This window comes from Tiliqua scincoides, chromosome 3 (genome assembly GCF_035046505.1).
Source record: "Tiliqua scincoides isolate rTilSci1 chromosome 3, rTilSci1.hap2, whole genome shotgun sequence".
Classification (NCBI taxonomy): Eukaryota; Metazoa; Chordata; class Lepidosauria; order Squamata; family Scincidae; genus Tiliqua; species Tiliqua scincoides.
The window spans coordinates 151105293-151177381 of record NC_089823.1 but is presented as its reverse complement, the minus strand read 5'-3'; the positions used below and the strand labels follow the sequence as shown (position 1 = coordinate 151177381).

Sequence of the window (72089 nt, the reverse complement as noted above, 5' to 3'; positions counted from 1 at the left end):
ACTTTTTACAAAATTTGGAGCTTTACCCTCGTCTTTCTCTGACGCTCCTCTATTGCGCAAACGGGTTTCTAACGATTGTAGGTGTAATCGTCAGGGCTTATTTTTGGCCCAATGCTGCATAAAGCAAGATCTAATAATCCTTAACGGCTCATGGCCGGAGGATCACCCGGCAGTGTGTTCCTTTTGGAAGGGGACTAAACCCTCACTTCTAGACTATGTGGCTATTTCTAGGTCATTGCTACCGGATTTGTTGGATTTTAGGGTACTCAGTAGATCAGAGAGCGACCATCTCCCTTTATCGCTCAAATTGTCAACAGTTGAGCAATTTAAGTCAAGAGAGATCCATCACCCTACTGACCATTTAGGTCCTGTGACAAGTTGTGTGAAATGGACCAGTCAGGTTAGTGCTAAAATTCAAGGGCTTTTGAGTTGTGAGCGGATAATTGGCTTTAGGGATGCAATGATAGCTAAGGAAGGTGATCCTTTGTCACATTATAATAATGTTGTTGCTGCCTTAAAACCTTTTTTAAGTAATTATACGCGCAACAATATTAGTCTGAGAAGTAGATCTTATGACTGGTATGATTCTGAATGTAGGATCCTGAAGAAGCAGGTTACTGCTGCTTTGATTATGGCGAGAGAATCTCAATTGGAGGTTCATTATGTGCATTTAAAAAATTTAAAATAACAATTTAAGGAAACTATTAAATTTAAGAAGGAAATCTTTATAAAGAAAAATTGGGAAGATTTAATTAGTGCAGCTAATCAGAAAAATACATCTCTCTTCTGGCACATAATTAATCCACTACTGAAGGTGTTTCCCTCGGGAGCCTCAAATTATATTACAGCATCAGAATGGGTGGAACATTTTCAGGGGATCTATGCATCGGAGGAACCCCCTTGTCCAGATTTAAGATCTAAATTATTAGCAGAAGATCTCCCATCTTGGGAACCTGTAACCAGTGAGGAGGTTGTCTCTCTTATTAGGAGAGTTAAAAGTGGAAAAGCTCCAGGGGAAGATTTTATTAGAAGTGATTTGCTTAAAGAACATCAGGATTGGTGGGCTCCAACTTTGGCTGCCCCATTTTCGTATATTGATGAAACAGCTAATATGCCTTCTGATTGGGGTTGGGCGATTATAGTTCCCATTTATAAAAAAGGAGGTCATGAAATTCCCTCAAATTACAGGCCTATTAGCTTGCTGAATGTCATCAGTAAACTTTATGCCTTGCATCTGAGAGAGAAGCTATTGGCCTGGATGGAATCTCAGGACATTATAGCCGATATTCAGGCAGCCTTTTGCCCTGGAAGATCACACCTTGATCAGACTTTAGTGCTGCAATTTCTTGTCGAAAAACATCTGGCCACTAGGGGTTCTAGACTTTTTGCAGCCTTTATTGATTTCAAGGCTGCTTTTGACCTAATCCCTAGATCAAGGCTATGGGATAAGTTTGCAGCTTCGTCCATTGACCGTCGATTATTGCTGCTTATGGTTAGCTTGTACAGCAATTCTGGCATAAGGATTAGGTGTTCATCTAATGGTCATCTAACGAATCCAATTTTGGTTAATAAAGGGGTTAGACAGGGTTGTGTTCTTGCCCCCCCTTATTTAACTTTTATATAAATTCATTGATCACTTCTTTTGATGATCTGGCCTTACATCCTCCAAAGCTTGCTGATCGTCATGTTCCTGTTCTGGCATATGCCGACGATGTGCTTATATTATCAAGAGCACAGGTCGGCATGTGGAGGGCTCTTCGCCATCTAGCCCTGGTCAGTTCACAGGAGGAATTAATTATAAATTCTGAAAAAACAAAGGTGCTGGTTTTTGCTAGACGTTATAAGGCCTTTCGATGGCTCCTAAATGGGAAACCCATTGAGCAGGTTAAAATAATAAAATACCTGGGGGTGATTTTTCATTATCAAGGAGGCCGTTTGGCCCACAAAAACTATGTCAGTCAATCAGCACAGAAAACATCTGGTGCCATTTATCGTTTTTATTCATCTAAAGGCGCCAAATTTCTCCCTGCGGCTTTAAGGCTGCACACTGCTAAAACTAGGGTTCAATTGCTCTATGGCTCTGAGATCGCCCCATATTTAAATACCAGGTCTTTGGAGGTGATCCAGACCAAATTTTTGCGCCAATTGATGTATGTTCCCCGATGTGTGCCGAACACTGTGGTCAGGTTGGAATCCGGTACCCCAAGTATAGAGATGTCGATGTGGTTAAATGCCTTACATTATTTTTTGAAGATTCTCTCGCGACAGGATAACTTTACTTATTTGATCTTTTCGGATCCTTTTGTAGGCACCTGGGAAAAAAGGTGCTTGGATCATTTTAAACTCTGCAATCTCTCCCCAGAGTCTTTAATGATGATGAGCCCGGGAGACGCAAAAGAAATTTTGCGTCAGAGGTTGGCAGACCTTGAATTGAGATCTGCGAGAGCCAGACTTTCTGTGTATGTTTTTCTTGGGGATCAAGCTCTTGCATTTTCTCCTGCTAGATATTTTTATAATATTGTTATTCCTAAATTTAGGATTGCTTTTACTAAAGCTAGGTGTAATGCACTTTTATCAGCAGTTCTTTTGGGGCATTACGCAAGGCGTCCCTATTCAGAGAGACTGTGCCCCTGCCCTCAAAATGTGGTGGAGACAACTGCCCACATTGTTTTGTCATGTCCATACTATGACGATTTGAGATCTAAATTTATCTCCCCGATCTTCGGTATTGAAACGGGGATGCAGGCGGAGGAGCAGCTTGCTTTTCTGCTTTCTGATGTATACTCGGATATATCACTCAGGGTTGCCCGCTTCTGTTATGCTGCACAGTTGGTAAGGAAGAAAATTGAGAGTGTAAATCTCTGATTTTATGATTTTACATATGTGTAACGGGGTGTTGGTTTTAATTCTGTGTATTTTGTTTTGTTGTTTGTGACTAGCTGGTTGGATGACCGTAAATAAAGTATCTTATCTTATCTCAAATAAATCTGGACCTCAAAAACCATAAATGATGAAGATTCCTAGACCCAGAGGACAGGGAGAAATTAAAATTTCCCACTGTTTAAAGGTTTCTTCAATCCCCCAACCCACCCCCTGCCATTATTTGCATCTACTATTTGTATCCTGCATCTAGTATGCACAATTATCTTTATTCAGCTCAGTGTTATGATGTGGTGTTTTAAAATTCTAACTGATAAAATATGTGTTTATATCTATCATTTCAGTGTGCATCTTATCAACTTGGACAGGTGCTAGGGTGAAAATGTTGATAGTCGTATGTTTAGCTGAGTCAAGCTGAGTTAGTTGAGTCAAATCCTTGTATAACAAATCTGTGTATAAATAGTCTGGACCTGTAATTGTTTAGGTACACTCTATTTTTAGTATGCTAGTTGTGATAATTTTATGCCAAGTCAAATTGTCCATAGTCATATTTTATGTTCCTAAAATAACAGAATGACTTTCAATCTGGAAAAGAAAAAAAAAGTGCTAATGTAGCATTTTTTCAATTTTTCCGAAAATTTGTTTTTTCCCGGAAAAAAGTCGGGTTTTTTCCAAGCTTCAAAATTTCCAGAAATTTTACATCTCTAACCTTGAATTGAGTTAAGAAACAATTGGGTCCCAAGCAGATTTAATGGAATTTAATCTATCATGTAATTCTTAAAGAGAGCTGTTTTCTGAAGTAAACTTAACTTTTGTTAATATTGTTACTGTATTTTTTGATAGGCCAAGAGATAGTAATGAAGCCTCCTACAGTGTCAAAGTTACAGAAATCCTTGATGTTGAAGAGAATATTTGGTGTCCTAGGTTTGGCTTGAAGGGCAAGATTGATGTTACAGCTGATGTAACGATTCACCACAGATCTGGAACCCAATCCAAGATCATGCCACTGGAACTCAAGAGTGGCAAGGAGTCTAACTCCATAGAGCACAGAAGTCAGGTACAAATGGGAATGTTTATGGAATTGCTGATGTCTAGTTTTTAAAGGACATCTAAAATGTCAGTAAGTAGATACAGTATATGTACAAGAGTAGGAGTGCAATCCTCTTTTCCCGCCCCCCACTGGTGCAGCCATGCCCAAAACAGGTGCCTTGGACCTCCTGCATACAAAGCATGTGTTGTACAACTGAGTCATAACCCCTCTTCTAAAGTGATGCTGAGGAACAATTGTTTGTAGAAATTCCTCCTTGAGAATTGTTCTATAGGGCTTCTCAATGTTCTGTTTTTGTTTTTCGTACTTGTTGTCTACAAGGAACTTCTGGGTGAGACTTGTAGGGTGTGGTGTTATCAGTTTGCTGATGACAACAAGCATCATTTTTCTTAATCATATCCAGTTGTGACAGTTCCTTCTCTCAATGAGATTTGTGGATGGGATTGGGATAAATATAGGACGTAAGTGATATAGGGGACTCCCCTTTATAAATTGGGGTTAGGAACAGGAAAGCTTGGACTTATAGCAAAGTAACTTATAAATGGGAGTTCTTGTTGATAAGTAACAAAGGAATAAGATGGGAATAGGGACTGTAGAGAGCAACATGCGGATCTGAACACCAGTACATGCTCCCCTGCACCAAGGCAGCCCATCTGTGATGCAAGTTGATAATTTCGTATTAGGCAGTAAGGTTGATGGGGGTACCCTGCACTCATCTGCTCTTCCCTAACCTGCCACCTCCATGGAGTCTGGACCAGCTCCATTCTCTTCTTGTGCTGTAGAGTGACAGAGGGAGCTGGGGAGGGCTTACTTCTCTCACTTGACATTCAGTGCCGCTGGTGCCACTGCATCTAATGGTTTGCAGAAATGGCTGTGTAGCCATTTCAGAAATTGGTGGCAACGGCAACATAGGATGCCAATGGAGAGGGGTAAGTGAAGTGGGTAGGGTGTTGTGCTCCTTGTTAACATTCATTGGAATAACAACAATGCCAAAATTGTTATTACTGTAATAAATAATGATGTCATTTTAAGAGCTTGGAAGTTGTGGGGAGGGGGAAGAAGAGCACACAGGCCCAGCAATGGCAAAATCAAAATATCAAGGGTGTCCTTCAAGAGCTTGTAGGAGAAAGAAGATATGTAAGCTGGGTTAGAACAGGAAAGTCCATAAGTGCAAGCTACTTTTATGTCTAGCTCCTAAAAAAGTTAAGGGCTTAAATACCCTTAAATGTATATCGGAAACCCTCTGAAAGTAAAGGAACTCAGTGAATTACCTGCTTCTGAAGTACGTATGTGAGATGGATTACACTTATAAGAACAAATTTTATAAGTTGGGGGCATTCCTAGATTAGCTGTGTTCATGAATTCCCAGCAGCTATGTCCTGGGGTACCATTATCCCAGTTTTTTTTGTTTTATTAGCCGAGTTTGTTGCTGAAAGATAGACCCTGGCTGCTGTCATTCAGGCCTTGGTAAGTGCCAGATTGAATGCACTTTATGTGGGACTCTCCTTGAAGATGGTTCAGAAACTTTGACAGGTGTAGGCTACTTGTTTGTTGATGGATGCAAGTTGATGGGGACATATTATACTTATTTAAAATATCTGCACGGGTTACCAGTTTGATTCTTGGAGAGGGTCCAGGTGGTGCTTTTTACTTTCACAAGCTTGAGGAGTTTGTGATCTGATGATCTCCAGGAGTATCTTCTTCCATTTTATCCCTCCTGAGTCTTAAGATCAACCCGTCAGCCCTGTTACAGTTTCTGACCTTTTTGGGTACTAGGTTATCAACTACTGTGAAAGAGTTTTTTTTCTGCTTTGTCCAAAGGGTGTCTCTTGAATAACAAGAGGCTTTTCAATTGTCAGCAAAGTCTAATGAATGATCTAGTGCAAGGGTTCCCAAAGTGTGTCTGGGCATTGTGAGCCTGGTAGGTTTGTGAACCACTGATCTAGTGGTCAGTTCTCTTCATGTTGTGCTACACTGTATGATATGGGTGATTTTTGCTGAATGTTGTGTTTCCACACATTGCACAATCCCCATAGCAGAAAAGCTGTTACATGTTGCAGGGTGCCATGAGTGATCCCAAAGAGTGTGTCTGCATTGTTTTTCCAGTATTGGTAGTAGCGCATCCATATTGGGGGTCTTGATAAGCCTTTTGTATCCTCATTGCTTGTAATATATTTATATGCTCCCCTGTGGATGACTTAGGGCCCAATCCCATCCAATTTTCTAACGCAGATGCAGCCCTGAGGTTATCTTGAGCAGACCACCATGACTGCTTCCCAACTGCAAGATGCAGTGCATGCCCTGTTGCCACGGCTGCATCAATGCTGGAAAGTTGGTTAAGATTAATCCCTTAGTGAGGTGACCTAAAGTTTTTTCAAGCCTTTCTTACCAGAGTAAAACACTTTCTTCAATTTATTGCTATTCTAAAACTTTAATAGTTTTCAATACATTTTCAGGTAATCTTGTACACCCTGTTGTGCCGGGGAAGGCGAGTAGATCCTGAGAGTGGATTCCTCCTTTATCTTAAAACTGGTAATATGTTTCTTGTGCCTGGGAATCGTATGGATAGGAGAGGTAATTTTTGTACTTGAAAAACAATTTGAATAAATACATAAGAAGTCTTTCAACAGTACATTCTTGAAGATGGCTAACATTAGATTTTAAAATTTCTATTCCTTAAAAAACAATGTTTTGTCTGCCATGAAAGCAACTCAAAATTAAACACGAGGTGAGGTTAGCAGGAAAAACCATTCCAGACTACTTTTCACTATAAGCTTATGGATCAAACAAAGAAACAGATATAACTTTGCACTGAAAAGAATAGGTCCCAAATGAATGTCTGTGGAGGAAAAAATTTCCACAGCCTGGGCACCACCATAAAAAAAATTCAGTCTCTGATACCCTCCCTAATCTTTGCAGTTAGGGGCACGTGGTACCAGGTTTTCCATTAAGCTATGTGACTGAAGTTTGAAATCCTGTGAAGCCGAGCTCTGTGTTCCTAGAAGTCTGGTGATGACATTTGATGTGCTTTGCAGTACTGGGGGTTATGATGGCATGAACAGTTTGCAGGGTCATCTTTTTTTAGGAGGGGGCACAACTGGTACACTGACTGAAGTTGGTTTAGGTTCTTTCTATCTATGGGCATGCTTGACCATTTGTACACAAGACTGGGTCTTGGCGCAGGCTTGTTTTGATTAAGATATAAGCAGGAAGAAACTCACCCATCACTACAGTGTATTGAATCACTTACTGTTAATAGCTTTGTCTTGGTTTGATTGAGTTTCAGTTTATTAGATTCTATCCAGCCCACTATTGACTCCAGGCACATGTCCAGGATGTTTACTGATGCACCTGAATTGGATGAAAGGAGAAATAGAATTGGGTGTTGTCAGCATACTTATGGCAGCCTGCCACAAATCCCTGGACAACGTCACTTAGTGGCTTTGTGGAGATAGAATAAAGTCTTGCAGCACCCATAGCCTAAATGTCATGAGTCAGCTCAAAAGTCTCCTGGTGGCTTGTTCTAGAATCTTCCTGCCAGGTAGGAGTGATGCATGGTGTCACATGTTCTGGGCAATCTACAAGGATATTATGTTCTAACATAAGAACAGCCCCACTGGATCAGGCCATAGGCCCATCTAGTCCAGCTTCCTGTATCTCACAGTGGCCTGCCAAATGCTCCAGGGAGCACACATGACAATAAGAGACCTGGTGCATTCCCTTGCATCTAGCATTCTAACATAGCCCATTTCTAAAATCAAGAAGTTGCACATACGCATAATGGCTTGTAACCCATGATTTCCTCCAGAAATTTGTCCAATCCCGTTTTAAAGACATCTAGGCAAGATGCCATCAGCACATCCTGTGGCAAGGAATTCCACAGACCAACCACACGCTGAGTAAATAAATATTTTCTTTTGTCCTAACTCTCCCAATGTTCAATTTTAGTGGATGTCCCCTGGTTCTAGTGTTGTGTGAGAGGGAAAAGTCCATCTCTCTATCCACTCTATTCTTCCAGTGCGTAACTTTGTTTGTCTTAGTCATGTTTCCCCCAGGCGCCTCTTTTCTAGGCTGAAGAGGCCCAAAGGCTGTAGCTTTTCCTCATAAGGAAAGTGCCCCAGCCCAGTAATCATTTTAGTCGCTGTCTTTTGCACCTTTTCCATTTTCACTATGTCCTTTGAGATGTGGCGACCAGATCTGGACATAATACTGCAGGTGTGGCCTTACTTTTGATTTGTACAATGGCATTATATTAGCCGTTTTGTTCTCAATACCTTGTGATTCGTACCTTGTGACTCATGATCCCCCAGGGCAAGCATTCCCAGCCTTTGTTTGGAATGCTACCCCCTTAAAGAGGGTAGTGATCCAACCAGGGACCCATATGTGCTGTTAGTATGGCGCTTCTGGGTTTCACTACCACCAGTAAAATCTACCGTTTAACTTGCATGCGTTTGGCCGTAGCAAAATCCGGAAGTGCCATATTAACAGCGTGTACGTGTCCCCAGTCGGGTCATTACTACTTAGAGGGTAGCATCCCAAACAAAGGTTGGGAATGCTTGCCCTGGGGGGTCATGACCCCCAGGTTGGGAAACACTGTTCTAGCCCATACAATTTCATTAGGGTCTCCGTTTCCCTATCAGTACTCCAGCATGAGTCACCAGTGTGTCCAAAGCAGTTTCTATCCCAAAACCCAGGTGGAAACCTGTTTGGAATGTGTGTGGGTGCCATTCAGGAGTGTCTTGAGTTCTACTGCCACCACCCATTCAATACTAGCATTTGTAAAATATTTTAGTATTGATTTATGACTACCTTCACTCCTTCAGTAAACTACTAAAGCAAGACTTTCTAATAAAGACACATAGTTTGTTTTAATAGGGAGACTCAAGGTAGCAATGTAGCTTCAACCAAGGGGCGGACTTGGGGGCACAATCCTAACCCCTTATGTCAGTGTTTTCCAGCACTGGCATAGCAGTGCCACAGGAACGTGTGCTGCATCCTGCAGTTGGATGTCGCTCACGGAGGCTACCTCAAAGTAACGGAATGTTTGTTCGCTTATCTCAGAGCTGCATTGCCCTTGTGTCAGTGCTGGAAAGCACTGACTTAAGGGGTTAGGATTGTGCCCTTAGTGTGTTGCTAATTCACCAGATAATTGTATTTTGTCATGTATAATTGATTTACAAGCAGCAAATGGGGCGTAAATTCTCTGTGACTTGTTCATGTACTAGAAAGAACTAAATAATTGTGTTTTATTGTGCCTTTTACTTTTTTAATTTTTAATTTTATTAAAAGCAAATTAAAAAATTAAAAAGTAAAGATATTGCAAGTTGGCAAGTGCAGAGATCTCGAACTACATTTCTTTGTTCTACAAAATCATACGAAATATTAGCTATAATCGTAAACTGTCTATTAATCATTAAAAAGTACGTTTTCAACACAAAAAGAAAAATGAGAAAAACATAAAAATGAAATCCCCTAGCTACTCATCAAAATCATACGTTATTTGACCCATTTTCCCCTCGGTGCACAGGAAGTCCATGAATGGTTTCCAATTGTCCATAAAAGTTTTTACTGACTTACCTTTAAGAAGAATTGTAAGTATCCATTTCTGCCAAATCCAACACCTTTAGCCACCATTCTTCTAGTGCAGGTATCTCTGGAACTCTCAAGTATTTGGCATACAAGATTGTTATATATAAAAACATAATTTCATTGTCTTTGTGAATCAGATCATCCAATATTCCTTTTTCTTTAGCTTGAAAGAATCTGAACTTGTTTGTTTCCCCTTTGCAGAACTAATCAAACTAAGAAATCAGTTGGCCTTCTATTTGCTTCACAGCACATATAAATCTGACATAACAGAGCATACGCAGCTTGCATCTTTACCTCCTTTGATAAGTGACAGTCAGGCTTGCAGCTATTGTTCTCAAAAGCGGAACTGTGCACTTTATAGCAGGTAAAATTTTTCCATTTTAAAGCTGAGAAGTTATAAATTGTTCTGTGCAAATTAATTCAATAGTTGATATCACAGATTAAGGTCCAATGTTATCAAGTTTTCATATGGATAAAATAGATTAGTCTATGAAGTGATTCATTCTTCTTCGTTGTCTCTGAGCATGTGCAGAAGCTGTGAAACTTCCAGAATGCTTTGAGTGTTCTGCTACTTTGCTTGAATGTGTGTTGGGGCGGGAAGGACACCTCGTGCTTGATTGCTTGTTTCAGACATGGATGATTCTATTAGCAACAGATTCTCAACAGATTCTCTCATATAAGAATGAAAGGAAGGAACTGAGTTGTAGAATCATATTTTTCGGGGGTGGAAAGATAATGCATTTGTTTGAGTTTTCTTAAAAGTTGTATAAAGTTAACATGGAGTTCAAATGATGATAACTTGAAGTTTCTTAATGACTGTAGCAGAAAAAAAAACCCTTTTCCATAGACAGTTTGCCACAGCAGTTATAATCACAAGTGGTTTTTCAGGATAACTCATATTGGTTTGTGTTTTAGGGCTGTAGAGCAGCAGAAAAATAGCTTAATTCCTCTGGATCTAGTTGCTGCTATTGAAAAAGAGACCCAACATTTGACACCCTTGCACTTGGAGTATTTCCACCTCTGGTTTCTGATGCTGACTTTGGAGTCACAAACCAAAGATGGGAAGAAGACATGTAAAAACATTTGGATGATTCCTGCCGCAGAAAGGTAAATCAGAGTGGCATTGACCATTATTTTGTAGGGCAACTTACAAACTATCTATTAGAATTGCTTCATGTTTTCCACTTTGCTACATCCACTTAGTAGCAAGGGACTAGAAAAATGTATGTGAATCACCTTGCAGTTTCACTAATGGTTAAAGCATAAAAGAGTTAGCAGCTATTACTACATGTTGTTCAAGGTTACATTTGTGTTTAATGTTGAGAAGTGGGTATATAAATAGTCTTAATGTTTGTAGGGAGAAACATGGTGACTGCATTGGAAATATGAGCAGGACAGAATGTGTGCAGGAGGTCTCTGATGGACAATATCTACACTGGTTCCAACGTAAGAATGGTTCTGTACCTATAACTGCCCTGATGATAGCAGACAGAGTTGTTGTGAGTGGTGAAGACAACACTTTACTTGGCTTGTCTTCTGGCTATGTTCAAGATGTCAATGGAACCAAAATATCCTGCTTACTGGACAGGTAATTTAATGCAAACATTAAAAATGAGCCATGCCTTACTGTCACTAATTATTTACTTGGCAGAATAACTATTCCTTTTCTGCTTGAAGAAAGTCTTTCGTTCATATGTGATTGAGATTCTAAGTTTTCTTTCTGCCACCAGTCTCTTCCACTTGTGTATATAACACTTTACATAGTAGCATAAGCAGAAAAGGGGTTCTGACCCCCAAAGAACTTTGGGCCTAAATTTAGAAATTTGGGGAAGGGGAAGAGGAGGTACCATAGGTGGAAGACAGGCAGGTAATAAAACAGAGAGAGAAGCAAGGGTTGCAAAGAGCAAATACTGTTTTTATTGCAAATAAATATTCTAGCTTTTGATGCAATGCATTAATGCAGCGGTTCCCAAATGCCTTACCTTGGTGACCCATCTCGTCAGCCATTGTTGCTTGCAGCTGCCAGTGCATGACCCATGATTCTCAACTTGTGATTCTTAAACTTGTGTGTTGTGACCCACCAGTGGGTCATGACCCAATTTTTGGACTGGGAAACTGCAAGGTGGTCTGGCAGGACTCAGTGCAGCATGGCCAATGATGTGGCCACACACTGGCACAACCCAGAAGCAACTTCCAGGTTGTGCATCAAATTACTCAGTCGCTTTGTGGTAGTGGCACACCCACAACCCACCAGAAATCAGGTCTCAGCCTACTGTTGGGTCGTGACCCATGTTTTGGGAAATATTGCATTAATACATGGGATGCACATGCTCTTTTGCATACTCATTATCACTTGCTCCTTTGCATGTGATGACATTGGCAGATTTCATTGCTTTTTTTGCTCTTGCCTACCCTATTGAAGATTGAATTTGAAATGGTGGTGTGTGGTTTTTAAATAACTCAACTGTTCTTCATAGTCTTTCATTGTGATGGAGAAGGGCTCTTGCACACCTGTTCAGCTTTTATACAAATACTTTTTTCTGTGTGTATAAAATATATTGATGCATATGTCAAGCATGTATGTACATGCTTGTGCCACTCCCTGCTGCAAGTGTATGTAAGTGAGAAACGCACATTGCTGTTACATGATAGATAAAGCAACCACTGAGCTTTGTAGACTTCAGTTTATGTTTTCTATGTGAGCACTGGGGTCTTGGAGCTGTTTAGGACTGTGGAATCTTATTAACTTGTCTCTATATAATGTATTCCAGGAACTTGTCACATCTTTCCAAGGACACTGTATTTAGGTTAGATCATGATGAAGGCGCTTTCAGTTTAGATGCCCCCTTAGGAAACCTTTCTAAATTGATGGAAAATTCCCCTGCCAGGTTTGTTATGTTAATTTCATTTTCATGCTTAGTATTATAACTAGGGGTGTGTTCTCCATTTTGACTTTATTCTTTTTTCTACTCTTTCTCCTTTAGTGAAAAACTTCGTAATTTAATAATAGAATTTCGCAAACCACAGTTCGTCCAACATTTGAGCTCTGTTCTTCCCCCAGAAGCAAAGGATATTGTTGCAAACATTCTAAAAGGTACTGTAGATATATGATTAAAAAAAAATTCTGGTGTACTTTTAAGTAGAAGTCTGATCCTATTTAGAAAATTGTATTTCACTTTTTAAAGCAGCTCACATCAATAAATGTGTTCTTGATTAAAGATTCAGTTGCAAAATCTTGTGACTGAGCCTTCCACTCACCCACACACTTGCCTGTGCACATGCAGAATCAGATTCCATACATTTTACAATAGAAGACCCACTGAAAAAGAAAATCTTTTTGCCTTAGTTTTTCTCAAACTGAATTTTCTGGAGTCCAATTTTCTGGACACACATACTAGCATATTCCATAGGATCAGGAATTGTAAGATCATAATGCCTAATTCTCACAACAACCTTGTGAAGCATATTATAGTAGGATTTGTGTTTTACACATGGATTGCTGAGGGTGACATTCAAACCATACTTGAAGTCAGATCTGAGCATTCCTCTTGGTTTACACAGGTGTTTCAGCTTTTCAGAAGAATTAGTAGGTGCTCATTCTCTTGATTGGGAAACTCTGAGCACTCACAACCAGGAATATTAAAGTGATGCCTTACCTTGTTGCATTTTCCTAGTGTCTTCTTCAGGCTGCAGTCCTTTGCATGCTTGCTTGAGACTTACTGAGTAAACATGCGTATACTAGCTGCATAACAGAGCCAAATCTAATTGAAAATTTATTTTTAAAATGTTTTGATATGGTGAAATAGACAGTTTTTCCTAATGTTTAAGATAAAGAACTTACAATTTCAGTTGCATGCAGGGTTAATGGAAATTCTTTACTTTTTGAATCACAGGCCTGAATAAACCTCAAAAACAAGCGATGAAACAAGTTCTGCTTTCAAAGGATTACACTCTCATTGTTGGGATGCCTGGAACAGGAAAGACCACTACAGTATGTGCTTTGGTAAGGTCATATATAATGGTTGGAGCTGTTCATTAATGTTTTTATTTCCTCTTAAGGAGGAAAGTGCAGAACGCGGTGTTATGTGTTTTTATTCCAAGGGCAGATTTTTATAAATTACAATTGCTTTAAAAGTGTACTAAGTGTTATAGGTGGTGTAGTATCACCAGATGCAGCCAAAGAATGTACCACCCCCTGTGCCACCTTTCAGGCAAACTTGCCTAAGCCTGTCAAAGGCAAGTTACTTGAAGGCTTTACTAGTATTGTCATTGAAAATATGATGGATAAAATGACTTTCCTGTGGAGGTCTTACAGGGTCCCCCTCTCCCTGCTTTCAGAAAAGTTTTAAAAATTGTCTTCTTGACAGTGGTCCCTGTGCAGGGATTGGTGTCTGTATAAAGCAGGGGTGTCCAAACATTTTAGCAGGAGGGCCACATCATCTCTCTGACACTGTGTCAGGGGCCGGGGAAAAAAGAGTTAATTTACATTTCAGATTTGAATAAATTTACATAAATGAATACATTAGAGATGGAATTTATATGAATGAATGATGGTCTTGCAATAGCTCATGGCCTGTAAAAGGCCTTTCGCAAAGCAAGGCCAGCCTTTCCTTTGCTGCCACTGCTGCATCACAGACGTGAAACAGAAAGCAGTGGAGGGAGCCCTTGTCCCACAGCTCACACGAGAGGTTGAACTGTTGGCTGTCATGCTAAGAGCAGTTGTGTTGGGCCACCGTGGGCTCCAGCAAGTCTCCGGAGGGCCATAGCTCATTGGGGACTGGGGACTCTTAGTGGGCCACATTGAGAGTCCTCGAGGGCCGCAAGTGGCCCCAGGGCCGGGGTTTGGGCACCCCTGGTATAAAGATTCAAAACCAGCGGTATCCATACCCTTGAGGGTATAGGAAGCAAATGATGGGATTATGGGACTCAGTCTCTGAACAATTAAAATAATTATTGTAAAATCGCATTAACTATCACCTTTGTCAGTACAGATTAAGGTATTCTGTTCCTAGCTGTCCATGTGTAAAGTAAAACCAAGCTATTGACAGCTTTTGAAATCATACTGGTACTTAATAGGACTGTGGTGGTGATGATTTTGACAGTCTGGCAAAGGTGGTATGGGGACATATTGGGCAATCCATTGGGGATCTGTAATCATAAAAAAGCTAAGAATCCTTGGTATATGGAGCATAATTTGTAACTTTCTAGAGTTTTAACCTCAGGGCTTAAGGTGCACATCTCCAGAACCTAACATGCTTGAGGAAGCATGGACTGCACTCAGCTGGAAGTGGCATGAACCTCCCTCTGTAGTTGTTCTTTGACTGCTACATCAGTATTATTTATTTTGACTGTCTCCTGCTTTAAGTACATACAATGTTAAAAAGCAAGGTACATGAAAATGAAATAATTTAAGATCACTGTTTGGATTTAATATGGACATTTATGGCAAGTCTCTCTGGAATATGTTTCTTGAAGATAATTTGAAAACCACAGATCTACACTCAGGATTTCCACCAGTGTGTATATACTGATAGCTAAATGCCATTATGTATGTATGCATGCATCCACTATCTACTTCTGGGAATTTTCTCCTACTTGATTTGACAATTTGGTTTCTGGAAAAAGTGTCATGTTAAGAAAAAGGCTAATAATTTTCCTTTCCCTTTCTTGTCATCCTCTGTGTCCATTTTAGGTCCGTATTCTTTATGCTTGTGGCTTCAGTGTTCTCTTAACCAGCTTCACTCACACTGCAGTTGACAACATTCTTCTGAAGCTTGCAAAATTCAAAGTAGGTTTTTTGCGACTAGGTAGAGCTCAGAAGGTTCATCCAGATATACAGAAGTTTACAGAAGAAGAAATATGCAGATCCAAAAGTATTAAAACTGTCGCTCAGTTGGAGGAGCTGTATAATAGTCAAGTAAGGAAAATGGCTTTTAAAGTGCTGCAAAACGAGTTTCAGAAAGGTCTGCCTGGAGAACAGTCGCTAGCAAAACACTAGTTTTATGCGAAAGGAAAATTTTAAAAAAGTATTCAACTTATTAAAAAGTGCAGCTGCTTTGGATTTGGTATATATTTTCAATATATGTAGTTGTAGATGATGCTATACTAGAGTTCATGAACTGGGAAACCATTATCTCTGGATGGTGCCAGCTTCATTTTAGAGTTTGGTTGCTTTTGATGGAATCAGTTTGTGAGGCAAAATGTACTTCTGGCAAACAGCTCATGGTCAGAAACTGGAGTGGCTCCTAAGATAACAGAAGTTAACCATCCCTGAGATAGACCTGTAATGTGAGGGGGGGGGGGGGATTAGATAACAGCTTTCACCACAAATATGTTAAAGATACAAGGTCCTCTCATTTACAGCCTCCCTAGTCCTAAGTGTTAGGTGCTACTAATAAAGGAAGAATGAATGCATGGGCACTGAGCAAGGTCTTACCATTCAGAACTCCCATTGACTTTTGTAAAGGCCTTCTCCACTCCAAATTGTCAGAGTAGGTAGCCATAATATTGAGAACTAAGTTTAATAGTAGTTACATGATCGACACACTTGCATTATTTTGATTTATAGTGCCAAACTGAAAATGTTGTATGCTGTGATACTGAAGTAAATTACAAAATAATATATTGAAATCCTGGTTTCTTTTTTCAGCCAGTTGTTGCAACAACGTGTATGGGAATAAATCATCCAATTTTTACTCATAAAAAGTTTGATTTCTGCATAGTGGATGAAGCTTCTCAAATTAGCCAGCCCATCTGCCTGGGCCCACTCTTCTATTCACTTCGGTTTGTATTGGTAGGAGACCATCAGCAACTACCTCCACTTGTCCAAAATACTGAAGCAAGGTAAGAAGGCATGTTGCAGATGGAGATTAATGTATCCTACTTATTAACAATGTGTTTTCAAACCTTTGATTTCTTTTGTAACAGAGATCTTGGCATGAGTGAAAGCCTATTCAAAAGGCTGGAAAAAAACAAGGATGCTGTTGTGCAGCTCACTGTACAGTACCGAATGAACAGGTATCTAAAACTATCACTTTGTTTCATCAGTACATATTATAAGTGCTTGAAACTGACCCTAGTTTGCTTTTTAAAACCATTTAGCAAAATTATGTCACTAAGTAACAAGCTGGTGTATGATGGCAAACTGGAATGTGGCTCCGAGAGAGTGTCCAGCGCTGTTGTTAATTTGCCAAATTTAGAAGAATTGAAATTGAAGCATGAATATCCTTTGGAAGCATGGCTAAAGGAAACACTTGATCCAAACAACGCTGTTTGTTTTCTTAACACAGAAAAGGTAGGTGTCACTTCTTCAGTTTCAGTACCTTTATTGGCATAGCGTTACAATACATACACACTTACATATACAAGAAAAAAAACAAACAAACAAAACTTGAAAGAGCTGACTAGAGAACCATAGCATACCAAACTAAAATTGACAATTATAAAACACGGACTTCAGGGAGTAGGGACACGCTTCAAGTTGGACGCCACTATTTGTGAAATAAATGTAGCTATCTGGAAAATGGTGTTAGGGTCAGTGGAGGCTAATAAAGATTGCAATATAACAGAGACCTCAAAAGAGGAGTTAAGATAGGATTGGAGAACTAAGCATTTTCCCCTAGCCACACTATGGAGCGGGCAATGAAAAAGGAGGTGATCTAACGTTTCTGCAACTCGCAGGGGGCAAGGACAGATTCTTTTCTGAAGAGGAATACCTTGAAATCTACCCCAAAGAACAGCGGATGGAATAGAGTTGCAACGGGCCATAGAAAAAGCCCTTCTAATTTTTGGGCATTCCAAAATGTAAAAATAATTGGGAATTTCCCCCACTTTGACCGGTAGGTGATAATGTGCTGGTGAACAGGTTTTATTAACAGCAAGTAGGATATTAGAAGTATAGGTATCCAAAAGTCTCCCTTTGATGAGCCTAAATGCCTCATCTTGGGACAAATGGCCAAGGAGGTCAGGCTGAACTCCCAGTTGCTTTATTTTTGTGCTCCAAGGTTTATCTGAGAAATATGGGTCATCAAGGAGGTGATATAGGAGAGTGTTAGGATCAGTATTATAGAGAATTTTTAGCCAAAATTTGGTTGTTCTAATCCATGCCAGTGTTTCGAGATGAATTTGGCCTGATTCAATACAGAGCACCTCATAGGACACACACCGGGGCAGGCCTAGTATACTTCTTAAAAAGGCTGATTGAATCTGCTCCAGTGAGTTATTAAATGCCTTAATCCAAATCAGCACCCCGTATAAAACTTGGGCAGAGCACTTCGCATTAAAAGCCTTTAGCGCCGCCGGAATGTACAAACCTCCTTTACTATGAAAGAAACTAATGATGGCTTGCGAAGAGGCTTTAGCAATAGAACGAGCCATATAGCAATGGCGCGTCCATGCTAAATTATGCGAGAATAAAATGCCCAAATATTTAAATGTTTTAACCTGTTCTATAATTTGACCATTGAATCTCCACTCACTTGGTCTCCAGGAGGTAGGTGTCACTTGCTTTGCTTCTCTCTTGAAAGCAGTTCAAAATAAACACAGAAATAAAGGTTACAGTACAGTTCTGTATTCATTAGGAAATTAATGCCTGAAATGCTTTGGAACTATCATTCCAACATGGTTACTTTTTGTTATCAGAATAGTTTTTGCCTGCTGTGGTATAAGCACAATATTTACATGCAGTTGTTGATTAGTCATATATTTTTCTTGAAAGATTTATATCCTGCCTTTTTCTCAGACATGGCTAGCATATTTGAAAAATGCAATAAAGCAGTGCAACTGGAACAGCAGCAACATCCCACAGGTATATGGGGGTAACATGCCCCCATTAAATGTAACTTCACTTTGTACTAGCTGTACAGTATATCTTTTTTCTAAACTGGCAAACAGAATGTGCATTGGTGTATATTTAAAAGTATGATATTTGTCTTTGGTTATAGGTTCCAGCACCAGAACATACAGAGAAAGGTGGTGTAAGTAACATGACAGAAGCCAGACTAGTACTCTTCCTGACATCCATGTTTCTCAAGGTATCTGTCTTATATCTATTGTCTGAAGTTGAACAAAAATGCCTTGAGTACTGAGATCCCTTACCATTTAACATCGACTATGTATTTACTCTTCAAACACTTGTCAGGTGCTTTTCTGAGCTAATTGCCCAGGATAGGGCATTCCAAAAATTAAAATGATTCTTCTCTTTTTTTATCTCTTCATTCCCATGTCCACCCCCCAAATGGGAACATTTTAAGCAGAAACTTGAAAATAAAATTATGGGCACCATTACAGCTCAAAATTCTGTTTACAAAAGTACTATCTCTTCCATGCTGTTAGCATCTCCCTCCATGAGGGGTGCAACATTGTTGAAAATGGGATACCTTTGTCTTAATATCATTACTGTACAGCACCTAGCTGTTGAAATGATCTATAAATACAGGCGTGCCCCTGTATCTAGGGAAACTATTCCACAGACCCCGCCAGTGGAAACGATGGATATGGGGATTGCATGTTTAAGTGGTGTCCCCCATGCTCCCCCCATACATTAACAACATTTAAAAGCTTACCAGGAAGACATGTATCTTGCTTAAACAGGTCACTGTAAGCGATTAAGCTTAGTGTGATGTGAACAGGCAGCCAACAGCCTGTATACTTAAACTACCTCTAGTGCTAAACAGGAAGCGGTAAGCTTTCACTTCCTGTTTAGTGTTAGAGCTAGTTTAATCAAGCATTCAGGTCTGCTGGTGACCTGATCACATCGCGCTGTAAGCTTAAACACTTAAAGTGGTCTGTTAAAACAAGATGTACATGTTGCCCTGGTTAACCTTTAAACAATGTTAATACATGTGGGGGGGGGGGCTCCGCATCCATGGATAATTGAAACCGCAGGTACAGAATCTGTAGATATGAGGGCCCACCTGTAAGCAACATTATCATCTCTTGTCTTTATGTGCACCTCACACTCTAGGGGTCTGTTTTACTAACTGCAAGTTCATCTTTGTACATTTATTAGTTTTGACTTATTGTTTATACTTAAATATATTGTGTTTATGGCACACCATTTTTCTAGACAGAGTACATCTTAAAATGACTTGTTTGCTGGATTACATAAGTTATTATCTTGTGATCTGTTTTTTAGGCTGGTTGTAAGTCATCTGATATTGGCATCATATCACCATACAGACGTCAATTGAAGATAATTAATGACTTGATGGCAAGTTCATACTTCCATAAAGTAGAAGTAAATACTGTGGACAAATATCAAGGAAGAGATAAAAGTATCATCATAGTATCTTTTGTAAGAAATAATAATGAAGGAAATGTGAGTAGACCTTATTTTGGAATCTTTGAGCAATTCATAGTCTTTAAATTTCAGTTTATTGCTCATCTGAAAACATATGTCTAAGGGCCCAATCCTATCCAATTTTCCAGTGCCGGTGCTGCTGTGTCAATGGGGCATGCACTGCATCTAGTGGTGGGGCAGAAGTCACAGAGGCCTCCTGAAGATATGGGAACTTCTGTTCCCTTACATCAGTGATTTTCAGTTTTTTGACAATTGACAAGGCACATTGTGCTGTCAATGGGGGCTCACATCCCCCAATGGTCCTATTGATAAATGACCCTCTCCCAAATTCCCATGGCACACCTGGGGACCATTTGCGGCACACCAGTGTGCCACGGCACAGTGGTTGAAAATGGCTGCCTTACATTGTGACTGTATTGCGGCTGCACCGGTGCTGGAAAATTGGATAGGATTGGGCCCTAAGACATGCTACTTATTAAGCAAGTAATAATTGTACAATTGTTATAATTGTACAGAATAAACTTATGTTAAAATAAAGAGAAGGGTAAAAAAATTCAATTTTTAAAAAACATTAATCAGTTGATAAATCATTCAAATTTACATTTGGATAATAACAATATAGGCAAGAACATATTCTTGCTTCAGAAAATGTACACATGTTGTTGCAGCAACATCTAAGTCCCTCCAGTGTGGGAGGAGGGATAATACCTTTTATGATAGTATGTGCCACCTGCAGATTTTGTAAATACAGTCAGTTCTTGTTATCTGCTAGGGTTATGTTCCTGGAAAACCTAGTAGATACTGAATTAGCAGATACTGAATAATTGAGACTATGGGGAAAAATGGGATTAGGATCCAGGGGATCCTCTTCAAAATACACTCTATGAAGCTGAATTTTAACTTGTAGACCAGCCATTTTCAACCACTGTGCCGTGGCACACTGGTGTGTCACAAGTGGTCCACAGGTGTGCCACAGGAATTTGGGGGAAGGTCGTTTATTAATAGGGCCAATGGGGATGTGAAGCCCCCACTGGCAGCATGGTATGCCTTGGCAATTATCAAAAACCTGATGGTGTGCCTTGACAATTTTAGTGCCTTGTCAGTGTGCCATGAGATGAAAAAGGTTGCAAATTGCTCTTGTAGACTATGGAACTGGGTGATGGCGAGGGCTTATCAACATCTCCTGCTTCCTCCTCCCTGCTGGATATCCCTCGATGCATTGAAGGTTGCTGGCCTCATGAAGAAGGCCTCAGAGTTCAGCAGTGGGGAAGGATTTGCTGTAACTGTCTCTTGACACTTGCCTTGGGCTTGCCCCAGCTCCAGAGCAGCACTCAGGCAGCCTTCCAGAGACCTTGCCTTGTCGGGCTCTAATCATCACCAGGGTTGTGAAAGTTCATCTGGAATTCCTGAGATGTTGCCCAAGTTGGTGGGGCAAGTCTGGAAGCTGACACTGTGTCCTATTTTCCCTGGTCCAATACCCCCCTCTCCCATTATCCATATACTGTATAGGTGTCTCTTCCTCTTCCCTGCATGGTGCCAGCACTACTTTCTGCTTGTGAGGAGGCCGCTGTCACTTCTCGTCCTTCCGCTTCCTTTCTTGCCCCTGCCTGCTTGTAGCTGTGCCAAGCCCCCCCCCCCCGTGAGTGCACTGCCACAGTATTAGTGGATAACAGATAACAGAGTCACAGATAACAAGAGTAGATGACAATTCAACCCCTTGCAGATAAGTGAATTTGCAGATAGCAAATTTGCATATAAAGAGAACTGACTGTACTTTAAAAAAAATCAGGTACCTCATCAGGCAGTTATTTTTTGAAAAAAATGAATCTAACCAAGTGACCATATAAATTTAAATTGTACCCCTAGTAAATGCATAATTCCATTACTATCCACCTTTGCATTGGTGGTATGAACAGCAAATAGCTGCACAATTGGTTTCATTAACCCAGTTTGGATTTTTATTCTTTGGACAAGGTATCCAGTGTTGGGTGGCAAACTGCTTTTGAAATGGAGTGTAGTTTTATTTTTTTCAAAGGAAATCTAGTCCAGATCCCAGTGAGAACACACACAACCTCTGAGAGTACCTAGAGTAGCTCTTTAGATCCTAGCTTTTCTTGTTTTCTTATGCTTTTACAGATAACAGAAGGTCAGAAATACATTACTATTCCTTTTGTTGATGGATTATGATATGAAAAGACACTGCTTCTTTCTCTTGAAGGTATATAGCAGGGATGGTCAAATTTGCTTAATGTAAGAGCCACATACATTAAACTTCAGATGTTTGAGAGCGGCAGTATTTAAGAAGCATTTAAATTCTTAAATAGATTTACTCACCATGAACATTAAACTTGCATTTTAATCCAGTAGACTCTCAGGTTATACCTGATAAATAATTATAAAGCTTGATTTTTTTTTATTTGGCCATTGTTTGGCTGTCCCTGGTCTATAGTATCTGACTATATTTACTAAAATATAAGACCCGACAACCTGAAGATCAGATCACATCTTTGTTCTTCCTTCTGACAGCTTGGAGAACTTTTGAAGGATTGGAGACGTCTTAATGTTGCCATTACAAGAGCTAAACACAAATTAATCATGCTGGGTTGTGTGCCATCTCTATGTCATTATCCTCCTTTAAAGAAGTTACTTGACCATTTGAAGACTGAAGCAATGATATCCTTTTGTGTACATCTTTTACTTGTATGCAATTTCTATGGATAAACATGTTATATTTGAGTATTAAGAGTATTCTACAATAAAGATAAAAAATAAATGGAAAGTGTAAGTGTACTGCTAAAATTATCCAGGCTTATTCAAATAGGGACAGACTTGGAGCACAATCAACAGATGCCTAAAAAGTATAAACCTGGTTTAAATGTAACAAAACGGGGGGAAAATTAGCATACAAGGGAAGCCAAACCAGACTCAGCACTTCACCCCTCTCACTGCACATCTGTAACAGCCCTGTATAATATTTTAACCATGTAGTTCTTAATTCCCTCCCATCTATATGTATCACTGGTAGAAACTGCATAATGAATGTAGCCATTTTTTTTGTTGCAGCCATGCACTAACTTAGCAGTATGTGGGTAAATTATGGGGGGGGGGGAAATCCCCTAAGATGCTTGTTTTCTCAGAGTAAATACTTCTAATTATTTGCACCCTTGATAGTTTTGTTCTGTTTGGATCACTTACTATGATGACATATCGTAGGGTTGTATTCTAATAACTACTTGCTGAAGAAACTGCAAACAGAAATGCTCAGCCCAGTTTGGGGGAATTCTTCTGTGCTCCATTCCACCTCATTTCCCATGTTTCCCTGCCTCTCAAGAGTAGCTTTCAGGGGCCTGGTATGGAAAGCGGGGTAGGGAAGTTCACTTGTGCAAACTTCTTTGAAAATATGGTGGTTAGGATAGAACTGATTATATTGGTTTTCAAAATGATGGATATTTAAGTAAAGACAGTCTGGAGGACTATATTTGATTATGGGCACTTGAGTTGGTTGCTTACATTCAGGAGGATAATTAATGTGCAGAACAACAGGAGCATAATTCTGGCATTGTCTTCCTTGCATTTTCCCCCCTTAGGATAGTAAGAATTAGTGCTGAACTTTGCAGGGGTATTGGATTGAGATTTAATACCAAACTACATCTAGAGAACTCTTATGTACTGATACATGCACTGTGAATGTAGATTATAGCAGTAAACCAGTAGCATTTTGATAGTGTGAATTTGTTCTAAAATTTCATTTATACACAATCCTAGGCTATTTGGAAATAATCCCCATTAGGTTCACTGGGATTTACTCCAAGTAAGTGTGTGCAGAGGATTGCAGCCTTAGTGTGCCACGTGAGGTAGAGAACAACTTGCATCCCAATGCCAACTAAATCCCACCTACCACAGATGCAGCCAGGCCCCTGAAGTGTGTGCTGCATCCTGCAGGGGAGGGAGGCTGTCCCAAAGGTCTCCCTTTGGAATATTTGTTCCCTTGAATTTTGCTGGTGTAAATCCAAATGGACCCAGAAAGGTAAATCAAGGCTGGGAAGGAGAATAGGATATTGGTACTATCACTACTGCCAGCCTTGATCCATTCCCAGACTCTTCCAGCCTTTGTCTCCTCCCAGTCTGTGCCCCACCCTGTTCCACCCACCCACCCCCATGCTGACTTACCAGTGCTTGGGTTCCTTGGCGGGAGGCTGGTGCATGGCCAGTTGCCCCTTGTGGTGGTGGCTCAATTGTTCCAAATAGCATGTGGCTTTTTGCAACAGCCATAAAGCACACTATGCTACCAGGACATGAGTTCTGGTGGTGTAACGGCCCAATAGGTTTGAGTCCTTAAAGTAGCAACTCTTAAAACATTGGAAACTTAAAAACCAGGGTGTGAGAAGAGATTGTCGCCTATCCCCACTAAGCTGTAGTGATCCCTGTACTTTGAGTTGTACTTTGAGCTGTAGTGATCATGGGGGTGGGTGGGTAGAATATGAATATGTTGTGGGATACCAGACTTGATATCCAAGCCCAACAGTAAGATCTTTATGAATTATTATAAAGTGTATTTTCCTAAATGTCCCTTACATTTTCAATATTCCAGTAGGGGCCTATGAAAGTGTATTTCAGTGTAACCTCCTATGACAAGGACATCAAGGGTGAAATCTTCATTCCTGTGCTGCTGAAACTCGAATAACATTGGAAGGAAACTATTATCTAATGGATTTAATTTTCAATCTACAGACAATTTCAGACCATCTTTGGTTGACTTCAGTGGCTCTGCATACCTCTTACAAAGGTGGACAGCTTAAAATCAGGATTTTGATAACTGCCATTTTGGCATCAAAAGTCTATAAAGTTTTAAAGAGCTGCTCTTGTTTCTTTCTGGTAAATCAGTATTTGTAGACAATTAGCTAAAGTTATACCCCTTTAAGTTCTAATTGCTATCAGTGGGGGGACTTCAGCATGTGTTTAATTCTCTCATTGATATTAGTGAGGCTTTAAGGTGTTTCACTTTAGGCTGGATCATGCCCTCTTTTATATAAAATTTTCTTGGGAAGGGGATTACAATTTGAGGTTTCTACTGACTGTCTTTTATATGTCCTTATTGAGTTGTATCCTAAATTTAGTTAGTCATGATTTGGTCCTACTGAAATCAGTAGGTCTGAGTCATGACTGACAAAACATAGAATACAACCCAACAAATTCAGGACATGGTGCTGTTGTCATTTTGCTTAAACATGATATATAAATATTAGAAATGTGTTTTTTTGTGTACCATTTGGGTAAGAAAACATTCCTGAAGTTTTTCCTCAAAGCCTGTTCCTTTTGTTAACCACTTTAAAAGACACCTCTTAGAATTGTCATGACAACCTGTTCACTTTTCTCTTACATGTTTGTCTACCTCATGTTTGATACTTACACAGTTTGAAATTAGTTGTACATATTGTATCGGTACTGTTCACTACTTTTGTTTATAGTTCTGTTCAAATGAAACTTTTAATGTCTACATGTTTCTACCTCTACATATTGACTTTTAAAATACTTTTTATAGTTATGTAATAAAGTTGATCTGTATTTGCATTACTATTATGAATGTTTTAATTAAATGTTACATTTTCATCCAAGGTTAAACTAGGACTGACAACCTATCCAACTTTCCAGAGCTGATGTAGCTGTTGCCAATGGTGCATGTGCTACAACCTGCAGTGGGAGTGTGTCATGAATATGTACAGTTTAGGCCTAGGTTAGCATGTGAAGCCTGAACCAAACTTAAGTCAGTAACGGAGAAGTGGCCAGCAGTTCTTAGCTGCAAGAATGTGATCAAACAAACAAAAAGATTGTTGTCTCTCCTTTGCTGGCCAGAAAGGACAGACAACAAGAATTACAACCCAAGACCTCAGTAGACTGAGGGGCCCCTGATCAAGTGGAATGGAACGCAACTATGGATCTCCAGTTGGGAGGGGTAAGAACTAGGAGGGCTAGCAACCAGACCCACTCTGAGAAGGTTTCTGTCCTCAAAAGTTTCTGATTGGACAGTCTTAAATATGAAGTCACCTCAGTACTATTAGCATAAGAAGTATAATAATGAGTGCCCCAAGGGGTGTGTCCAATTCTTCCTGGGCAGAGTTTTTGGGTGCAACATCCTGCACGCTGTGAGCTCCATTGTCCACCATGGGCATCTGGCCTCACAGGTAGCCTGGAGCTAAGAGATCTACAAGAGTAACTGACCCAGGTGAGAGATAGGTATTAATAGAGATAGCCAGCTAGCTTTATTATTTTATTGCTGATATGTTTCCTAGATGTTTATGCCTCTAGCATTTGCTGCCTTATGCACTTAAACTAAAATCTTTTACCAAGTTGTTTCATTGTCTGTTGGGGACAAAGGTTCAGAATCTTGCCTAGCTGTTCAGCAAGCTACCAAGTGCTCATTGAGGTCTAGTAACTTAAGGACTGAATCTTTAATTGGAGAAAGAGCTCAGTGCCTGCAAAGGATAGAGTTAAGCCTAGAGGGTCTCAGTGTTCGTGGACTGAGGCACTGGCGCATACAGGGTGGTAGTAGTACTACTAAGCAGAGGGGGCCTTGAGGGCTTTAGGGTTCAAGAACCAAGAACTCTGAGCACCCCAAACCCCCCCCCCTAAGTTTGCGATGGGGGCAGTCATGAAGGCCTCCTCAAGGTAAGGCAACTTCTGCTCCCTTACCTGGGGGCTGCATTGTGGCTGCATCAGTACTGGAATGTTACGCGTAGATAGGATTGAGCCCTTAAACCACATTTCTAAGTTGCCACTAGCCTGGTTACCAGTAGGGAGTAAAAATTTCCTCCTGGAAACCTCTGAGGACATAAGATATAACAACCCTACAGCAGTTAAGCAGGCTGGTGAGCTCTACTCTTATTTGCAAGTCTGCTTTTAAATCAGTTATACAGTAGGCTACTAATATACCAACTATTAATTGTAATCCTAAACAGGCTTCCTTGGAAAACTATTATCCACACTGAGATTATCTATTGTACAGTTAGTTTGCAGTGATGATGCAATTGCTTTATGTAACTTGTTTGTTTGTTACTTTTATTAAGCATATTTATATACCTTTCCATAAAAAGTTCACAAAGTAGTTTCTATATAGATAAATGGGTCTGTGTCCCATTGATATCTTGCCTTTCTTCCATTATGGTACTCAATGTGACATATGTATGTACCTGGAGTTCCAAGTGGTTACTGCTCAAGGCAAAAACCAAACAGAGACCTGCTTAGCTTCAGCAAGGTAGCTGGATCTTACTGCCCCGTTACCAATGTTGATTTTTGTTGACTGTTTTGAACCACAAATAGTAGGCAATGTTTCCTATAATTTTTACAGGGAGTGCACAGAGTGGTATGGTGGCTGTGTGGGGTAGGTGATGACATCATTGCCTAGCTCCACAATGCTCCAAAGGAAGTTGTGCTGGGCTCAGATTTCAGCTGTGTGGCCATGCAGCTTAGGTATATAGGCCACTCTTTTAAATGTGAGGTTTGACAGGTGGGATAATTCTCTGAAACAAGTAAGAAATCAGATTTCCACTTCTGCACAAGACAACTGTGTTAATACTACACTGATGGGTGGGGTTGGTTACAATTTTAAGGATAAGAAGAAAGTTGTTCCTGGAGCACAACTAGTATGAGGACAGAGCTGTCCCTAGAAGGATGTGGGCCCAGGGTGACTCAACCAGTGTGGGGGGACAATTATGGCTGTATATTGGTCCTGAAAGTGTGGGGCTTAAAGTGGCCGCCCTAGCTGCTCTACAGCAGTGACAGCTCTGTATGAGAAGACCTTTGCAGTCTCAGACAATTAATGCAATTAGGTTATTTAGTCTGTAACTGGAAACAGTGAAAGGGTTTTTAAAAAATTCGGGTAGCCACATTTCCTGAATAAATCCAGAAGCACTATTAGTCCACTACCTTTTTATTATTACAGTCAACTCAACAGTCAAAAAGTAGTGAGCAAGCTTTTACAGTATGTCTGTACTTCCCAGTGTGCCATTTTTAAGATTTGCAGACAAGTCCTTGTTGCTTTTTGAATCATAGTTTGAAATATATTTTCCTCTTGTTTTTGAACAGGGCTGCCACACTCAATGGCTTGCTCACTATTGTGTTATTTTGAGTTAGTTGCAATAAAACCTATTGCTTTTCAATGAAATAGGAATTCTACCCTTTTACAAAAGAATGTGTTCAAAAGGTAAAGTTAGACCACTGGAGGAAGGAGAGTAAGGGGCAATTCCTGGGTAATGGAGAAAAGAGGCAAAAAAATACTTCAGTAATGGGGGTGGGGTGGCAGGTGAGGCAGAGCCTCCCCACTGGAGTCCTTCGAAAAGCACCGCTGCCATGTGAGGTGCCCATGACCCAGGCGCAGAGCGTGTGGGCTATGGGTGCCTGGGCACCTCACACAGCAGTGGTGCTTTTCGAAGGACTCCAGTGGGGAGGCTCTGCCTCACCTGCCTCCCCACCCACCACACGTCCCTGTTCAGTACTCAACAGACCGAAGCAAGCAAGCCTTGGAGGAGGGCAGGACAGAGCCAGCCTCTGTTTCAGTCCTGCAGCGCCCTGGAAAGCACAGCCGCCCGGGCCCTGCCCGGGGTCCTCCTGCCGCCAGGGGCGCCGCGAACCAGGCGGTGCTGGGAGGAGGCGGAGATGGAGGACGAGGGGGGCTGGAGAAGGGCCGCGAGAGGAGCCAGGACTGGATCGGCGCTGAGCTGCTCGGGCAGCTGCTGCTCCTCGCCGGCCATGGGTAAGGAAGGAGGGCTGAGGGAGCGGCGGGCGTTCCTGAGGCGTTGGGGCTGCGACCGCAGGGAAGGCGTCCCTTGCTTTCCCTTGGCGGCTGAGAGCTCGAGCCTATGCCTATGTCTACTCAGGAGCAAGTCCCATTCTAGTCAGTGGGGCTTACTCCCAGGGAAGTGTGGATAGGGTGGGCTTGTGAGGCTGCAGTTCTCTCCACACTCTCCATTGACTAGAGTGGGGCTTACTCCTGAGCAGACACACATAGGGTTGGGCTCTGAGGCCACCCCTTGGGCGGCTGCAGCTAGATGCAAACAGGTCTGCATGCTTGGCTGCCCCCCAAGTGTGGGCTTCATTGTGGGCGACTGGCCTGTTTGTGTGTGTGTGGGGGGGGGTCCTTAGTCACTGAGGCAGCTGCCAGGAAGCAAGCCCCTCACCCTCTGTAGGACTCCAGTGGATGCAGCATGCAATGAAGTGTGGGGCTGGCTGGCAGGCAGGCAGGAAAATGGCTTCGAGGTGGCTGTGCCTCCTTGGCAGCTGCTGACCTCTTCTCCTGCATGGCTTTTAAGGACCTGGATTTGTCACTGAGAGCAAGAGCCCCTTGACATGAAAACCTGTGAGGCGGACCATGAAACCTCCTGGTGAGGAGCAATTAGCAAAATTTCTATTGGGTTGAGATTTATTGACCACCAGGCTGGATTCTGTCAGGAGCTGGTGGTATGCATGATACTAATTCCTGACACTAAGCAGCACATGGCCCCTAGTAATAAAAGAAATGCTGCTTCATGCCTCCATGTTTATGTGTGGAGTGCAATAATTATCTTTGGTATGTCTAAGTTTGTGTCTAGAGCAGCTGCCCCAGTGTCTGATGTGTAGCCCACTCCTATGAATGTACACCCCAAAGGCTCCTGTGAAGTGGGGAGTAAGGTCCACTGAAATGTGTATTTTTGGGGCCTTAAGGCCCAATCTTATGTATGTCTACTCAGAAATATCCCATCATAGTCAGTGGGACTTACTGCCACGTAAGTGTGAACAGGATTGTAGCCTTAACTCATTTCTGCCCAGGTGTACACATTTGATCTCTCTTGTGTATATGCAACATTGGGCAGAAATGGCTTAATAAGGTACAGTACTTCAAGATCTGAGGGCAGTGGGAAGATTCTTAGAAAGCAACGCTAGCATCATGATAATTTTCTGCTAGAGTTATTCTTTTTGTACTGTGCAAAATTGATTTTGCTAGTTCTGAGTCTGTTAATTGGGCTCACTCACCAGTGGATATGCTGAATCAGCATGTTTTGATTCTCAGACAAACATCACTCTATAAATGTGCTTACTTCTCTTGTGGAATTTGCTTACGTCATCTCCACTGCTTAATTCTCTACCAGCCTTGATGGAAAGATGATAGCTTTTGTGAAGCCCAAACTGCACATAACTTGTTTAGAGCAGGAATAAACATTGCTGGTAAGAGTGATCAAAAGCACAGAGGAGGGTTCAAAACCCTTTCCCTGCCTACTGTTTTCCCCCATGTCTCTTTAGATCAGGAAAATCTGCTCTTGGTGGACTGAAAGTGAATCATCATCCTTCTTACTGTTTTTAATATTGATTGGTATAGGAAATTTGAGTTGAGAAAGGGTTAAGTGCTTTTCACATCATCACTGCTTTCTACCCCATTGGAAGCAACTTTTCTGATCTTAAAGTGCTGTCAAGTTATTGTTTAGTGTAGTTTATAGCTTGGGTTTAAAGCTATCCAATGAATTCCTGAGGCAACATTTGATCTAGGGCAGCGATTATTAATCTTTTTCATCTCATGGCACACTGACAAGGCACAAAAATTGTCACGGCACACCATCAGGTTTTTGGCAATTGACAAGGCACACCATGCTGCCAAGTGGGGGGCTCACATCCTGCATTGGCCCTACTAATAAATGATCTTCTCCCAAATTCTTGTGGCACACCTGTGGACCACTTGTGGCACACCTGTGTGCCATGGCACAGTGGTTGAAAATGGCTGATCTATGGGCTTCCTCACTTTCACTCTTAGTTGCAATACTTCAACCACTCTGGCTTGTATTGAAAATCATATTAAGAGACACTGTTCATCTTAAGAGGTTTTGTATGCTTATCTGTACGCTGCTTAGAAATCCCTTGACACTAAGAGCCCAATCCTAAACAGTGTGTGCCGGCTTACTGTCAGTGTGCAGTGTCACAAATGTGCTGTAAAACACATTTATGAACTCTTAGTGCTGGCTGAGTGCCAGAGCTAGCCCGGTACTAGCCAGCACTGGGATAGCGCCAGTGGAACACCAGTGCTCTGCCACTCTGCGGTCACCTGAACTGCCAGGCGGCGGAGAGGTAGATGGGGGAGGCCAGAGGAGGTGGCAGGAGGGTGGGGAGAGGGAGCAGGGTGGAAGGGTGGGGAGAAGAAACTGGGTAGGAGGGAGGTGGGACCAGTGGAGCTCTGCTCCACTGAATCCTGAGCTCCATGTTGGGCTACGCAGCCCAACACAGAGGCTCTTGATTCTACAGCAGCCCAAGGGCTGTCACAGAATTAAGTACCCCCATTAAAGGGCTACTTCCCTTATCTGGGGGAAGGGGACAAAAGTCCCCTTCCTCTGAGGAGCTGCTGACAGCTGCACTGTTGCGCACAGGATGCCAAGGCAGCCATTTCAGCACCGCAGCATTCTTGACGCAACAGGCAGTTTAGGATTAGGTTACAAGTTGCTAGATTTCAGAAATAGTAATCAGGCTTGGGGGAGAGATATTAGAATCCCATGATATAACCTTCAGTTCTTATGAAATTAGAAAATAGGTAATTCATACGGAAAACAAATACTAAAGCAGGTTTGTTGATTGAAGGAGATGCTGTTTATTTTAGCTATATAGAATATGGATTATATTTTTTTAAATTGTACACAAAAGTGGTATAAAATAAGCATTTATAAAATCTGGTTTTACTGGGCCTGATGCTTTTGGTGTAAATAGACTTGAGGGCACAATCCTAACCAGGTCTACTCAGAAGTAAGTGCTATTTTGTTCAGTGGGGCTTACTCTCAGGAAAGTGTGGTTAGGATTGCAGCCTGAGGCTATGCCTATAGTAGTAAATGTAAATTTACTATTTTAATTTACAGGTGATGAAAATTCTTAGCTCCAAGAGCTTCTTTACAGCATATACTTAATAAGATATCAGAAGGTTTCCTGAGGGCTCTGGGGGATTTTCCCACTGCCGAGACTGGCACCTCATCTGAGGCCCTGGTTGACCTCTGGAACAGGGAAATGTCCAGGGCAGTGGATGAGATTGCTCCGGAGCGACCTCTGCCACGTCGCAGACTCGGAGTGGCTCCTTGGTTCACTGAGGAGCTGCGAATGATGAAGCGGCAGGGCAGGCGTCTAGAGCGACGGTGGCAGAAAACTCGTGATGAATCCGATCAGACACGGAGTAGAGCTCATTACAGAGCCTACTCCGTGGCGGTGGTAGCAGCGAAGAAATCATTCTTCTCTGCTACCATTGCGTCTGCTGATAGCCGTCCGGCAGAGCTGTTCCGTGTGGTGCGGGGCTTCCTCCATCAGGCCCCGCCAGTGGACCAGGAGGAATACACGGTCAGCCGCTGTGACGTGTTTGCGCAACATTTTGCAGATAAAATCGATCGCAGTCGTTACAACTTGGATGCCACATTGACAATGTCTGATGATGTCCCCCTGGCAACTGCTTGTCCAGTGTTGTGGGATTCTTTTCAGCTTGTGCAGCCTGAGGATGTGGACAGACTCCTTTGGAGTGTGAGGCCGTCTGCCTGCCTGTTTGACCCTTGCCCAGCTTGGCTGATAAGAGCTGCCCGGGGGGAACTGGCTGAGTGGACGGGGAGGGTGGTCAACTCTTCTTTGGGGGAGGGGACACTGCCGCTTGCTTTGAAGCAGGCGGTGGTTCGCCCCCTCCTGAAGAAGCCCTCCCTGGATTCCAATGTGTTGAACAACTATCGGCCAGTCTCCAACATCCTGTTTCTGGGCAAGGTAATTGAGCGGGTGGTGGCGGCCCAACTCCAGAGGGTCTTGGATGAAGCGGATTATCTGGATCCTTTTCAATCTGGTTTCAGGCCGGGCTTTGGGACGGAAACTGCCTTGGTCGCCTTGGTGGATGACCTACGCCGGGGACTGGACAGGGGGAGTGCGTCCCTGTTGGTCCTGCTGGACCTCTCAGCGGCTTTCGATAGCATCGACCATGGTATCCTTCTGGGCCGATTGGCCGAGTTGGGAGTTGGAGGCACTGTTTTGCGGTGGTTCCGCTCCTACTTGGAAGGTCGGTCCCAGATGGTGGTGCTGGGGGATGCCTGTTCGACACCCTGGCCATTGAGGTGCGGGGTGCCGCAGGGCTCAATTCTGTCCCCCATGCTATTTAATATCTACATGAAACCGCTGGGAGAGGTCATCTGGGGGTTTGGAGTGGGGTGTCATCAATATGCTGATGACACCCAGCTTTATCTCTCCTTTCCTCCAGACTCCAGGGTGGCAGTTGAGGGCCTGGAGCGCTGTCTGGAAGCAGTGAGGATCTGGATGGGGGCTAACAAGCTGAAATTAAATCCGGATAAGACAGAGGCTCTCCTGGTTCGGAAATCCTCGATGCAGGTGCTGGATTATCAGCTTGCTCTGAATGGGGTTGCACTCCCTCTGAAGGAGCAGGTCCGCAGCTTGGGGGTCCACCTGGACTCGCAGCTGCTCCTGGATTCCCAGGTGGCGGCTGTGGCTAGGGGTGCCTTTGCTCAGCTTCGGCTGGTGCGCCAGCTGCGTCCATACTTGGATCGTGCAGACCTGGCCACGGTGATCCATGCTACGGTGACATCGAGGTTAGATTATTGTAACGCGCTTTATGTGGGGCTGCCCCTGAAGACGGTTCGGAAACTGCAATTAGTGCAGAATGCGGCGGCCTGTGTGGTCACTGGAGCTAGGCGGTTTGACTCTGTCAGCCCGCTTCTCCGGGGGCTACATTGGCTGCCCATTCGTTTCCGGGCCCAATTCAAGGTGCTGTTTTTGACCTTTAAAGCCCTATACTGCTCTGGGCCAGGTTATCTTAGAGATCGCCTACTCCCGTACAATCCGGCTCGTCCTCTCAGGTCATCAGAGAAGGCCTTTTTACAAGTGCCGCCGCCTAAGGAGGTACGTGGGGCGGCGGCAAGAAATAGGGCCTTCTCAGTAGTGGCACCAACGTTGTGGAACTCCCTTCCCCTTGACTTGAGAATGGCTCCCTCTCTTGAGTCCTTTCGGCGAGGCCTGAAGACCTTGTTGTTTAACCAAGCCTTCTGACGTTATGGCCTTTTTAACATCTTTTATATATCTTTTAGTTGCTTTTTTACAGGCCCGATTCCTCTAAGAACTGCTGTTTTATGCTCTTTTATTCTGACTCTTCTGACTACTGTTTTTATGGGTTCTGCTAATGTGTTTTTTAATATGTTTTTATCTGTGAAATTATGTTTTAATTTGTTTTATATGTTGTTAGCCGCCCTGGGTCCCTTTTTGGGAGAAGGGCGGGATAAAAATAAAGTTTTATTATTATTATTATTATCAGTGTATATTGGTCTTTGAATGGATAAGTAGAGAGTGATCAAGTGCAGGGTCAGGCATAAGATTCTTGTACACCAAGGTTCTCCTTCAAATGAAGAGTTTGCCACACGATAGTGATTGTACACATATGGCATTAAATTTCTCACTGAATAAATGGTTTGGAATGCATTTTATTCATTAGATTTTGTTTTAATATAACTTGTAAACCACCTTGGGCATCCCCATTGAGGAAAAAAAGGTGGGATATAAATGTTTTAAATAAATAAATGATATTTAAAAGGATAAAACAGAATTGATTTAGGGAGAACCAGCAGAAATTGTGGATAATAGGACTCTATAAAAATATTATAGGCTCCACTATGAAGTCCTGTTGCAGGCTGAGGTAGATGTATCTATAGTGTGGTGTTTATGCAATTAAATTTTAAAAAAGATCACTAGGAATCTCTTTTCTCTGTTTTTTAGTTCAAAATTTATTGTGCCACCTAATCACTGTTGAGAATAAGAAGCATAATTGTCCTGCCACTACTTCAAAAATCTACATTAGGCTTGAGTTGTAGGTAGACATGAATGCCAATTAGATCAGAATACAAGCACGTAGAATCACCACAAATATTTTTCCTAGTTGCCTACTTGCACATACCTATGTTAATCATTTATTATTTAAAAGGAGGCGAACCAACTTGTCTAATGCATTGTTGACTGGTCCCCTGGAAGTGATTTTTTATTCCCAACAGCAATCAGAGAAGTAGCTACTTTATATGTCTGGGGCAAATGTTTGTCCAGAGCATGGCACTCTTGGTTACTTCCAAATTCATGTGTTTTCATTTAAGTAAAAGAAAAGTTTAATTGGAGGAAGAAAAAGTCAGAAGTCATGAGAAGCTCTCTGTTAAGCTCTGAGGCGGAAAAGTATACATAACAACCTGACAATACATATTGTTTGTGAAAAGCGGTGTGCCCCAAGGATCTGTCCTGGGACCGGTGCTTTTCAACCTCTTCATAAATGACCTGGAGACGGGTGAGCAGTGAGGTGGCTAAGTTTGCAGACGACACCAAACTTTTCCGAATGGTGAAGACCAGAAGTGATTGTGAGGAGCTCCAGAAGTATCTCTCCAGACTGGCAGAATGGGCAGCAAAATGGCAGATGCGTTTCAGTGTAAGTAAGTGTAAGGTCATGCACATTGGGGCAAAAAATCAAAACTTCACATATAGGCTGATGGGTTCTGAGCTGGCTGTGACAAATCAGGAGAGAGATCTTGGGGTGGTTGTGGACAGGTTGATGAAAGTGTCGACCCAATGTGCAGCAACAGTAAAGAAGGCCAATTCTATGTTTGGGATCATTAGAAAAGATATTGAGAACAAAACAGCTAATATTATAATGCCGTTGTACAAATTGATGGTAAGGCCACACCTGGAGTATTGTGTCCAGTTCTGGTCACCGCATCTCAGAAGGGATATAGTGGAAATGGAAAAGGTGCAAAAGAGGGCAATTAAGATGATTACTGGGCTTTGGCACCTTCCTTATGAGGAAAGGCTATGGCATTTGGGCCTCTTCAGCCTAGAAAAGAGACGCCTGAGGGGGGACATGATTGAGACATACAAAATTATGCAGGGGATGGGCACAGTGGATAGAGAGATGCTCTTTACACTCTCACATAACACCAGAACCAGGGGACATCCACTAAAATTGAGTGTTGGGAGAGTTAGAACAGACAAAAGAAAATATTTCTTTACTCAGCGTGTGGTTGGTCTGTGGAACTCCTTGCCACAGGATGTGGTGATGGCATCTGGCCTGGATGTCTTTAAAAGGGGATTGGACAAGTTTCTGTAGGAAAAATCCATTATGGGTTACAAGCCATGATCTGTATGTGCAACCTCCTGATTTTAGAAATGGGCTATGTCAGAATGCCAGATGCAAGGGAGGGCACGAGGATGAGGTCTCTTGTTATCAGGTGTGCTCCCTGGGGCATTTGGTGGGCCGCTGTGAGATACAGGAAGCTGGACTAGATGGGCCTATGGCCTGATCCAGTGGGGCTGTTCTTATGTTCTATGTTGAATGCTCTACATGTGGGAAATTTAGCCAGGGCTATTCAGTATATGAGAACTGTAACGATCTCACTGCAGTTTTATTGTATGCAATTTTGGTTTATACTAGTTGTCTATAAGATAGTTTTATCTTTTGTAAATATGTAACATTGAAAAGCTAACAAGTGAACTTTGACATTGGCACATATCCAAGCAAAAGGAATAAGGAAGAGTATCTCTTAAGGTCAGTCTTTCTATACTTATGAGTAGGGTTAGGGTTAAGGTGAGTCTTTCTATTCTTATATGAGTAGCTCTTCTAAAGTTGCTGAGCATCTGAGTCTGACAAATCTGTATTATTTAAAAACTGGTATCTGATTTCATGTGTATAATAATGTTATGTGAATGGGGACAGATAGTTTGCCACATTAATTTAGATTTTAGAAGATTATCAGAGGACACAGAAGACACATAACAGCAGAAGAAAAGTACACATGCAGTCTGATCGTATTCAGTTTTATTTGGGCATGTCCAGTGCACTTTATTGGGACTTGTGCAAGAATTTCAGCCTTAATAAGCTTAAGAAGAAAGACAAAACAAATGCAGTCAGCAAAATATAACTAGACAACATTTTTGAAATATACTTCTTGAAAAAGAGAAATCTCTTACTACAATAGAGGGATTACCTGTTAGTAAAAATGGAAAAAAATTATTATCCTTTGAGATCTACGACAGTTTAATTTTTTACCTTCTTTGATTGTTATGCTTCAAGTGGTTATCATGGTGGTTACAAGAAGAGAGAATCAAGAATTGTTCGCTTGATGTATTTTATTTTCTCATTGGCCTTGGTAAAGTAGCAAGATTGTGGGTGTTCCAGAATTTTGTTGCATTGATCTGATATGTGGTTCTTAACATGATGATTGATGGTAGAGATGATATATAATAGAGACTATGCAGTAAGATGATTGTTTTGTGAAATGCTAACTACCTTAATGTTTTTGTGACATTAAATACAGTATGAAGAGCTATAAAATGATCTTACAAAAGGAGAAGATTCAGTAACAAAATAGCTCTTAGAATTTAATTCTGAAAAGTGGAAAGTAAAACGCATGTGAGAAAGTAATCTTTACAACATAAACATTGACTTGTCAAGCTGAGGTTCTTTGGAGTCATCAATTCACTATATTAAAACAGCAAAATTTTAATTTTGAGTAATATGAAAATGCAGTAATGTCTTGTATTACATGGTATCTTGAGAATGCTATGGATAGTGCAGTATTTATAACCTTCTCTTCACATGAGATGCAATAAAACTACAGAGTACCTAGTGCTAGATGTTCCAAAGCTAATTTATTATCAGCACTGATTTAGAACAGAGCATCTGCCAATGCTGCAGTACTACAAATATTTCCTATGCAGAGTGTGAACTCCATACAGGCACTTACAGTGTTTTCATAAAATAATACTTTTGTCACAGTTGCTTTGACTGTTTTCCCTATATTTTGTATGACCAGATTTGGACAAGATTGTTGTGTTTTAGAACAGTAAATCATTATTTGGGTGTTTATACTGTTTTCCAATCATGTCTCTTTTTATTTTTAAGCAACAAAAGATCCCATAGCTGTTGAACGAGCAAATTTATTGAATATGGCTAAGTTGAGTATCAAAGGACTTATTGAATCTGCTCTGAGCTTTGGCCGAACTCTTGATTCAGATTATCCACCTTTACAGCAGTTCTTTGTTGTCATGGAGCACTGCCTGAAACATGGTCTTAAAGGTACAATTAGCATCTTCCTAACTTTCTTTTCATGTCACCAGCACATCTAAACATTTTATTTTGGTCTTTAGTATGACGTTGCCATTTTATTTTGCATTGTGAGGCAAATGTACTGCAAATATTAGTCAACAGACTCTAATTACCTTTACATGCCAGCCAGCCACAAATTTTGTATTCACCTTTCAGATCCAATAGGCATAGTGTAGACTTCCCTCTGTCCAAGAGGAAAACTGTATTTTCCTACTTGTTTCATTAAAAATTTTTTGAGCAGTTGAGGAAATCCCCTACTTCTTCCAGAAATTTTGTGTTATCTTTTGCTTTCATGGAGTCCAGCTTTTGGGATGTCTGTAATTGTGGCATTGGCTCTAACATGCCTGCTAATTCTCTTTTCTGTTGAACTACCTCTTATAAGAGTGCTTAGCCACCAGATGCATTTTGTCACATGTGGGCTGCGATCTTATGCACACTTACCTGGGAGTAAGTTCCATTGAACTTAATGGCACTATAGTAGGTATGCCTAGGATGTTTGTTTAATGCCCCACAATGTTTGTTTAATGAACTGCAATCATGAAGAACAGGCATATCAGATTGACTGTGGCCCAAATCCTAATCTACTTTCCAGCACTGGCACAGCTGTGCCAATGGGATGTGTGCTGTAGCCTCTAGTTGGGGGGCAGTCACAGAGTCCTCCTCAACGTAAGGGAATGTTTGTTTCCTTACCTAAGCGCTGCATGGCCCTTATGCCGGTGCTGGAAAGTAGGTTAGGATTGTGCCCTGTGTTCCTTTGTAAATATCATAATAAATATTTTGCACCTGCTACTTGCTTTCTTATGGCTTACTAGTAAGTGTCTGTAAATAGTTTTTAAAATATACAGTTGCCTGGATAGCATTAATGTTCAGAGAGAACAAAACAGAGTTTAAAGTATAAAAATATTATATTTTTCTCTTTTCAGTAAAAAAGTCTTTTCTAAGTTACAATAAAACAATCTGGGGCCCTCTGGAGCTTGTGGAGAAGTTGTACCCAGAAGCTGAGGAGATTGCTGCTAGTGTCAGAGACTTACCTGGTCTCAAGTAAGTTTCGCTACCAATAAAGTTCTAATAATAGAAATTACACATAATGTACACAGATGCCTTCTCTATCCCACTCCCTACTTTCCTGTGTAGACAGAGACGTTCAGGAACAAAGATTTGACTTTTGAATAAGTAAAATTTCTGTTGCCCTTCTTAAACTCTGCAAGTTAAAATCACAATTTTACGAGACCCTTGAGCCCTGAAAATGTCTGTGAGATAAGGAGTGGACTCTGACTCTTTTTTTGCAGAAATAATGACTGAGGAGTGAAGGAGAGGTCTTGCCAAACAATGAGAAACTCATAGGCAGCTGAGGCACAGTTGTGAACTTTGACAAGAACAAGTGAACAAGAACTGCTTGGTTACTCTCTGAAGAGTTTGCCCAGTTGTTTCTAAATCATATTTATCAAAATTAATCTACAAGAACTCCAAACATTCAGACATTTGCAAGTTGTTTAACATTATTATCAATTGCTATAAAATTCTTTCTGATATGTTCTTGTGGGACCCTCAAGAGCAGATATCAAGTGGGGCTCAGAGGGCTACAAAGGGAAGAGGATATTGGCAAAACCTCACTCTTGCACAAATGGAACTGCTTCTGCAAATGGAAGGAGCACTTTGGAATGCAACCCTGTGGGATCTCTCTTGACCATTGAGACATTGGTGTGAAAGTTGTTCTGCACATTAAGAACACAATTTATTCAAACCACACTTGGCCCCCAGACTTATTTTTAAGAGGGTCAAAAGCAAGAAAGGCTTCTCAAGTTTATTACACCAGTTTATTAAGCTATACTGTTGCAAGGTCAAAAGCAAAGTTCAAAAGCAAACTCAGTAGGCAAGAGTGGTGATCGTCTGAAAGCTTTATTTCGTTGCCAGCAACGGGCTTCTCAGGGACTCCTTATCCAAAGCGAAGAGAGCAATGAGAGCAGTTTTCCCAGTCTGACCCTCCTGCTTATATTCTATTCTGGCTCCTTTGTTTGAGGAGTCTCACACTTCTCATTGGCTGGGGTCTGACATCAGAGATGGGGCTTTCTCAGGATTAGCTAGAGATAACTTTTACAAGCATTTGATTGGTTGGTTTCAAGTTACAGATTCCAAAAAAGGCAAAAATGTACATTGAGACATACATATCTTAAAGATTTGAAAAGCCACTAGGTGGCACTCTTTACTCTATTATTACAGAATGGGTTTTTTGGGTATGTCTTTGTGGTTATCTTTTGGCACTTTTTACTTGTTTGCCCCTGACATGTTGCAAAGAGCTATCAGTGCTATCTCTCTAAATTCCTTTCTTTGTTCTTCCCAGACACCATGGGGCTCTGTGCCAACATTGTCTAAATCAAGTCCTCTGGCTTGCCTCTATTCCATGTGTGATTCCATATGTGATCTGTTACCTTTTGAGATGTATAGTGATGTAAACATATATTTAATACAAGACAAACTAACCTCTTATTGTACAAAAGGATTTTAAGAGACCTTTCTCATTCATTTTAACTAAATTCAGCTACTTCTGTCAGCTTTCAGTTCAGACAGAGGCTGTTCATGGACTTTCTCAGGAATGCTCCTGCTTATCTTCTGTTTAGCTGGTGTTTGCAGGTGTCTGTATCTTAGAAAATGCTATTTCTATTTGCCAACAGATAAAAAGTTGCATTACTAAGGCATGTCTATCTAATGTTTCTAGTTTTTCCACTAAAATGTTGCAAGTTGTGTGTCTTCTCAGCCTCATATTCTGTTTTCCCTGCATTCTGGTGCCAAGACAGATAAAACCCTCATCTCAGTGTTACAAGTGCACTCTGCTTCCTGGCTACCCCCCTCTTGCTTCCCAGCATAATGTTGCTAAAAAACTTGAGATGCAGCTTTCCAAAAGTATCAAGCAGGACTTTGAGTCTACAGAGGAGTCTTATCTGTGAGATGTTGTTTTTCCCACATTCCAGAGTCTGTGAGACAGACCTCCTGGTTTAGGCTGGAATGGCTTTTTCTGCTAAGGCTGCATTTTGAATCACATCTGAGACTTAAACATTTTTAATTTAATGGCTTCTACTATTCTGTGTATTTATGCTTTAATCAAACCATTTTAACAGCTAAAACTCATTTTAAAACCACTACATATTATATAAGTTAATTTACACTTTTAAAGACACTAACCATTAAGCATTAGAAGCAAGCAGGCATCATACTCTCTTTGACATGAAACTTTGGTCTAAATAACTCTAAACAGCTCTCCCAATGTTCAACATATGTATTTGACACTGTCCTTTTGGTTTGAAGAAACTTGAAGGAATTGTGCTTTTAAAAATCCAAAAATGTTTTTCTGTTTACAAGCAGTTTGAGCTAAGATGACTTGGGTGCTCTCCAGCAACCTTGTTTTCACTTAGAAGCAAGCAGGAAGGAGTGTGTGTCATTCCCAAACTCCCTTTTCAGAGACAGTGCCTTCAATGTTATCTCTTTGGTAGGCTTCCAAAGACATTCCTTTGCTATTTTAGTAAAACTAGCTAACCTGCCAGCTTCAGGTCTGTTTGAAGCTTCAGACAGAGACCAGAGAAATGCTTTTTGGTTTTAAATTTAAACATGTGAGCATCTCCCTATAAGTTTGCTCTGTTAGGCTTTAAACTAATAATTTGTTTGTGAACATTTTAGCTATAAACACCCATAGCATAGCATACACATTTGGTTCATTAAGCTTATAAACATTTGGTTTGTTATCATAAGTGGCTTTCATGGCCTTGCCTCAATACTAATTTACTATGTTGGCTGTTTGTAAATGTCCAGTAAACAATTGGTGCAGACTGGTGTTTCTACTGACTTGGTAGATTCTTATACATCCATATTGTTAGTATTTTCTCTCATATCTAGCAACAATATCTTCTAAATTCAATATTTTCCCATTTAGGATTAGTTAACATTTATTAAGTTTGCTATGAAAATAAGTAGTTTCTAGTTTCACATTATGGTTCTTATAAACACATGTTGTGCCATGCTTGGGCTGTGAATTCTCCAAGGAGTCAGACTCTTTCTTTGATACAGCTCTGTGCTTCTAAATATTTGCCCAAGCTAAATACAGTGTGACGTATTTTCTTTTTTTTTTTTTTTTTTTTTTGCTTTAAGGGCTTTATCAAAAGTCAGTTAATTGCATTGGTCTTATATTGTCAGAAATTAGTATTTTTGATTAGGGCTTCAGATGCGAACACATGGCTGTTTCTTGAACTTTTCTTTGGGTCAGGACTCCGTTGGGACGTGCTCGGGCTTGGTTACGATTGGCACTTATGCAAAAAAAGATGGCTGATTATCTACGATGTCTTGTTTTTCGAAAGGATCTCCTCGGGTGAGTGCCTGTCTAGATTTTTGTGAAGAAAATTGAGCTCAGTGTTGTAACTGTTACATTATTGGATGTACCTGCATTATATTTCATTATAAGTGCTGCTTAGTAATATGTCAGTGAAGTTATAATTTAAGCTCACAGGGATATTTTTCTCTTGACTGGATTAATCAAAACATGTTTTCCATTTGCTTACATAAGAAAATACTTAAACATTTCAGTGGCTTTTGTCACTTTCTCTGAATCATTGAAAGTGCACATAGCTTATGGCATAGGCAAATTCACAACAAAATTGCTTCTTAAAACAAAACACATAGTTGTATTTGTATTTCAGTAAATAATTCAATACTTGAAGTTGTATCAATCCTGCAGCATCTGATTATTGCCTTTTGGCAATGTAGGAGGGGAGAATTCTAGAAAGTACCTGAATTCTGACCTTGGACTACACTGTGCACTACTTGAACAACTTTATTTTCTTTTTCTGTAACTTGGAACATTTGGTTTTCGTTTTCTGTTAGGGAGAGTAGATTTGAGTGACTGAACATGGGGATGGCAGAAATACAAAGGTGTGGAGCCATGTTCTGAGGCCAGGTCAGGAATTTGTACTGCATAAAATATCACCCCCTGAATGAGCAGCTCTCCTTCCACCATTGATTATGATTGTGCACATTAACATTAGGACCAAACATCTTCAGGCTTTTCTCTATAACCTGGATACCTGTTGGATACCTAGGGTATAGTCCAGACAATTTAGCACTTAGTGTCTAAGTCAGTGGTTCCCAGACTTTTTCAACTGGCAGCTCCCTCGACCTACTGGGCCTTTTGGCTGTGGCTCCACATTAGGGCTACAATCCTATATATTGTATAGAGTGGAAAGTTTTTTTGTGAGGATTCTGTAGCTCCCTTGGCTGGTTTCAGTGGCTCCCTGGGGAGTCACGGCTCACAATTTGGAAACCACTGGCCTAAGTTAAGCATTAAATCTTGGGTTGATTTACACTTTTAATAAATGTTTTAAAAACTTGTTATATTTATATAATGAAAGTAACTTTAGTTCTGTGTAAGATACTGTATTGATTTACTTTGTTTTAATACACCAAGCTTTAGAGCTGTATGAGTATCAGTAATAAAATTAATTTTTAGAAGACTTGAAAATGCAATTAAGAGAACTGATTGACACTTTAAAATGTATTATGAAGTGAAATTATTATTTTTGAATTTTTACAGTGAATTTTATGAATATCATGCACTGATGATGGAAGAAGAGGCAGCAGTTATTGTTGGGTTACTTGTTGGGTTGAATGTAATAGATGCAAACCTGTGTGTAAAAGGAGAAGACTTGGATTCACAAGTAGGTGAATATGAGATTATGATCTGATAACTTGCCTTAAGATCTAAGCTTATATTTCATTTTGAATACCTAGATCAAAATATCTATTTAATATTATTGCTCTGTTCCAAGAGAGATCTACCTCAGCTTTGATTTGCTGGCTTCTCACTGACTCTGACCCTGATGTAACTTATAAAGTGGCTATCTTTGCCCTTGTGGCAAAGAAAATACGAGCCAAATTTTTGTTGTCTTAAACTCAAATTTCTTTGTCCTCTTTACTAGCTGGCAAGATCCCGATAATGGTTGAAGCTTCTTTTATTTTTGAACTATTCCAAAAAATATTCTCCATTTTATGGTTCTGACCTACACGGAGTACTAAAATCTTTTGCCTCATTTTATGTGTTTGGAAGGCCGTAATGCTATTGTCTGTTTTATATGTGTATATTGCTGTATGTGCTTTCATACATTGTAATGACCTATGGTTATATAATAAATTCCTAAATTTCAAATTTCATTTTGAATAAAGTTCTGACTACTGTTTAAGACCAAGTAGGCAGATGGAAGTGCAGAGTATTAAAATCACTAACAAGCTTCCTTAAAAGATAAGATTAGCTCCCTTGTTGGGATCAATTCTATTTAAATATGAGAGTTATTTTTCCTTACGTGAAACAGACTTTTCCCCCCTTTGAAGTATAGTGAAACATAGAAGTGCTCATTAAGAACATAAGAACATAAGAACAGCCCACTGGATCAGGCCATAGGCCCATCTAGTCCAGCTTCCTGTATCTCACAGCGGCCCACCAAATGCCCCAGGGAGCACACCAGATAACAAGAGACCTCATCCTGGTGCCCTCCCCTACATCTGGCATTCTGACTTAACCCATTCCTAAAATCAGGAGGTTGCGCATACACATCATGGCTTGTACCCCATAATGGATTTTTCCTCCAGAATCTCGTCCAATCCCCTTTTAAAGGCGTCTAGGCTAGACGCCATCACCACATCCTGTGGCAAGGAGTTCCACAGACCGACCACACGCTGAGTAAAGAAATATTTTCTTTTGTCTGTCCTAACCCGCCCAACACTCAATTTTAGTGGATGTCCCCTGGTTCTGGTATTATGTGAGAGTGTAAAGAGCATCTCCCTATCCACTCTGTCCATCCCCTGCATAATTTTGTATGTCTCAATCATGTCCCCCCTCAAGCGTCTCTTTTCTAGGCTGAAGAGGCCCAAACGCCGTAGCCTTTCCTCATAAGGAAGGTGCCCCAGCCCAGTTAATCATCTTAGTCGCTCTCTTTTGCACCTTTTCCATTTCCACTATGTCTTTTTTGAGATGCGGCGACCAGAACTGGACACAATACTCCAGGTGTGGCCTTACCATCGATTTGTACAACGGCATTATAATACTAACCGTTTTGTTCTCAATACTCTTCCTAATGATCCCAAGCATAGAATTGGCCTTCTTCACTGCCGCCGCACATTGGGTCGACACTTTCATCGACCTGTCCACCACCACCCCAAGATCTCTCTCCTGATCTGTCACAGACAGCTCAGAACCCATCAGCCTATATGTGAAGTTTTGATTTTTTGCCCCAATGTGCATGACTTTACACTTACTGACATTGAAGCGCATCTGCCATTTTGCTGCCCATTCTGCCAGTCTGGAGAGATCCTTCTGGAGCTCCTCACAATCACTTCTGGTCTTTACCACTCGGAAAAGTTTGGTGTCGTCTGCAAACTTAGCCACTTCACTGCTCAACCCTGTCTCCAGGTCATTTATGAAGAGGTTGAAAAGCACCGGTCCCAGGACAGATCCTTGGGGGACACCGCTTTTCACCTCTCTCCATTGTGAAAATTGCCCATTGACACCCACTCTCTGCTTCCTGGCTTCCAACCAGTTCTCAATCCACGAGAGAACCTGTCCTCTAATTCCCTGACTGTGGAGTTTTTTCAGTAGCCTTTGGTGAGGGACCGTGTCAAACGCCTTCTGAAAGTCCAGATATATAATGTCCACGGGTTCTCCCGCATCCACATGCCTGTTGACCTTTTCAAAGAATTCTATAAGGTTTGTGAGGCAAGACTTACCCTTACAGAAGCCATGCTGACTCTCCCTCAGCAAGGCCTGTTCGTCATTCATAAGGTTTTGCTTTTACAGAATTATGCTAGTGGAGTAAACTAAGTTTCTTGAGCAGAAACTATTCAACTTGATCACAAAATCCTATAAAATGCCCTACAATTGCATTTTTTTCTTTGCATGATTATACTGCAACGTTCCCTACAATGAAAATAGAAACATGTTCAGTCCTCATAGCTCATAAATTGGGTGGGGATAATGAAAGAGAAACAGCTGTACTACTTTGCAACCTTACTATATAAAGAGATGGAGAGAGAAAAATCTTGACAGTGTCTTGCATTCTACAGGGCTTATTTAAATGTAGCTTGCAAATATGGGAGGGGAAACTGAAGCATCAAGAGATGATATGACCTTACCCAAGAGTGCTGGAAACTGGTTTTTGCTATCACGAACAAAGATATAAAATTGGCAAGGTGTGAATACTAGGAAAATATTACACATGTGCTTTGAATGAAGGCTTGTGCAGTGCAAGCTACTGTTGATGAGAAACAGCTGCACACAAAACTGCATACACACAAAACTGCTATTTTGAAAGGCCCAATCTGTTCCATTTCTAGAAAGGTTTTGGTAAAATTGACATTTTAATATAACATTTTCAGTGAAGTCCATAGGAATTTAAGGATGAAAAGAGGTACTTTTAAAAATAACATGTCTGCACTCTGATCCAGAAAATTTCATTTTAAAGTTCAAGGTCATTTTCAGAGCCTCCTGGTGTAGCATTGGAGGACTACCTTTTAGAAAAATAAGTATATTCCTTGCTACAAGTCCCCTATACACATCTTGGGGTCAGCTTCATAATCTAAACATGGAAGATTAAACTTCTTTTTACTAGAAAAATGTCAATGCTGGATCATGATACAAAGTCGTGAATCCTTGTTAAGAAACTAAAATTTCTTACTTTGCTGAAATCAGTTAATTCTGAATCACTTCACTGGAGTGATTAAACTTGCTTTCCTTTTACTTTTTGCAAAATGTGAATAAACTTTTCTTTTCAGGTTGGTGTGATTGATTTCTCTATGTATTTAAAGAATGAAGATGATGCTGAAAACAAAGACAGGTGCGTTGTGTGAGAAATTTAGGGTTTAACTTGAGCTTGTTAAGCTGAATTGTTCGTTGAAAATTCCAACATGTTTCCTGTCAACACTTTTATAGCATAGTAAACTTGTAAACTGCTTTGTGAACTTTTAGTTGAAAAGCGGTATATAAATACTGTTAATAATGTTAATAATAGTCCTATGCCTGTTTACATAGAAGTAATTCCCATTGTCTTCTGTGGGGCTTAGTCCCAGGAAAGTATGCATAGGATTCCAACCTTAATAAACTAGTAAGCTTAATGCTTTGAAAAGGGATGTACATATTACTGTCCAATTTCCTAAGGACAGAGGTTGGAGACAGTAGGAGGTAAAAAAGATCAGTGTAAATTGAGATGTGATCTGGAGGTTGAGCTGTCACCTTGCCTGAAAAAGCTAAGCAGGATCAGTTGCTTGGATCGGAGACTGAGAGGCCGCTGGCACATCTGTGTAGAGGAGTCAGCTGGCAAAACAAAACAAAAATAACATCCTTGAGAAGCCAGTCTGAAGCTTGGTTGCAGCTGCCTGTGAGAGCCTGGCAAGCGCAAGAGCTGGCAGCCAGTATTATGACTGCACTATGAAGGGAAACACCTGGAGAAACGGAGGTTCTATGGAATTGTCTCATGAAATAATTATTGTATAAAATCCCATTGAACGATGGATTTATGTTCATCTAGCCTATGTAAACCATCTTGGGTCTATTGAGAAAGGTGCTATATAAATATCATAATAAATTGTGTATTAGGCTAGCAGCAGCAGAGGTGAAATACTAGCCTCCTGTGCTGAAATGATTTGTTGTTACTTTGGAACAATGGTTATTAGTAGTTTAAATTGCTGTCTTCATGTAAAACGCTCCTGCCTCCTTATGTTGCATTTTGAAGGGCTTGGACAAATATTTGTTTAAATAGGTTTTCAACTCTTTTTAGAAATGACCATATTTCTGCTATATTGGATCAAAAGAATTATGTTGAAGAACTAAACCGACAGCTAAAGTAAGTATACATACATATACATATACATGTATGTGTATATATATATACACATATGTACATACATACATATATATACACACCCATACATATATACATATATATTCTGTTTAAAACACAATTTCTTTGTGGGGGGCACCAGTCATTCTGTTTGGCTCAGTTTAATGGTTGCATCATATAACTTGTAGAAAAAAGAAAAATGGGAAGGGGGGTTATTGGAAGTGGCAATATTTCAAATAATTTGTCCATTAAAACTGTATCTCTTCTTTTAAACCAGGGCTAACTGTGCATTATGCTGGGTGTCTGATCAAGTTCAGTGAGCATGATGATAACAACCCTTTTATGCATTGCCTGCGATTTAGTCATGTCATACTTGTTGTTATTTACCAAGCAGATTAAGGGCCCAATCCTATTCAACTTTCCAGCACCAATGCAGCTATGTAAATGGGGCATGCGCTGCATTTTGCGATGGAGGAAAGTCACAGAGACCTCCTCAAAGTAAGGGAATGTGTTTTTCCCTTACCTCAAAGCTCCATTGAGGCTGCCTCAGTGCTAGAAAGTTGGATAGGATTGGGCCCTGAGTCTGTTCCTAGTCATAATTACTTGAGAGTAAGAACACTACAAATAATACTGGTTGTGGGAAACATTGGTGTTTTTCACAGGAAATGTGTGAAGTGTTAAAGTTCATATACATTCATTTTGGAACCAGTGCCAGTTATGTAGTGTTGCCCTTGTCCTGCTGAACTTGGTGAAACATATTTTTAAGTAAGCCTAGATAGCAAAGGATGGACCTGAAAGAAAAGGCCTGAAGAAAGGCATGTGCCTGTGTAGTGAAAGTCCCTGATTTATCACTGGTTTTTGTCCTGTTTTGGACTTTTCCACACACACACCCCCCGTAGAGGTCTGTGGTATCTCAGTATCCAAAGGAGGATTACTCAGTCATCCAGATACAAATTGCCATTATATTTTGTTTGGCATCTTCTGACCAATACCCAAAGAAATTTGACCCTGAGTCAGCTCATTAGGTCTTGAAGCCCACCTTTTTTCTATGAGTGGGAAATTCATGGATCATGGAGTATACCTATGCCCCTGGGTGCCTTGGGGTGAACAGACAGAAGAATGGAGCACACAAGTAAAGTTAGATAGGGACTTCCTTTAGTTTACAGTAGTTGCATTAGTATTCAGGTGTTTTTTAGCTTTCTTTGTAATTTTCTTTCCAACGTTCCCTCTGTTAATAAACTCCTTATATTTTTTCCAATTCTTCTGCTTTTTTAAGTTCACTCTGGAGAGAGTGAGATTTGTCATGTCTTTCTGACCAGCTGTGTTACACTACTGTTGAGTTTTTAAAGGAAATCCCCAGGATTTTGGGCCTTGCTTCTCACCTGGGGCGAAGGATTTTTCAGAGTGGTCTCTCTCTCTATCCCTCCCTCCCTCCAGTAAAGGGAGGGCAGCAAAGAGCAGAGGCTGCATTACCACTATGTACTACTGGTATAATATCTACTAGTTACTATGCTTGGTCAGCCCCCTAAGCCTTCCCTTATAGCTCATTACTAAGGATGCAATCCTTCTTTGGGAGTAAGTTCCACTGAACTCAGTGGGACTTCCTTCTGAGTAGGGAAGCATAGGATTGTTCTGCAAGTATGTGAGAAGAAACCCCCTACAACAACTGAGAGGTGGTGTTCTTGAAGATGTACATTTTTTATATTTGACTGACTCAAAAAGAAGTGACTGACTCACTGAAGAACAGCAATAAAAATAAAACCTTTTGTGGATTATGAGAGGGAGGAATGAAGTGTGACAGTTATGGGTCTAAAAATGGTGGCAATGCCATTTCTAATACATTTTAGTGTGGTATTTGTAAGCCACCTTGGGCATTTGTTTCATCATGGAAGAGGCAGGATATAAATCTCTTAAATAAGATTTAAGTCTTTCCTGCAAGTCAGAAGAGTAAGCAAATGTAGTGTGCATTTGGTGGAGGAGGAGGTGATTTCCAATTTCAGTTATCTGTGGATACCCAGACAGTGCTGGAATGTCCTGAAAATGAAAAAGTACTTCTTGTATTGATAGGTTTTTGTGCTGTAATTTTGAATGAGGGTCTCTTTGTTGCTTTCAGTACCACAGTCAGCAGCCTCCATGCACGCGTTGATTCACTAGAGAAGTCAAACACTAAACTAATTGAAGAGGTACTGTCATTTTAGCAATGTTTAATTTTATTTAGAAATTGTCAGTGCTTGGGGGCTTTTTTTTGTTCATGAAGCCCATTTGCACCACATTTTCCTCATGGTGCCCTGTGGATTCCATGCTTGATTTGAACCTGTTGGTCTTGATCTGTTGATCAGGAAATCTGTGCTATGATGATTGCCCTGTTTCCCATTTTGCACTTATAACAGCAGGATAAAATGGAGCAAGTTCACCCAATACCACTATCTTTCTGAGACCATCTTTCAGTTTAATTGTGGCGGGAGCTTCATACAAGAGTCCCTGCCAGCCCCTTTGAAATACATAGCTTCTGTAGGGCAGCAGCACTTACTCACTGATTGTACTTGCCACTTAAACTTGTTCATTTATATGAGCATCTAAAATAATTCTTCATTCTTTTTTGGATAATCTAGTTTCGCTCACAAACGTAAATGTAAGGTATGAGCCCTTTGTATCATACATCGGAGCACCAAAACTTTTTCTTGGGAGACCAGTGCTGCTTATATGCTTTAATTTTGTTATCCCATTGTTCACCTGAAAATGAATTTTTATTTTCTTTCTGTTTTCTTCTGCATTTTCTTAGCTCGCAATTGCCAAAAACAACATAATTAAACTTCAAGAAGAAAACCATCACTTGAGAAGTGAGAATACGCTCATTTTAATGAAAACTCAGCATCATCTCGAGGTATGAGAATTCAGTTGGCAGTGGTTTGAATAGTGTTATATTTTCAGATGTCTTTCTGCAGCTGTTTGGATTTGAGACACACATTCAGTCAAAATGAAAGTGGGATTTTTCAGGATTTCAGCAGCATCCCACACAGACATTCTGCAAAAGGTGGGAGAAAGAACACATGCTGACCATCCGTGGAATAAGCAGATATTTCTGAATTGATATTTTTGTACTAGATATAATGACATAGTAGGGATCCAAGAACATAGCTATTTGTGTTAATTGGAACTGAAAGGACTAATGCTTAGTTTCAAATCTAAATTAGGAGTAGTACAGAGGGTATCACAGATTTTGTTGTGCTGTATCTAAATTACTCAAAGGAAACATGACGAGTATCTGACCAAAGAGCAGGTAGTCATGTATATACACTGTCAAATGTAAATTCTGGGTTATGGAGTAATCTTTAAATGTTGTTTTAATTTACAAATCAAAGGTGACGCAATTGATCTAGTATGGAATGTTCTGAACATGTTGTTCGTTCTAACCAAAGCTTGCATCACACATTACTTCAGGCATTCATGGAGGTGCAGCCCTTCCAGTAAGTTTGCCAGCATCAATGGAGTCACTGGCACTGCTTGCCAGTCATGGTGTGGGGTCTCGATGATGGCTGCACAACTTTTGAGGGACCTAGCACCTGAAGTATGATTCTCAGAACTGTGTGTCAGCTCTAGGAATAGAACATACACAGTATCTTATTGTTGCATTAACTCAGAGGTGTGTCATCTTGTGGTATTTTGCCTTTTTTCCTTTATGAAGACAAGCACTGAAAAATGTCAGAGAGGTATTGTCACTGTTTGGAGCTATTGTCTTTGCCTCTCTAAGGAGATGTCTCACTTTTAGAACGCCAGTAATTTAAGTATAAGAGGACTGCTTTGCTTTCTTTAAAGGTGAATAAAGTAGATGCTGAAGCAGAACTTCAGACATACAAACACTCTAGACAGAGTCTGGACGAAATGTACAATGAAGCACACAGACAGCTTCGAGAGGAATCACAGTTAAGACAAGTGAGTGTATGTTAGATATACTATGAAGCCTTAAAAATGCATATGCTTAATTAATAATCAGCTCCTTTTGATTATTTTTCCAGTTCAGTAGTGGTATATTTTAAAGAGTATGGGTACAAACTGCAAAAGAAGGGATTCTGATTAGACATCAGGAAAAGATTCCTGACGGTAAGGTCGATTCAGCAGTGGAACAGATTGTCAAGGGAGGTGGTGTATTCTCCATTACTGGAGATCTTCAAACAGAGGCTTGACAGACACCTGCTAGAGATACTGTAGGTATTCCTGTGGCAGGGGGTTGGTCTAGATGACCTTGTAGATCCCTTCCAACTCTATGATTCAAAAGTGCAGTGGTTCATCATGATACTTCCATAGCTATACTCCATTAAAACTATAAGTACACCAAAAAAAAATCAACTTTAAATGTCTTCATTAGAGTGTTTTCTTTTTCTGTCACTACTTACTTTGAAGATTTAAAGTTTTTAAATAAGATTTCATTTAAAAATTTGACTGACTTCATCCTGCACTCTTGGAGTGGGCTACAATATTTTTAAAATAAATGTGTCAAAATTTAAGCATGGAATTAAATATAAAAGGTATTTTAGAATTATTTTATTTATTTTGGATTCTTGTAGGATATAGAGAATGAACTGATGGTCCAAGTTGGTATGAAGCATGAGATAGAACTTGCAATGAAGTTGCTGGAGAAAGATATACATGAAAAACAGGACACTCTTATAAGCCTGCGCCAACAGTTAGAGGAAGTCAAAGCTATAAATGTAGAAATGTACCAAAAACTGCAGGTAAAAGAGTTACTTGAAAGATAATATATAACTCTAGTCTGATATCAGTGCTTGCTTTCTTCTTACAGAAATTAGAACATGTTGCAGCATTTTGGAAAATCAGACACTTTAGAACCAAGCTGACTTTGTTTTATAGGATTTATTTTATCTCTGCTTTTTTGGTCAGCTATTTCTGCACTCTGCAGCCATGTACACATAGTTATCTTGATTTATTTTTTTTAATTTAAGGGGATTGCTACTTTGATTCTGTTTCCCTAAATTAGTTTATTTTCATCTGGAGAATATTGCAGAAGGTGCCAGTACTCTCAGTTCCAAAATAGAACAGAAAAGTTTGCTGTTGCTAGTCAGGGAAGAAAGGTTTGTGTAGTGGCCCTTTCTGTGCCTCTGTCCCCTCCTCCCACGACTGCCAGGATTTTCTCTAGGAGTTTCTGTTCCCCAGTGTTTCCCACTTGTGTCTCCTAATACCTGCCTGCCTTTTCCTAAGGAATTCCATATACCCTTTTGAGAACTGTAGCTCTGAATAGCACAATCAATCAGTTCTCATTATCAGCTAGGGTTAGGTTCCTCAAAACCCTAGTGGATAGTAAATTTGCAGATAACAAACCATTGATCCTGGGGGATCATTGGGGTTAGGTACAAGTGGTATCTGGTTGGGAAGGGTACCATCAAAAGAATCCAGCAGAGACACTCAGGAAGCCAGCAGACTGCAGCAGGAAGTGCCAAAAGATCTCTGAATGCTGCAAAGACCTTGCAGAGGCTGCAGGGACCTTCAGAATGGTTTCTGTGACCAGTGTGGATCCCTTTAAAGTAGCTGGCTGAAGCTTCTGAAGGTCCCTACAGCTTCTGGAAAGTCTCTGCATAGCAGATAATGAGAGAAAGTAGCAATTCTGCCCCTCACAAATAAGCAAATTTGCAGATAGCAAATTCGCATATAAAGATAACTGACTGTAATGGCAATTGTTGTTGTGCAGTTTTGTGGATGGGAACAGGTGATCCAGAGGGACATGGAAGTTCCTGTCTTTGGGACAGGCAGCAGGATCAACAGTGACTAAACTGAGGAGAAAGGTTCCATCAGCACACATTGCTTCTCTCGATGATCTAGGACAGGGGTGTCAAACTCATTTCATACAGAGGGCCAAATGGCATTCATGATGCCTGCTGAGGGCTGGAAGTGATATTGTTGGACCGGAAGTGATGTCATTAAACAACTAATAACCAAAAATAAGCACTTTTTCTCACTTAGTAATTCATTAACTGCAAATGGCGAAAGAAAAAACATGCAAATCTTTATCATATTTAAAGATATGGGAGAGCCCAATTTTCATGGTGGCTGCCCTTTTAGCAGTAACACCTCAGCACTACTCAGCAGCTGAGAGCCTGAGGGCTGGATGAAAAGCTTTCGCGGTTCACATCCTGCCCCCAGGCCTTATGTTTGACACCCATGATCTAGGTAGCAGGACACTTGCAATGTGTATAGTGCTAAGCTGTCACATTATTTTACGCCTCCTTTGTTCTCCTTTTATCAATCTTTTGAAAAAGAAACAAGACCCTTTTTTTTTTTTGCTTCCTCATGCTGAAAATTGGGGTGTTGACTGGGCAAAACTGAGAGTAACTTCCTACTCCCACTTTTACTACTGTTGCATACTGATACAACACCAGAGTTACTCCAGAGAGTTTAGTACACAAAGTTGTATAAGAAGGTGCAAGATCACAAGGAGAGGAAAGGGAGAAACAGTGGTTTTACATCAAAGTTACAGACTTTTACTCAGCTGCATTGTTCTAATCAAAATCTATTAATATTAATAGGTTTCTGATGACACCATGAAAGAAAAGAATGAAATAATTGGACGACTAGAGGATAAAACCAGTCAGATTACTGCAACTATGAAACAGCTGGAGCAAAGGTACAGCTTTGTTTTTTATTTTGCTTTTTTTCATTCATTTCTTCCTTCACTTACCCCATTACCATGTAGCTATCATTGAAATATGACTTGGTATTGAAGCAGGATTAAAATATGTTTTGCAGCTGCCCTTTAAAATCTTAAAATATATGGTATGTATTCGAAGAACAATACAATCCTAATCCAAAACTTTCTGCTTGTGTTTTGTTGATTGCGTGATTCCTGTGCCCGGCTGATTGTGAGATTACCTGCTAGATGGTTGTTTCAGAATTCCATTTGTTTCCTATCCTTTTTTTTTTTTTCCTTGTTACCGCTATTCCATAAAATCCTAATTTTAAAAAAATTAATCTAATCTCCAAGTATAATTTATATACTCAAATTAAGGGTCAAACTAGATGAGTATAGCAAGAGATCTGTGATTGGGTCTCCTTTTTAAAAGCTTGAAAGTAATGAGTGGAAGCATTGTTGGTCAGAAATGAGTCAGGACCACAGCACCTTTTGCCTGGCTGTTTGTCCTACAGGAAAAACATATTTGTAGGTGGTAAGGATTTTGATAGGGGAAAGTGGTAGAGGAGGAGATGTTAAACTCCCCAACCATATTCCAAATTCATCCCTCCCACTCCCACAGTTGTTTTTTAAAGAGGGAGATCCAAACTTCTTTTATCTTTTAGCTGCTTAATATTTTGGGATGGCCAGGTCTGGAGGTCTGGCCCAGATCTGGAGAAACATTCTTCAGTTTAAATTGTCAGTGAATGGGCTAGTATCCTAGAGAACCTTGCAACTAGTTCAAAATGCTCAACAGCACTTTCAGCTTGTGTGTTTTGAACAGCATCTTCCCCCTCCCTAGGTAGCAGACAACATTTGGAACTCAGATGAGTTTCAAAAGCAATTTGTGATGTTACCATCTCCCCCCCCCCCCCCAAAAAAAAGGTCAAAAAGCTGACATGTTGTACATAAACGTTGGATGCTTCTGAAGTAACTGTATGGATTATGCCTATACATATTAAAAAATAAAATAAATTCAGTGTATGAATGTAACATTATAACCTGAATGGGAAGGCACAAGCCATGGGCTGCTGTGCTCCCCACTCCCTTTCCCACCTTTTCCTCACGCAAAGGGAGAGATTGAAAGCTTCTGGTTGTGTTAGGGATGGCATTGGGTCAGGCGCTGGCTGAAGACTCACTTGACTGAAGTACTCAGTACTGTTGGCACTGGTAGCATCCAGTGTGCCAAAAGGGAGAGGAATGAGGGCACCATTGGGGACCCATAGCAGCACTTTGCCTCTAGTTACCTTGTTGAAAAGCTACAAAAGGACACTTCCAATTTTTTTAATTCATTCACCGGGGTGGGGGGGTGCAGAATGCACAAGCCTCAGGTTTGTGCCTACTCATTCTTGTCACAACAAATCATATTGTGAAATTTTAATCAGGCCTATGTGTAGCGTGCTTATTGCATAATATTCACAAATGTTTGTAAAAGCAAAAGTTGACATGCAGAATTATTATTTTGAATTATAAAAAAGTTAACATTCATAGCCCCATCATATGGCTGTTGACATGTCTTACCATTGTTTTTCTTTTCAATCTACTTAACAAAAAACATAATTATGTATTAAAGCGTTAGTGGCATGACTATTCTTTTATTGACATCCTTTTTCCTCTTTTTCTTTTCTTCTTTGTCCCAACTTTTACATTTTTGGATGTTTTTTATTATCTTTATTTGTTTAATTTGTTTCCATTGCACATCTGAAGTGACAAAGAATTGTTAACGCAGACAAGGACTATTGCGATGTCCTTGGTGAAATGTGCCAGCAGTGAAGGGCAGCATCAGTACAAGCTTGTTAAGGACATTTCATTTTGAAAACCACTTCATGATCTCTTTAAATAGATAGTGGAATAATTTTTTTTAGGTATTCAAGTTTCATCTTGCAGCCTACTTTTTAAGCCATTATGTTGGATTTAGGCCCATTGTCCATGTATTTTGGCTTAGTTAAATTGTGGATTAGGCTGTGGATGCAGCAGAATCATTTTGACAAATTTGGCATTCTAATTGGTCAGTATTAATGAAACAGATCTATGATATTGGTTTTTCTGAAATAACTTCACACTTCCAAATCTTAATATTCTGTTTACCGATCAAAATTAACTTTGACATTTAAAAAGTGTTGCTTTTGAAATGTTTAAATAGACATTTATTTTAAAATTCAGCTAGCATGAGTTTTTGATATGTTTTTCCTAAAGCTATAGATAAAATTAAGAATGTGTCAGATATTTTATATTAAGCGTTATTAATAAGATACCGAAACAATCTTTTCAGTTATATAGACAGCTTGAAGTCTGAAATTTGTCAATTTTTAATTACATCTCCCTTAATATATTGATATTTGCACAAAACCTTCTGAATTAAATAGACAATGCACAACATCAATGCTTAGGGAATTGTGTCCATATCTGGTTTTTCTGCTTAAATTTTTAAATGAAATTTGAAATCTGCCTTTCTTGGGGCTGAAGCGGTGATGAAATGGTGGTTGGGTGGTTAGGCAGAGAGAAACCTGTATAAAATAGAATGTCTGCTTTCTGGAACAGAATAGACAGACTGGCAAGTACATTTTTATTTTATAGGATTTAGTTGTAAAATGTAGGTAACTGAAGTATTTGGGCGTGCTCTGATGTGTATGTGGAACTCCTACATCAGAAGGGTTCCCTATTCATTTCAGTGAAAGGGATTTTTTCACAATTGCAAAGGAACACAGCATGCAGCTACCTTTCCTATTGATATGAAGGGGAGGAGCAATCTTTACAGGAATAGGAATTACACGAACACACCCGCCTGCGCCTATCCCCCATCCATTTCTTGAACTGCTTTATTGAAATCAATATACAATTGATTTACATGTTTTCAGTTATACCACACACACCATGTTAGACGCAGAGCCTGCCTCAGGGTGTGCTGTGTTGATTTCACAAAGGCTTTTTCTTCTGCCATGATTGCATTGCTGTGCTTTGTGTTCTGAACATTAGCAGATTGTTCAGTGCACTGCTTATGCCATTATGTGGTATTGATAAATTTGTGAAGGAATGGTTAGTTACAGGTAAAAAAAAAAATCCCGAAATAACACAATAATGCAGTCAAAGCTCTGTACATGTGAATCATAAAATCTATCTGACTCTGTACTGATGGCAACTGTTACTTGAACATTAAATAAAAAAAATTGGAGAAATCTGTGGACGTTGTTGTCGTTGTAGTGAGAAAAAGAATCTGGTTTTCTAGGCATTGTCTGGGTCTCATTTGAGTTTGTGAGTTTATCCCAAACTTTATTTTCATTTAGAAATGTTTCTATTTCCCCATTTTTTTCTTTTATTTGTCTTCTTCACCCTTTACACCCAAATTCTAGCTTCAGTTTTACCCAAAGTTGATTTGAATTACACCAGATTGCAGCAAGCAGAGAAGGCTCAAATGGAAGCAGAGAGTGAAGACAAGAAATTTAAACAAGGCTATATGAGTAAATCTGAAAGTCTGCAGAAAGAAATCATCCAAAAGGAGAAGCAATTGTAAGTAAAATATGTTCTTTGGGAAATTCAGAATACATCTAAGATTTTTTTTCCTGTTGAATAAAAAAGAGGAGTTATTAAAAGTAACTAGAGCAAATCCAGAAACATTAAGGATTAATGAAACTCCTGTGAAAATATTTAATGACCTTTGTCCTGAAACCATAGCTTTCAGAAGGGATATGAGAGAAACTACGAACATATTGAGAGAACATGGAATAATTTATAAATGGGGGTATCCCCTATTTATAATTGTGATATACGCTAAGAAGACATATCAATTGGAATCGACTAAAGAATTAATGGAGTGGATGTATCAAAAAGGAATTGTATCAGAAAGTCGAAGGGCTCAATATGAAGCTAAATGTAAAAAAGCTACAATAGAAAGAATGAATTCAGCAACAGGATCTGGAAATTGAAGAAGAATTTTTTAGTGGAGAAAAGAGTGGAAGAGGAATCAGATCTATAAAAAGCAGAATGTAAGGAATTAGAGAAGAGCAAAGAGGAAGGAATAAGATAGAAATGTATGAGTTAGATTTAATAAGTAAAGGTTAATAGAAATAAATATTGGTAAAGGGAAATATGGAATGTTGTAAGATGAATTCTGATTAGAAGGATATGTTAAGATTATGGAAAGTAGTTGGAAGTATTAGTCTGGATAATTAAAATAAATTTAATAAGCATTGCAGGAGAGTGTGGGAGAGTTCACGCCATGAAAGATATGTGTCTCCCCCCCTTTCTAATTTGATAGGGTGAACTACTAGAAGGTAGTTTCTGGTAGTAAATGGGGAGTTGAAATTGTAATTGTTGGGGGATGAGGGCAATAGTAGGGAAAGATAAAGATGTAGAGTTATGTGTTGTGGTAGAGATGGTTGATAGAGATAGGAATTATGGTTATATGGGTAGTTGGGTGGGGTTCACAATTCATGATAGATGCAGCATACTATATAGAATAAATGGAGAATAGTATAAAAGTAGTAACGTTGAATATTAAAGGCTTGGGAACCACAAGTAAGCGTTTGAAAATTCAATCCCTTATTAAAGTGGATAAACCAGATATATTATTTTTGCCAGAAACACATCAAAAGAGAGGAGTAAATGAGTTGAAGTTTAATGGGATGGAAATATATGAAAAATCATATGGTACTTCTAAATCTAAAGGAGTGGCAATTATGATATCTAGGAGGTGTGAATTTCAGGTGGATTTAATAAAGAAAGATAAGGAAGGAAGATTCTTAATGATACAAGGTTTAATTAGGGGAGAGGAATATACCTTAATATATATGCACCAAATGAAAATCAATCAGAATTTTATGAAAAAATTTTGAGAGATTTAGAAAAATTTAGAAAAGGTTATGTGATTATGGCAGGAGATTATAATAATGTGATGGATAAGAATAAAGATAAAACTAAAATAAGAGTAGAAGAAAAGAAAAATAAAGAAACAATGTTGAAAAAGGTGATTAAAAATGCGAATCTTAAGGATGTGCGTAGGGAAATAAAGGGGAATGAAAGAAGGTTCACTTTTTATTCAGTGGTACATAAATCTTATTCAAGAATAGATTATATATTTGTCTCAAATGAGTTTTATCAAAAATTATAAATGTGGAAATAGATGTAATTAAAATTTCAAATCATGCAAAGCTTAAAATGGAATTTAGAATTTAAAAAGATTATAGAGGTCTAAGATGGAGAACTGATGATAAGTTACTTAGGAATGGAGAAATAATTGAAAGAATTCAGAAAGATTTAGGGTAAATATGGCAAATTAATGAAAGAGATAATAAAGAAAATTTGGTCTGGGATACAATGAAAGCTGTTACGAGAGGATTTTGTATTAAAGAAACATAACTTACGTAAACAGCAGGAAAAACGGAGAAAGGAGTTGGAAGATCATATTAAGTAATTGGAAAAATAATTTTTAAGGTGTGGTGATATGAAAATTAATAAAGAGAAACAAGCCTTAAGGAAGGAATTAGAAATTTATGAGACAGAAAATATCCAAAGAAATTTATTATATTTAAAAAGAGATTTTTTTGAATATAGTAACAGAAATTCTAGAATGTTAGCAAGGTATACACAAGTTAAAAAAACTAAGAGTAATATAGGAATAATTATTGATGGAAAGGGAAACCTACATAGCGTAATGAGAGACAAAAACTAAAGCATTTCAAAATTTTTTTGCAAAACTGTACACAAGTAATAATATATCAATAGAAAAGGTTAAAAAATATATAAAATGTAGATATGAAATTACATGAAATAGATAGAGGGGAAATGGAACAAGAGATAAAAGGAGAAAGAAGATGTAATTAAAAAATTAAAAATGGGAAAAACTCCTGGGACAGATGATTTAACAGCGGAGTACTATAAGGCTTAAAAAATTTTTTTTACTCCCTAAAATGAAGTGTTTATTTAATAAAATATTGCATGGAGGAGAAATTCCAGATTCATGGAGACAAGCAATGATTATGTTAATTTTAAAAACAGATAAAAACCCAATGGACATGGGTTCATGTAGTCCAATTTCATTAATTAATCAGGACGCTAAATGTGGTGGGGATGTAAAGAGGTGAAGAAAATATAGATAGACGTGTTTAAGGAAATTAGTGAAGTTGTTGGAGAGGAGGTAAAAGCAAATCCTAGAATTGCATTATTAAATTGATTGGAGAAACATGTTTGAGTTGGGGGGAAAAAGAATTGGTAATAGTTATGGTGGCGGTAACAAGAATGATAATAGCGAAAAATTGGAAAGTTGCGTTTAAGTTTAGGTGGGAAGATTGGTGTGGGGAAATACAGGAAATAGCAGCTAATGATAGATTAACAAATGAAATAAAACTGAAGAAAGGGATTTTGAAAATAAATTATTTTAAGGATATTTGGGATGTATTTATTAGTTATGTTCTTGGCAAATACCCAAAAATTCATTATTTTTTTGGAGGGAAAGGGGATATATGAATTTGGATGAATGATAGGAGTAAAAGAAAGAAAAGGATATATGAAGTAATTATTGAGTGATATCCCGAAGGTGCGGGGGAGCACAATTGTTAATATTTGTGTGTGTTGTGGTTTTGTTTTTTTAAAATAAAAAATAAAAATAAAAAATCATCCAAAAGGAGAAGGAATTGTAAGTAAAATATGTTCTTTGGGAAATCCAGAATACATCTAAGATTTTTTCATTTTCCTGTTGAATGTCTGTTGTAAGTGCTATTAGCTTAAAAAATAAAACACTTCAGTTTTAATAAATTACAGGAAAAAAAAGTGAAAAGCTGCTAAGCATTTCCACAGAATAAATGAATGATTCATGTTGAGCAGAGCAGGTTGGGACCGTGATCTTCAATTCCTCTGCCTACCTGCAACTTTGTTCAGCTGCAGGAGTCATGAAGTAAAATCCAAAAAGGCTTGTGCAAGCCAACTGGATTTTTTAAGCTGATCTCTGTGCCATATTACATACTGCTTTTGAACCTCAGCTCCTCAACTTTGTCATCCAGCTTAGGCATATGCTGTTCAAAAAAATTCTCTGTTGGGTCCAGGAAACTAGTTTCACTTTTTTTGAATCCTTGCGCTGATGTGCACAAATCTCTTTTACCCATAAAAGCTGCCCCATTAAATCTTATCGAAGTAGAAATGCATGTAGAGTGCTCCAAGTCAGAAATGAAGTATCATGGAGGAATGCTTGGACTGAATCCAGCACTCATTACCCTCTTATCCTTAAAGTCGTGATCATCCAGTAGACAACCAAGCGTTTAGACACTCCTCTCATTCAGACTTAATGGGAAACCAGTATTTCTCACCATGAGAACAAACCTCAGAGAGCTATGTGCTTGCCTACTGTGCATCCCATTGTACATGAGAGGAATAAAGTGAACCATGAGGAACTGCGATGGAAAGTAATGCTAATGAGAGTTAGAACAAGGCAGAATATCAAACCAGGTATGTTTTTTTCTAACTTTGTTTAATTAACAAAACTGCAGTTCCCTATGTTCCTACATAATGTGGAACCGCAGTTTGGTCTTAACGTGAAAGCAGAAGCTTTCAGTCTCCTGCACAAAGGAGGACAAAAGCAGAGGGGGTGCACAAGACTGTGATTTTCCAAGGCTTGTTCTTGTGGCAGGAAACCCCTTACTCTCCATTCTCCCTCAAAGATCTCCGTAAAAGAGCAGTTTGGAAGGAGATAAGGGATGGGGCTACCCAGCCTCCCTTGAGAGGGTCTGTTGCACTAATCCTGGTGATGTTTGAGTCAGATGGAAAGATTTCACCTTCTGCATGTTCCTGCCATCAAAGAATAGTCATTTTATTAATATTCTGTGACGTATTTTTTTTCAGAAGCTTCTATTCAAGTAACATAATCTAAAACATCTTTCTGAGAAAAAACAAACCATAATACTATAGTTAATATGTAGACAGTGTTTACAGAAAATGTTATAAGACATATAAACCTTGTCTTATTGAAACTGTAAAAGGATAATTATTCTTATGTAATTTTGATGAGCAAAACAGAGTAATTGAGGGATTAAAAAAAGCTCTGTATTTTTAGGGGTCAGCTGGAAACTGATTTGAAAATAGAAAAAGAATGGCAACAAACAATGAAAGAAGATCTTAAAAAGGAGAAAGAAGCATCATCTTCTTTGAAGACAGAAACCCAACAAATTATTACTCTTAAAAAAGTAAATTCTGTAGCACAGTTTCTCAAAATCACTTTGTTATTTTTAAAGTAAGCCCTTAGTCCTATAATGCTTTCCTGGGAGTAAGCTCCATTGAACATAGTGGGGCTTACTTTTGAGTGGACATGCATAGGATTGTATTGTAAGACTATGATCGAACTGTATATGGGTATGGAGGAGAATAAAGTGTATTTGGAGGTTTTTTGTAGTTCCCAGTCAGGAACTTTTATGGTATGTGTATGTAGTCAAAAGCTGATTCTTGGAGATTTAACCTAAGAAGAAAAGGCAATTCTAAAATATGCATTGCCTAAGCCGGTGTTTAAACTGTGGGTCGGGACACTCTAGATGGGCCGCGAACCAATTCCAGTTGGGTCCCCGTTGATTTCAATGTTTTATTTTTAATATATTGAACTTGATGCTACCATGGTATGTGACTGCATTTGGGGAAATGTTACAGACCTGAACTTTTAACAGGCTACTCTATTTATGCTTTTAACAATGATAGTAAATGGGACTTTCTCCTGGGTAAGTGTGTGTAGGATTGCAGCCTAGGATTGCTTAAAATTTTCCTGGCTTGTGGGTGTCACTTCTGGTCATGACCACTTCTGGTGGGTTCTGACAGATTCTCATTCTAAAAAGTGGGTCCCAGTGCTAAAAGTTTGAAAACCACTGGCCTAAGTTGTTTTTGAACTTTATTGGCCCAAACCGAAAATATGAATTTTGTTCAGGGAGCCAGAGACTACCCTGGCTCAAGGAGCCAGGGACATGGGAATGAATAGGAGTGGAATTACAAACGCAGACAAATGTTGTGAATGCCCTAAAATATCTGTGTATTATCAGTCCATCCTTTCTCTCTGGATTGTTCTTATCAAATCTTTTATATTTGTCCTTGTTCCAGGAAGTCTTGCTGATTACCTGTTATAGCTGGGACAAGATTTTGAAATTCCGATTATCATAAGTTTTTGTCAACTTGTGTCTCATTTAGTTACAACTCAGAGCAGTTGATGTATCTCTAAGGAAGTTTGTGTTTATTAATTAAAACAAGGAGTAAGTGGGGGAGTGAGTGAGAAAAGCATAATGTGAGACACAATCATTGGTTGATCTGTGGCTCTGCTTTCTAGGTGTCATTTCTGGCTTACAGTCAGTAACGATGTTGGCAATTAATAAGAAAGACATTATAACCAAGAGCAGCAGTGAGATGAGTGTGGTGATATGCTTAATTTTCTTTCTTTGTCTTATCCAGCAGTTCATAACATGAAACTTCTATAAAATGTGACTCTCTCAATTAAATTCTCATGTTTGTTTGCTTTTAAAGGAGTTCCTAAAATTACAGGAGAAAAACAAACAGTTGAAAAACCTCTGCCATGACCAAGAAGAAGCTCTCCAGGAATTGGCTGGCAAACTTAGCGAGTAATTTTCTGTCTTTTATTTTTGGAGGGGGTTAGGCTTGATTTCCTTACAATGCAAACAGTATAGCAGCAATATAAATTAATCCCAATGCATATGAGCATTATAAGACACCTCACTCTCTTACAGGAACTTCTAGTGGCATGGGTGTGCCAACAGAGGCAAGGATACTTTTAGGGATGCATGTGGCAGGTCTTCTACAAGGAAGTTCTTTGGGTCCATAGGAATACATTAACATCCAGTCCTGTTTCCTACCAGCCCATAGCACACAGCACTGCTGATGGAGCATGCACTGCATGCTGTAGTGGAGCGCGGGATACCAGACAGCCAGGGAGAGGTAAAAAATTTTTGTTACCTGGTCTCCAATGGGTCTCCTCAGAGCTACCGCCAACTATTTACCTGATGTAGGTGCAAGGAGAATTGGGGGCAGGCCAAGCCAAGAAACAGAGGATATGATCTTGGAGTGCGCTGCTGCTGGCAAGATCCTCCCTCAGCTTGTCCTGCTCCCCAAACTGCCCCTGGTTCTCCCCCATTCACCCCCCTCACTGACTTCCTGGCAGTAGTGTGGGATGGAGAAGGTTCAGTGTGCTGCTGTTGCCCGCACACAATGTGTTTTGTTCTGGCAGCTGCAGCCCACAGAATGATTTTCATCATTTTGGGACTTACACATAAGTCCTGGATAGGATCGGGCTGCCCAACATCTTCTCAAATGGGTTGTCACTTATCAGAACATATCTCGCAAGTTCTATGCCCATGAGTGCCTCAACTTGGTTGTACTTTTTCTTCAGGATAAAATAATTCGCATTTTTAGTACATCCACAATTCCTGTCCAGTTATGTTGGCTTGGCATCAGGTATGGACGCTGGGAGTAATTTAATTTTTGATGGTATTCAAAAATCAAGATTTTGACTAAATAAAATTGTGTTTTTTTAAGGAATATGGACATATCAATTCAGCCAATTTCCCCAGAAGTCTACTATTCTTTCCATAGCATACCATGGACGCTCCCTGCTTTCAAACATGTTGAGAATGGGATAAACATTGGGTACCTAGCTTGCATGCTTATGTACTGATTAAAAATGTGTGTGTATATGCCCACTCCATGCTCCAGGTGTTTTATAATGTTCAAAAGCCCATATAACTAAAATAAAATAACACAATAATCATCAAATAATAATGCAACAAAGTCAACAGCTACAGTGTTTTTAAAATTCAGCCACTAAAGTCCTTTTGAAAGAGGTTAAATCTGTACTCTTTCTGGGGGGCTACCAGAAAACAACCACTCTGGACTTCTAGAGGAAGATAAATCAAAGACTTGGAGCAATTGCTATGACAACCGTGTCTCCCTGTAGACATCCTCATTTCACGTAGTGTAGGCATGCAGAGAATGCTGGACCATCAGTTTGTAGTCGGGCATAGGGGTGCATATTTCATTATCTAGTTCAGGGTTAGCTCCTACACATTCCTATATCTGGATAAAGAAATGTGAAATGCACTCTATACACTGTTACTAGGAAAGTGCTGGGTTGAAGGAAGACTGAACTTCACATCCCTTTAATCCTGTCCCTGAGCCTCTGAAAAAAGTGGAGTATTAGAGTATATAATTTGTTCATACAATTTTGAAATTATGTCTTCTCTTTAGATCAAAGCTTAAAATAGAAGATATAAAAGAAGCAAATAAAACATTGCAGGTGAGTCATGTGGGAGAGACTTCCAGATGGTGGATTATCTTAATTTGAAATGCTAATGCAGCACCCTAACCCATCAGTTCAGATGTGACTTACATTTTAAAGAGTACCTCTCCTCTTTGCCAAACCTGTAACCATTTTAACATTTCGCTATATTTATTTAATTATATTTTATTTATACAGGTATTTATATACTGCCTTTCTTTGGTCGTCAGATTTCTCCTCAGACTTTAATCCAAGGCGGTTTACATAGGCAGGCTGTTCTAAACCCCCGTAAGGATTTTTACAATTGAATAGTTTGACTCTTTTGTAGAACTCCTCGTTCCAGCTGGATTCCTTCCCGGTCTGGTCTCTCTCTGGCCCTTTGCCTCCCACGCTCCACTTGACGGCAGCTCCTCTCTGCCACCTAGGGTCAGCTCATCAGTATATCAGCGTGTCGTCAGTTCTCGGGTACTTCCGGTTGTTTTGAACTGGCAGCCTCAGATCTTCAGGCATACGAGGTGGCAGGTCTACCAACTGAGCCAGACCTCTTGCCTATATGACCTATATGTCCATTCCCTATTCTGCTGCTCCCTTTAAGACTTGGGATCCATAATTTAAGTCAACGGATATGTTATAAAACATTCACCACCAAATGTCCTAACCAGATGCCTTTTCTATATGATACTTGGAAGATCAAACTTCTCTCCTTCTTTCTCTCTCCTACCTGGTCCTCCTTAAACTTTGGCCTTTCTCCCATAAATTTTCTAGTTCAGCTGCCTGTCAATATTTCTTCTGAAACATATGTTTATCACCTGACAATGACATTGATTCCGAACAGATCAATGTTTGGTATCTCTCATCAGCCGCCCCAAGCAGCTGCCAGCAGCCACTGATGAACATTTGGAGAAAAGGGATATAAAACCACTTGTTAGTGGAAAAAGTAGGTAGTGGTGGAACCCCCCATAGATAGCTGGAACAGCAGATAGGAGCAAATGCCCATCTCCGCAGTCCAGGAGCCCCCTGGAGCAGAGAATGCCCATCTCCACTCCCCTCCCCTCAGCTCCCCTCCCCTCACATTTGTCCCCAGCCTCTTCCAAGCTCAGACTGAGCTCAGCTATTGATATAACACAACTTCCAGTTATTAATAACCAGAAGTCGCATTATATCAATACTTGAGCTCAGAAACAGCTCCAGGAGGGGGCATGCAGGGGGTTGGTGCTGAGGGGGCCCAGGACCTGATCCGCGGATAACTCAATCTGTGGATACTGGATCTACGGATATGGGGCCCCTATTGTAGTTTTTAAAGAAGCTAGCATTTCACACATACATATCCCACTAAAGAAGGATTTACAACTCTCTAGAACAGGGTGCCAGACATAAGGCCCAAGGGCCAGAAGCTCTTTATCTGGCCCTTAGGCCTTCTCAGTATCACCATCAGCTGCTTTCAGCTGCTGAGCTGTGCTGTCTCTGCTGAAAGGGCAGCCTGTGTGATAACTGGGCTCTCCCATATCTTAAAAATATTTGTGTATTTTTTCTTCTGCCATTTCCTAGTGAGTTCCCAAGGGAGAAAGAAGTGCTTATTTCAGGACATGACCTATTTAATATCGCTTCTGCTTTATGACATCACTTCTGGCCCTCAGCAGGCATCATGAATGCTATTCAGCCTGCTGCATGAAACAAGTTTGATACCCTTACTCTAGACCAGGGGTGCTCACACTTTTTTGGCTCGAGAGCTACTTTGAAACCCAGCAAGGCCCGGAGATCTACCAGGGGGGAAGGAAGCGTCTGACAGACACCCCCTTTAATGTATGGAGCCCCTGCTGGAGTCTAGTCAGTTTCGTCAGTTTTGTTGCTGCATGCCTGAAGAGCAGCTAAAGTGTCCGTTTCAGTGTGAGTTTAGCTAAATATGTTGGTTTCGTCTAGTCACTAGACAAAACTGACATATTAACAGTTTGGAGAGACAGGGCTCCGCGATCTACTCATTTTGCCTCACGATCTACCGGTAGATCGCGATCCACCTATTGAGCACCCCTGCTCTAGACCCACTCAACTGTACCTTTCCTGGCTGTCTTGAAGCACAATCCTGTACATATCTACTCAGAAGATATGGGTCCCTTTTTGGGAGAAGGGCGGGATAAAAATAAAGTTTTATTATTATTATTATTATTATAAGTAAGTTCTGCTGAATTCAGTGTAACCTGCAGCCTTAACCATCAAGACCTAAGAGAGAATACTGTTGACTGCACTTGCAAGCATCTTGCCCATATTATCAGGGGGCTCAAAATGAAAAGAATCCATATGAGGACATCAATTGCTCCTGGCACTACCACAGGACTTCCTCGCAAAAAAGAATTCAGATTGGAATGAATGTGACTTTATTCTCAACATGAATTGCAAATTGGTCACCAAATTGATACTATGACCTGCACAATGAGTGGGACCAGATATTAACTGATATTGAGGGCCGTGGAGACCCTGAAATCCTGAATCGCTTGCACATAGGGGACCTTCAGTATGGAAGTTATTGAACACTTCCAGAACATGCTGCTGAGGTGAACCCAACACAATTCCTATCCAGTTAAGTTAGCCTGGCATCAGGTGCAAGCACTTGCACTCTTGAAGGATTTAAGATCTGATATGTCATAGTTAATGCACCTGCAGTTGTTCTACATAATTCCTTTCCTCTCCGCTAGGGTCAGGTGTGGTTAAAAGACAAAGAAGCTACCCACTGCAAATTATGTGAAAAGGAGTTTTCTCTATCCAAAAGGAAGGTGAGATTTTATACAAAGGTGCATTATCAGTTTTGGTTTTTTTAATTTTAAAACATTTTTATTCTGCCTTTCCCGTCTAAAAAAAGAGGCATCCAGTTTACTTAATACTGATAAAAGTTGGTTTTCTATTCAAGTATATTTATATGTGTCGTAAATCTTAGCAATTATAGTATGAAAACAGTGATTTTTGATCATAAGTCCCACAAACTGATATGGAATTCTTCCAACGATTACTAGTTTAAAATCAAGCTGCAGTTTGTTATTCAGATATATTGCAAAAAACTATTGCTTAGGTGTTTGTTTCCATTGAGTAAGACAGGATTATTCCCTAAGTCAGTGTTTCTCAAACTGTGGGTTGGGTCCCACTAGGTGGGTTGCAAGCCCATTTCAGGTGGGTCCCCATTCATTTCAATATTTTATTTTTAATATGTTAGACCTGGTGCTACCATGCTATGTCACTGCATGATAGTAAATGGGACTTTTACTGGGAAAGTGTGGGTAGGATTGCAGCCTAGATTTGGCTAAAATTCTTCCTGCTTGATGATGTCACTTGCAGCCATGACATCACTTCTGGTGAGTCCTGATAGATTCTCATTCTAAAACATGGGTCCCAGTGCTAAAAGTATGTGAACCACTGCAAGTCTTACTGACACAGTGGGCTTACTTCTGTGTAAAATAAATAATACCATTATCAAACACGTGACTATTGCAGGTGATTTTTCAGTATTCCCAGGAGCAAAACTGATATTGTGAAGTGCTCAGCTCTTTCCACCTATTTTGACAACTCTAATTTTAGGAGAAAAGGCCCAAGAAATGCTTGTGCAGATTGGTTGTCTGACACTGTCCTTTGAAAATGGAATGCAAGAACTTAACTTCAGAGTTGTATAAAACATACAAACAGAAACCTATTTAATTACAACTGATTCCAATGTTTTTGCTTTGCTTTTTATTTTGATTTAGCATCACTGTAGGAACTGCGGAGAAATTTTCTGTAATGCCTGCTCTGACAATGAACTGCCTTTGCCATCCTCACCGAAGCCTGTACGAGTCTGTGATTCCTGTCATGCGCTGCTAATACAAAGGTGTTCTTCCAATGTACCCTAAGCATCATTTGCAGATCTGTCAAATGCTGTTACTTCACTACAATGGCAAATACTAGTGTTGCTGTACATACTCCTACAACATTGGCAAATGCTTTTGTACTGTCAGAATCATCTCAATAACCAATACTAAAACTTGTGCCATTGCAATATTCCTGCAGTGTCAGCATATCATTGCTTTGTGAATCTGTGCCAGATCCTAAGAATATATCAGCTTAAGCAAAACCATCTGTCACCCTTTAAAAGTATTTGGTGGGACTTGGTGTATTCCATTCATCTGCCATGCATTGTCATGCATATGGACCATATTAGTATCTACAGTAGTGCAGAACTTTGTATTTCATTCTTGAACAATTCTTAATTTGGGACCAGGTTGGCATGGCTGGAGAAGCTTGGAAACCGTTAGGCATTTGATACAAAAAAGTTGAATTGCTACAAAAAAAGTTGAATTGCTTCATTCTGCACATTCAATTAAGTCATGCACACTAAATAGATGCAAATGAATTAACTTTTCAGTTGCAGAATTTGGTTTTCTTTGGCACAGAATATATATAAAAGTACTAGATGTAAGCATCTAGCAATTTGGGGCTCTCTTAACACCCCATGCTGTTAATGCAGCAGCTTCTATATAACTGTACGTGTGTGGTGACTTACCCTTAAGAGTGCGATGGTAGCGGGACTGGACACAAGCTTGAGGGGCTTGTATACAATAGGGAGCTCCATGGTGCTGAGCAGCTGGAAGGCCACCTTGGACAACCAAACAACCATCTTTGCGGGATGTGTTAGAAGGATCTTTTGGGGCGATCTCTCAATAGCTTGACTGGGGGGGGACCTATTTGACTTGTGTGCTGTGCACAGGACTATGAGAAAGGGAGAAGTGCTGGCAGAAGGCCAGCTGAGAGGTGAATATGCCCCCCTCCAAGTGCAATAACATAACAATTATGTACACCATAGAATGATAGCAACAGGACAACATGATGGTCTTTTTTCTTCTTCTTCCTTTTCAGACTTCACTTATCACAAGTCTAAAAAACAACTTTACAGTCAGATTAAGTGAGAGTCCTTTATATTGGTACTATCAGGTTGTATGGCAGAGAGGTAATAAGGGAGAAGGAATCAAGAGATTTGCATTACTGAGGTTCAGGTAATAGTAGCACTACAATGTATGTATTAAATCTTTAACATCTACATAAACTCATCAGGCATAATTAAGAACATTTACACAACGTATTTTGTAAATACATTGCTTTCATCCTTCTGCATCTTACACAAATAACATGGCCCAAAATTCAAATTGTTTGGCTCATCTTGGGATGTTCTAGTTTGACAGGCCCTCCCTAGTAAAAACTGAGATAGGAAGTCTTTCAACCAATCATTATTTATTCCTGTATCTAGAAATATCTATAGTCTCAGCACAGACTTTCTAGGCCTATGGTACATATGTGCCAAGATTATAAATTAACTGCTAATGCAGCTTTTGTAATATTTTAAACATGAGTCTTTCATAACTTGTAATATACAAATGTTTGTAATTTTTTGGTATGGAAAAATTAAATTTGATTTCAGTTTCACTTAGTAATACTGAGTTCATTGTTGCTTGTGTCATGATTCTTATTCCAAGTATGATTTTACATAGAATTAACAGTAATAGCAAACCTACCATAAAATATTTGCCAAGTAATCAAGCTCCAATTCTCACTTCGCCTTATCTCTGGGTCAATCAGAGGGCAGAGTTTTCAACTCTGAAGTTTCTCTCTTGCTCAACCATTCTTGGTCATTAGAAGCAATGCAGGGATTAGTTTTAATAGTAACTTTGATGGGAAATTCCAGCCAAAGTTAACCTTTTATTCTCTGTTCCATTTTGCAAAATGCTGTTGCAGCCTGGCTCTGTTTAGCAGAGATCTGTTTTTTGAAACACCAGGATGGGAATCCTCCTTTCCATCTGAAGCAGGCTATAATTCAATGCACCATTACTTAAGAATTGCACCCATGGAAAGCAGTGGGTTTACTTCTGAGTAAAAAGGGTTGCATATATATGCAGCTGCATCTCTCTGCTGTGAATTGAATTGCACACTCCCAGTTATGTGTTATGGGTTTATGTTGTATGTAGAGCTTCTGGCTTAACACACCAGTCACCTTAAAGGTGGATTTGATTCATGGATCTCCTGCAGTGGTTCCCAACCTTTTTCACTTGCATATCCCTTGGCAGCCCATTTCCATAAATTGTACCCTTCATGTTAGCAAAATGTTTGTAATTAATAACACAAGCCCTCATTTCCTCTATATGAAAGCCCAGACTTCATGTATTTTCTCTTTTTATCTGTTTGAAGAACAGAAGACTGCCTTTGCACTGTTTTGCACCAGATGTGTGCTGAGAAATTCTGGGTGATTGATTGATCACTTTCCATATTATGTTTCACTTTTTTTCTGTGCTGGTTTTCAATCACTGGTTCATAGATGAATTGATGACCAAAAACTAGCTATTGGTGGGGCTTT

General features: G+C 39.9%; 2 protein-coding genes across 3 annotated transcripts in view; both read left to right on the top strand.

Moving 5' to 3' along the window:
- The window catches only part of DNA2 (DNA replication helicase/nuclease 2), a 34444-nt gene extending 9995 nt beyond the window's left edge, over positions 1-24449 (top strand). The window contains exons 6-21 of the mRNA XM_066621399.1: positions 3724-3937; positions 6385-6502; positions 9719-9881; positions 10433-10624; positions 10875-11105; positions 12289-12405; positions 12502-12611; positions 13411-13520; positions 15210-15434; positions 16167-16360; positions 16445-16534; positions 16619-16811; positions 18460-18549; positions 19653-19835; positions 22344-22490; positions 24393-24449. Of these exons, the coding sequence (XP_066477496.1) occupies positions 3724-3937; positions 6385-6502; positions 9719-9881; positions 10433-10624; positions 10875-11105; positions 12289-12405; positions 12502-12611; positions 13411-13520; positions 15210-15434; positions 16167-16360; positions 16445-16534; positions 16619-16811; positions 18460-18549; positions 19653-19835; positions 22344-22490; positions 24393-24449 (2434 nt within the window). The remainder of the gene's footprint in view (positions 1-3723; positions 3938-6384; positions 6503-9718; positions 9882-10432; positions 10625-10874; positions 11106-12288; positions 12406-12501; positions 12612-13410; positions 13521-15209; positions 15435-16166; positions 16361-16444; positions 16535-16618; positions 16812-18459; positions 18550-19652; positions 19836-22343; positions 22491-24392) is intronic.
- A 4020-nt stretch (positions 24450-28469) lies between these two features.
- Positions 28470-71086, top strand: RUFY2 (RUN and FYVE domain containing 2). Of its 2 annotated transcripts, XM_066619144.1 has the most exons (18): positions 28470-28566; positions 37726-37899; positions 38853-38970; positions 42185-42286; positions 43505-43628; positions 46735-46796; positions 47736-47801; positions 49912-49981; positions 50581-50682; positions 51615-51731; positions 52364-52531; positions 54338-54435; positions 57865-57984; positions 62519-62648; positions 63961-64055; positions 65695-65743; positions 68416-68493; positions 69454-71086. In XM_066619144.1, exons 1-18 carry the CDS (start codon positions 28470-28472, stop codon positions 69595-69597), a joined length of 1914 nt encoding a protein of 637 aa, XP_066475241.1. In that variant the 3' UTR covers positions 69598-71086. The 2 variants fall into 2 exon arrangements, with proteins under 2 accessions (XP_066475241.1, XP_066475242.1); XM_066619145.1 differs by lacking the exons at positions 62519-62648; positions 63961-64055; positions 65695-65743; positions 68416-68493; positions 69454-71086 and having other exon boundaries at positions 28487-28566; positions 57828-57933.
- The last annotated feature ends 1003 nt before the right edge of the window (positions 71087-72089 follow it).

Coding starts and splice junctions, on each gene's coding strand:
- RUFY2 (XM_066619144.1), top strand. CDS start 28,470: ATGGAGGACGAGGGGGGCTGGAGAAGGGCCGCGAGAGGAGCCAGGACT. Junction 38,971..42,184: donor AGAGACTTACCTGGTCTCAA/GTAAGTTTCGCT, acceptor TCTTTGGGTCAG/GACTCCGTTGGGACGTGCTC. Junction 49,982..50,580: donor ACACTAAACTAATTGAAGAG/GTACTGTCATTT, acceptor GCATTTTCTTAG/CTCGCAATTGCCAAAAACAA.